Here is a 72,089-nt window from a genome sequence, read left to right as displayed (position 1 = left end):
CGAGTGTAACAAGAGGGTTTTAAAGTGTCGTTCTTACTGCACTATTGAAGTGATTTGTTATTCTGAGTTTTGATTTGTTAGTTACCAAGGATGGGCCCGAAATGGATGTGCGCAAGGTAATATTATACTGGATAATTTTAAAAATTGATCATAAATAGTTTTAGAAGATAGATGTTTATTTAAGAAAAAGTATAAAATAGAAAAGAGAAACATAAATTGCCTGTTTTGCAGATAATTTTAGCCTCGGATTTGCACGATATGGATTAGTACATAGAAAAATTATTTAAATTATCAAAGAAAAAATTCTTTCAATAGATAATTTTGACACGGATTTGCCCGAAATGGATTTGCACATGGAAAAATTAACAAAGAAAAAACCCAGGTAGATAATTTTAGCCACGGATTTGCCCGAAATGGATTTGCACATGGGAAATTGTATAAATTAATAAAGAAATTTTTAGCAAACAATTTTATCCACGGATTTGCCCGTAATGGATTTGCACATGGAAAAACTGTATAGATTAACAAAGAAAATTATTTAGTAAAGGAATTTTTAGTAAATAATTCTAACCACGGATTTGCCTGAAATGGATTTGCACATGGAAAAATTATACAAATTAACAAAGAAATAATTTTGGCAATGGATTTTCCTAAAATGGATTTGCACATGGGAAAATCATAAAAATTAACAAAAAAATTTCTGTTTGCTAAAAATTTCTTTATTAATTTATACAATTTTCCATGTGCAAATCCATTTCGGGCAAATCCGTGGCTAAAATTATCTACCTGGGTTTTTTCTTTGTTAATTTTTCCATGTGCAAATCCATTTCGGGCAAATCCGTGTCAAAATTATCTATTGAAAAAATTTTTTCTTTGATAATTTAAATAATTTTTCTATGTACTAATCCATATCGTGCAAATCCGAGGCTAAAATTATCTGCAAAACAGGCAATTTATGTTTCTCTTTTCTATTTTATACTTTTTCTTAAATAAACATCTATCTTCTAAAACTATTTATGATCAATTTTTAAAATTATCCAGTATAATATTACCTTGCGCACATCCATTTCGGGCCCATCCTTGGTAACTAACAAATCAAAACTCAGAATAACAAATCACTTCAACAGTGCAGTAAGAACGACACTTTAAAACCCTCTTGTTACACTCGATTTGCGCTTTTGTTTTCATCTTTTGTTTTCATATTTTGTAATCTGGCAATCTTTCTGCGAAAACATTTTTAAATCATTCTTGAAAAATATCCGTCCATGTAAGTTGAACTGATTTTGCTGCTCGCTTTATAGTCTCCCCTTTTTAATGTTTTTTATTTTATTTTATTATCTGTTTTTACATGTTATTTTTACTTATTTGTACTTTTTGTGATCTATTTCATTTGTTGTTATTTTTTAAAAAAATTTTTTGAGTGCTCCTCACACTATTGTATTAATTTATTTAGCTTTGGCTTTATTGATACAATATCAGAAAGCACTCTGTTTTGCGGATATAATCGTGTGGGCTGAAGAAAAGATTATATCCTTTTTTTCCGGTTTTTTAATTAACATTTCATGATTTTTTTTTTTTTTTTTTAATTTTTATTTTTTTTATTTATTATTATTTTTAATAAACTGTTGTTTGTTATTTTTTACTTATTATTTCCCCCCCCCCTTTTTCATATGTCTATTATTTTTCTTTGTTTTGTTCTTCGTTATGAACTTATCTAATGAGTTCTGTTTACTTGCAGCTTAAGCGCAATAAATGAAACTTATTGTTTTTCTTAACTTTCTTCGTGTTTTCTTGTATTTATATATATATATATATATATATATATATATATATATATATATATATATATATATATATATATATATATATATATATATATATATATATATATATATATATATATATATATATATATATATATATATATATATATATATATATATATATATATATATATATATATATATATATATGCATGTATGTATTGAATATTTTGCATATAGCTGTAATTTGCATGTAAATATTTATTAACACTTGTTCAATGTTTTTCATGCATTTCTTAAGTAGTTATTTTTTGGAAACTTTAAATATCTTTTTCATACAACTCATACAACTAAAAATAGCAATTGCACAATTAAGGGAAGCTAAGGAATGTTTTAGTTAAAGGTATACATTTTTAAAAGTCCCAAATGAAGTTTTGCTCCTTAATCAAGTTTGTCGCGTCTATCTGCTTTAAATTGGAAAAAATATAGAAACATGGAAAAGTACTTTAAGTTGCAATAATCAATGAAGGCTGGCACTTTGACACTTGTTTTCGGTTCTTTTGCTTCGATTCTTGCTTTATTATTTTTGGTTTCTAATATTTTCTCGTAAGGAAATAAATCTAAAACTACTTCTACTTTTGGGAATTTCAAATTTAACTTTAATAGAATTTTGTGATGTGTAAACAAAATATTGAACACTCATCTATTTTCTCGAAATAAATCAAAATTTGTTTCTTCCATTCTTAGCAGATGTAGGCACTGCAAGCATTTGAATTTCTTAAGATTAAACTTCATATATGATGTCGACATTTTTTTAAATTGTTTCCAAGAACTTTTATCAAGTTTGGAAAATCTATACACATTATAAAATAATATCGCGTAAATATACCGTTGGCACTAAAACTTCATTCACCATGAAGTTAAACGAGTACAATTGTAAGCAAAATGCGAAGTCCGATTTTAGATTTTCTAATTTTGTTTTTAATCCCGAAACTTTAAAAGAATGGAATTTTCTCATTGGTTTAGAGGATGTCATAGTTATAAGTTATGGTTTATTCATCTAGATCAATTACTTTTTTTAAAAAAGTTCAGTGATGTTTGCTAGCTTATAAATCGAATAAAAAAGTTGTTTATTGCGCTATTGCGCATTTGGAAATACTTATTTTTTTTATTCGTTATATTTGAAACTACTTTTGTACTTACACCATTAATATTTATCATCAAAAGTATGTGACCAAATTTAGTGCAAGGGAATTTTATTTACCTCCCAAAAATACCGATTTATTTAGTTATATATATATATATATATATATATATATATATATATATATATATATATATATATATATATATATATATATATATATATATATATGTAATACAAAAATAATAAATACTTTTGTATTAATAAAAGAATTAAAACTCTTTCGGTTTCATAAAATGTCTTTGTTAAAGAGTAAGCGTAGAGCTATTCTATTTTGGGAATTTAAGGCTGAAAACATACCTTTGAATAATAATTAGATTTATATTTGAAAGGAGGAGTTATTTTTAGAATCTTCTCCCTCTTTCACTTCCATATTAGGAAGCATTAAATGATTTTCCATTGCGCGTAGAGTTACAAAGGCATGTACGACTGGGACCTTTTTACACCAAAATCTTTTTGTATTTATTGCAAAACCTAAGGCTTTCGCATGTCTCTTGCTGCATAAAATGTGCTAATAACCATCTGCTGGAACCATCTGGAGTTTTGTCCATACCCCTCCTTTGAGGAGGGCTGATGTGAACTGTTATAACCACCAGCATACCTGTTAATAAACCTTTTGATAACTTATTATGGTTTTGACTGCATTTCGTAATATGAATACACCAATGATAACAGAGATGTAGCCCTGTTATTATATACATATATATATATATATATATATATATATATATATATATATATGAAATGGTAAATATATTTAACATAAAATAAGGATTCTATAACCAGAAAACCAAAAAATCTAAGTGAATATATTATCCTTAATTTTCTTTCGAATTAAGTAACTTCGTACAGGAGTCGAGAATTAGATAGCCATCTTCAAGAACACTCAAAAATCCATTTTCACGCAAAAACAAGAGAATTTGGAAAGCCTCCAACCTTGATACAAGAGTGCTAAAATAAGGATAAGATTAAGATAAGTTCTTCTTAAATATTTACTTCGTTTGGAAGCTATTTTCGTTTGCTTTGCAAACTTTCTCTTCTAAGGAATTTCAATTCTTTAACGATAATGGTTTGCTTAACAAAGTTGGTTTCTACGAAAATCTATGTTCTTCTTTAAAAGTTCAAATTTATATCCCAGAAATTGCTTTTTAACATAGTTATTGCTGTGGTTTGAAGAATGTGTTTTATTTATTAAATAATTTTTAATTGAGATATTAAATAGGTTATCAAAAATAAATTTTGGGGTTGCTTTAAATAGAGTATACTTGAATGGTTGTTTTTAATGGATTGGTTTGAATTGAGAGTTGTTTTAAATTGAAAATTTTTATTAATTGACTTGTTGTGATAAAAATACTTAAATTACTTAAAGTTAAATTTATTTTTTATGTTAGCGTGAAAATATATTGTTTATTTTCGTTATTATTTTTACCATGACTTTAGTTGTTTACAACATAAATAATTTCACTAAATAAGTCCTTTAAACTAAATAATGTAATTATATTTGATCGTTGATAGTAACACTTATTAGAATTCTAGTTAAGAATTAATAATTTTAAGGAAAAGAAAAAGTTAAAAAAAGAACAAAAAGCAAATAAGAAAAAAAATTATTATTTCATTGCATTTATAAATTAATTATATACACATAGTGGGAAATAAATTCGAAACCTTATATTTTATTATACTCTCTTTAAATGAACACCTACCTATTTTTCTAAAGGCATCGACTATAAAGGCTTCTGGAATGTTTTTATATTCAGAGAAGATGTATTGTCTACGGAAAATTTAAGATCATTCAAAATCGAGGGAAAAAGTGATAGCTGTCAGATAAGCTTTTCCAACATGTTCCAAAAATTATAATACGGCCTTCTTCGCCGACGATATAGGCATCATTGTAAAATCTAAATCCATTCCCAATGCTATTAATAAACTCCAAGAAAGGATCTATACTTATGAAAACTGGTGCTCCAAATGGAAAATAGAAATTAATGCCCAGAAATCTGACCTCCTATTAATTAAAAAGCCCAGAAATGTTACAATTCAACGAAATCTTAAATTATTTGATAATAATATACCCATTGTAGATAAAGTTATTTATTTGGGACTAAATATTAACAAAAACTTGAATTGAAAGGACCATATTAATTACATCATAGCAAAAGCATCTAATATTTACAATTAACTCAAATGTTTATTAGGCCCACCTTCCATTCAGCTACCACATCATGATAGTAACATCTGGAGATCACCAAGTTGATGATGAAGAGGTAAAAGGCCTTAGCCAAATCAATGACGAAAGACGAAAGAAAGGATGAGTTCTTGGTGCAGACTGGTTCCCGGCGTTTGTAATTTCTTGACGTTAATAAATTGATTATCAAAACCTCATCTTGTAATCTGCACTAACACAAAATCTAAACACTTTAACGTGACAATATATATATATATATATATATATATATATATATATATATATATATATATATATATATATATATATATATATATATATATATATATATATATATATATATATATATATATATATATATATATATATATATATATATATACTAGCTGTACCCTGCGTGCGTTGCAACGCTTTCAATTTGAATTTGAATTTTGTATTTAAGTGTGTAAATGACATTTGCGATTATGACTCTAATAACAACTTTGTAAATATCGGATGACATTTAGTCTAGGGCAATTGTGAACAGCCTAATTAACTGATTATGTTGATCGAAAAATTTTTGTAATACGGTAACAATTTTTCGTTTAGTGCCATTGTTTACCTGACAACGTTGATTGACTTGATCATTTGTGTTATCCATGAAATTAATTTGTAGAAATTTATGATCTGCGTTAGGCATTGAAAGAAGTGATCCTTGCACGATGATAAATTTGGCCTTGCACTTTGAATGTTGGGATGTAATTCTCGTTCAGGATACGTGTAGCACCGAATAAAGTCATTTAGAAACACGAATTGTACCGGCGTATATGCGCCAAAAAATGTTTCGATTGGTTTGTTTGACCTGATACACTCTAAAAACTGTACCTCTGATTTCAGAGGCACAGGCTAAATGTACCGTGTATTTTCTAGCGTAAGAGGCACATAACTAATGTGCCTTTAAAAATGAGAGGCACCACAAGAAATTAAAGGCACCAAAGCAAACGCCAGTCAATGCGCGGTACGAGAAGACTTTCGTACCTCTCAAATTCGCTTCATTTCTTTTTCTTCGGTACGATCATGTAACGGAGAACAAGCGCATGCGCACATCAGTGAAAAATTTTATGACGAAATACGTTTTCTGTCCCCTCGCATCCACGCTATCGATGGAAGAAGTTTTCTACAAATGTGTTCTATTGATGTTATAAAAATGCTTGAATTTGGTAAGTTTAATACTTATATTTTATTTTTATATTAATTCCTAAGTAACGACGGCATCTTTTTTATTAATACATTTCAATTTTTATTAGTGAATTATTAATGCTACAAATCTTATAAAAATGTTTAAGCGAGAGAGCTAACCCTAGTTATGTTTACATTTCTGTTGTAGTTGTATTATTTATGTTTTATCATTATATATTAAGAGGAATGTTTTTAAAGTGCCCTATATTTGTTCTGTAGTGTTTGATTATAATTTTGTATGAGGTTTTCAATGTGGCGATTGCTATGAATAAGAAATCATTTTTGTTTGAAATACCAATTTGCTTTTTTGTTTATCTTAGTTTACATTCGAGAGCTATCACAGAAATTCTCTCACAGAATGATTGAATAATTGAAAAAACAACGAAGAATGTTTTCGAATTTTTATTGTAATTATGAAAAGTATACTTTCAATCATTAGCTATTTTAGAAAACAATTGACATTGATATCTAATTATAATTATTTCAAACTGTTACTAAACTTACAGTTGATATAAACCTGAAGAAAAAAATAAGATTATGCTTTATTTATATTTTAAATATGGTGTAAGCATGGGAGAAAAAGGCAATCTTCTAATGATTTATAAATTTTTAATTTGTTATTTTTTTTGAAAAAGTAATGTTTAAAAATGTTTTATTCTAACATCCCAGCTTTCAGTGTATAATTTCAAATTTTAGTTTTGAATTTATGACTCAAAATAGATAACATGGGATATATAATTATTTACGACTGTGAAACTCCTTTTAAAAATTTTAACATTTCAAATTGAAATTTAATTTATTTGATTTTTAAAAAGGATTAATAGCTTGCTCCAGGGTGCTCTTGTGGCACAGCTGTTTAAATTATCTTTCACACTGCTTATTAGAGAACTAGGGTAATGAGTTAGATCCTGGCAATGTATAAAACAACTGGCGTGTATAATTTGCATATAAATTCTGCCACAACTGAAAGTTCTCTCATTGGTTATCATGCAGAAGATTCAAACGAGCTAGCTCAAGCAGAGTCCACTTTATCTGACCAGTATCAAAATTACATGGCATTTTAACCATGGCCGTTAAAAAGTAAAGCCCTAGAAATAGGATTTTTGGTCATGGTTGAGTGATGGGTGGTGATGAGTACCTTGCTCTTTGTTTAAAATAATATAATGCCAAGTACTTAACAGCTTGAACTTTTTAAAAAATATTAAAGTATTGTTAACTAGAGCAGTTTAATTTACATAATTTTGATATCAATAACTATATATAAAAAATAAAAAAATTATTTGCATAACATTCATTGGATCACAAATGGATTAGATATGCAGAATCGCTGTTGTGTCACTGGCATTTTCCAAGATAAATTCTAAATGCTTTATCGATATATACTGAATAATTTATTAAAAAAATATTTGGTACTTCATATTCAATTCTCAACACTTTATACTCCAAGTTTTCTTGCTACGAAAAGCTACCTAGTAAAACTTTCTAATTCAGCATCAGTGATAATAATTTTTAAGAAACTTTTATTTTTTTTTATTGTTATTGCTACCTTACCTGTGTTACTTATCAAAAAACTTTTATTAATCTATAACTAATGCTTTTCCTGAACTGTAGTAAAAAAAATATGAAGCGAAGCAATTTTGATAACAATATTTAGAAAGAAAATATATTGATTGTAAGGATTGATATGTGTATAAAATTGATACAGTGATTTTTTTTTTTTTTTTTTTTTTTGCTCTCTGAAAGGCAATTTAATGTTTGTGTAATCTAAATTTATATTATTAGTATAACTAAATGATTAATAGTTTTTTTTTGCTGTTACTTTCTGTCTTGACTGTGTTCCAGTAAATGCAAAAAAATGTTTTTAATTATTAAATATTTTTATAAATAATTACTTTTCGATTTACATTTGAATTTTCTTTGTTGACTCCAATTTTGTTTTGTGTTAAAAACAATCCTTGCACTTTCTTATGTATTTAAGCTTAGATAGATTTACACTTTTTTTTTCTTTAACATGTTGAATGCCACACTAATTTTACATGGCTTGCCCGTCTGGCCAAAATGATTTTTTCAGTATGTAAGCCATTTTAGTAATAATAATAATATAAAAAAAATTAGAGCATTAAAAATTTGTTCGAATTATGTGTTTCGAATAATCTAGGTTTCGCCGTTCATCGGTGACCCCAGTGGCGCTACGAAAAAACTCAGCACCAGTCACCGGTGACCCCTATGGCATTCAACGCGTTAAATTAGTTCAATAATATTGTATATAAAAATTATTTTAGCTAAACCTATTCTTAATGAAATAAAATCTTCATGAATGTATTTGTGTACATTGTGATAGAAACTTTTAACTACTTATTCAAATAAAATACTCTTACATTGATAAGTCCTGTTTTAAATGTTCTAGCCGAGCTGAATGCATGATAAAACACTTACATGGAGAGGAAAACCACTAAGCCTGCTACAGTTAGTCTGGCGTCCAGGGGACTCAAACCCATTATCCAACTACCTCTGAGGGTATTTTACATCAGCACTGTGGTCAATGCTAAACTATAAATAATGTGGATGCTGTGGGAAGGATTTGATCAGGCCTCCTCTGCAAATGCTTTGCCCATGTACCTTCCCCGGCAAAGTGTTTAACTTGAGCATTTTTTCTTCCGGATACAACCTTTAAATGTCCGTTGCTATTTCTCCGAATTATTGTGATTCTGTATTAATAACTAGTGAAAACAAAAAGAAAGAAAAATGTGTGTCATTTGATTTTTTTCAAAATTTGGAAAATGTTTTAATAAAAGTTCTCTGCGAAACATGTGGACTTCTTTTTATAAGAGTCTGCATTAAACGAATCTTACCAAGTAAAATTGACTTACAGTTGTTCCACTCTGTAAAGCAAATTTATCTATATGTTATCACCTTTTACTATGATATTTTATTTTCTCATTATAGTGCTAATTTTTTTTAATTTTGTTTTATTTTAAACTATAATTTTTGTAAATTTGGTTTAGGCTATTCTCACTGGTTAAATTACTCATTGTATTAAGTATGTTTACCATTATAATTTTGCTTCCGGTGTTGTGTTTTCTTTTTTTACCTGCACTTTTTCTTTATTGACCTTTAATTATGATGTTACTATATATATATACATAGCCTATACTAAGTATTTCAAATTATTTGCCAGATTTTAAAATTCTTATCCAAAGGAAAACGTTAGAAATTTTTTATGATAGATTTTTTCTGTAGGAAACTTTTAAACATAATACAAATTTATTATAAATTAATTATTTTATAAAAATGCAAATAGAAATTTAGAGTCATTTTGCTGTTGGGGAGGAGTAAACGTGCAATGAATGGGGGAGAGATTGAAAAATGCAGATGTTTTATCGTGTTTGAGGGGAGGAAATAAATATAGATTGAGGTTTATTTTTGGCAACGTATTAGATTAGTGTAGTAATATAAAGATAAACCTCAATCTACGCTATGTTCTGTGTTATTAAATTAGTGCATATATTATTGTCATGAAAAAATATTTTTTCTGCTAAAATAATCTGCATCTTGTTTTTCGTTTGAAAACAGCTTTCGCCAATACTTTCCCCCAAAAGGGAACAAGGTCTTTTTTCTTCAATTGTAAACTAGCCATTGTACATTTTCTCTATGGATTAGTTTTATTTTGTACATTAGATTGTTGTAATCAAGTTTAAGTTAAAATAATTTTTATTTTAATAATATTTATAAAACAAATGCATGTTTAATGATTGGGGATAAAAATGCGGAATTTCACGATTTTTAAAATACTATAAAAAATAAAAATTCTGAAACAAGCTTTCAAAAAAAATTGCAAAATGCTTTTCATATATTCAGAGCTCAAATAAAATTGTCAATTAAATAATATTAAGTACAGTTAGTTCTAAAAAAATTGAAAGCTAATGTTCCCAAAATGGGAATGATGGCGCCTAATGGGTTAATATGCTTCGCCAAAATCAGGCTTTTAAAAAAAAATTCATTTCAATAGAAAGAAATCTTTGATTTTACACTTGTAAAGTCATTTGATTAAACATATTTGATGTTATAAAACATACAAATTGTTCAAAATCTACATCTATAATTTTAAAATATTGTGAAAGTTCTATGTTTTTCCATATTTGTGTGCAACTGTTACTAAATTATGTAATATTGTTCTTTATGTGTGAAAATAAAAGATATTAGATTTCATGATATTTAGTGTTTAATTTTGATTCTTATAAAGCTATTTTATTAAATCTCTAAATATTTAAAAAATATCTAAATTTATAAGAAATTTCCATTTTGAGGATACTTTTTGGAAAAAAAATCCATGAATTATATTGACTTGGAATAAACAGAAATAAATATTATTTTTTTATACCTATATCTGATTAGAAAAACATCATTGTAATTGTTGAAGTATCATTAAACGCTACATAATTAAAGAAATTGTGTAAATTTACATATTTTATAATTGCCTATGAAAAAGCCTTAGATGGAATCCCTTGAGATGATCACCTCAAGTGGCCAATATTCAAAGAATTCAGAAATATTTTTCATTAAGAATTATTATAATTAATATCTTGGTAATAGTGTAAACCCCTTTTTATATAAAGTGTAAGCAAATTACAAATGGGTAAAAAAAAGTGTGTTCAAATCAGCAGGTTTTGGTACCACTAAATGCTTATTTCAATGAGTGGTTCATAAAAGCAAAATCTAAGGTACAATGTACCTTTCAAGCTAAGAGGTACATCTAATTTTGCCTCTGAAATCAGAGGTTCATTGTGCCTTTCATTTTTAAAGGTACGTTGTGCCCTTAAAATTCAGAGGCACAAACGATCCAAATGTACCTCTGAAATCAGAGGTACATTGTGCCTTTCATTTTCAAAAGGCACGTTGTGCCCTTAAAATTCAGAGGCACAAACGATCCAAATGTGCCTCTGAAATCAGAGGTACATTGTGCCTTTCATTTTTAAAGGCACGTTGTGCCCTTAAAATTCAGAGGCACAAACGATCCAAATGTGCCTCTGAAATCAGCGGTACAGTTTTTAGAGTGTACGAAGGTTGATAATGTCTCGGCAGGCGACGTAAAATCTTGTAGTTTCTGTATGCTTCTAGAACAGCAAATTTCAGCTGTTTCATTTTTAAATTTGAGAGCATTACAAAACATACATAATTGATATATTTCTCCGATGATGACACTTGGGGGAAGACTATAGTTTGTTGTCGGATCATAGTGAAATGCACTGAAATTCAAATCAGAGTATTGGCAGCGTCTGAATAGCGAAATGCGTTCTCGGTCGGTTTTCATTCTTGCTTCCCGTTGCTCTGATGTTTCCGACGAACGGGCTTGTGTAGTTCGTAGTTGATTTGTTGACAGTCTTCTTTCCTGTTGCTCAGACGTTTCTAAGGAACGGGCAAAAGCATTCTGTTCTCGATTAGTTTCAAGTCTTTTTCCCGTTGCTCCGATGTTTCTGAAACACGGGTAGTTCTCTTTTTGCGAGGTTGAGATGTCGACCGACTAAGAGCGATTTGCTTAGGCGGCATATTTTTGCAAATATTCTTTCTGACAACGAAAAAGAAATGTAAAAGTTGGCAGTGGTCGCAAATTTGCTAAATCGAAATATCACATACATATTTTAAATAATAAAAAGAGCAATAAAAATGAGATGAATAAGAAATATGAAAATTATAAGATTTAAAACAAAAATCAATTTTATAAATGAAAGAAATAAAATGGATGAATTCGAAAACTTTGCATAAATAAACAAACAAACTAATAGTTTTCAAATGACAACTGTCACAGCACTGAAATCTTCGAAAAGTATATTTAATTTTGCTAACCTAAAATTACGTACTAAATATAAATATTTCTGAAAACGTGCAATTTGAATGAAATTTGCTTTTGTCTTTATATTTATTAAACAGTTTTCACAGTACTGAATCCGTGATACGACCAACAATTAAGAAATCTATTCTCGTTGATTTTACTTGCTTGTGCTCACCTGACATAAAGAAAAGCGCGAATTAAAAATTAAAGTATATGCAATTTACTTTAATTTACTTTTCTAAATGAATAGAGTTATAAGATAGAAAATATCACTGTTGTTATCTTCAAGATATTTGAAAATTGAATCGTTTATAGCAAAATTTAAAACAATGGCTAGCTTTTAACCAATCAGAAAATTCCATTTCGACTTTCAATGATATCGCTGGAACGGTTTATCGCACGGGATAAAAAGTATCCTATGTCCTTCTCCAGGCTCTAAACTACCTCCCTGCCAATTTTCAGCTAAATCGGTTCAGCCGTTCTTGAGTTATAAGTGAAGTAACTAACACGACTTTCTTTTATATATATATATATATATAATATATATATATATAATATATATATATATATATATATATATGTATATATATATATATATATATATATATATATATATATATATATATATATATATATATATATATATATATATATATATATATATATATATATATATATATATATATATATATATATATTTAAATCTCTTGTCACAGTTTTAGTGGTTAAATTCCTCCGAAACGGCCCGGCCGATTTTGATGAAATTTTATATGTATATTCAGTAGGTCTGAGAATAGGTTTATAACTAATTTTTTTTCATTTTTTGGACAAATTTAACGTACACTTTAAATATATCTTTATTTAATCGTATTCGGATCCAAACTAGACATAGAAACATGATAAATCAGAAACGGTATTCACGTACGTTGCAACAAGTCATATTAAACGCTAATACTTATGCTCACCCTTAAAAGAAGAGCATCAAATATATTTGCAAGTATGTGAATAAAGGCAGTGATATGACAGTACTACGAGTTGAAAATACCAATGTAATTGCTTTTCCAGTGAATAACAACGAAGAAATAACGCTGTACCAAATTGGCCGGTACATCAGCTCCAATGAAGCTGTTTGGCGTATCTTTGGTTTCCCAATTCATGAACGGGATCCAACCGTTATTCTTTTTGCCTTCTATCTTGAAAACGGTCAGCGCGTATGTTTCACGAACGAGACAGCGATTGACCGAGCTATAATTCCACCAAAAACTACACTCACCGAATTTTTTGAATTATGTAATCGTGCGGATGCTTTTGGTGCATTTGCACGGACATTACTCTACTCAGAAGTACCACACTATTTCACATGGGCTCAAACAAAAAAAATGAACATCCCGCAAGCAAGGCACACCAGTTGATGCATGTCTCGATATTATTCAAATCAAACGCCTTGGGGAGAATATTTACAGTCACTCCAAGGCAGACTGAGTGTTTTTATTTTCGACTGTTGTTGGTTAATGTCACCGGCTCATTGTCATTTCAAGATATACGTAAAGTCGATGGACATCAGCAACCAACATATAAAGATGCATGCCTTGCACTCGGCTGGCTGGAAGACGGCAACCAGTGGAAATATATGCTTGCTGAAGCAGCATTGAACTGTACTGCAAAGCAAATTCGTCTATTATTTGCTATAGTATTAACTACATGATTCCCGACCCGTACAGAAACGTTATGGGATAATCACAAATATTCGATGACTGATGATATACGGTATCAACATCGCACGCATTGCAACGATCTAACGACAGCATTCAGCGATGCTATGTACAATAAAGCACTGATTGCTATTGATGATCTTTGCATTATTATTGCCAACTTGCCACTCAGTCATTTCAGTATGCCTTCGCCAAATCGAAGTGCATCTGATTTAGTAAACACTGACATGAATCGTATACTTCAATACAATACGATAGAAATGGCAGCGATTGTTACTCGCAATGTTCCACTAATGAATGAGGAACGAAGGAATATTTATGACCGTATTATGCTCGCAGTTTCGGCAGGATAAGGTGGATTTTTTTTGGATGCACTGGGTGGAACTGGCAAAACATTTATTATTTCGCTGATTCTCGCTGAAATACGATCAAATAATGGCATCACGTTGACCGTTGCATCATCTGGCATTGCGGCAACTTTATTGGATGGAGGCAGAACAACTCATTCAGTATTTAAGCTGCCACTAAATATTCAAAACAACCCAGATGCAGTGTGCAACCTAAAAAAACAATCGTCTATGGCCACAGTGTTGTAACACTGTAAAATTATCATCTGGGATCTATCACTATGGCACACAGACATTCACTTGAAGCGTTGGACAGGACATTGAAAGATATAAAAAACAATGACAAATTATTTAGCGGCACTATTTTACTCCTTTCAGGTGATTTCAGACAAGCATTTCCCATCATTCTGCGTTCAACGTACGCTGATGAGATCCATGCTTGCTTGAAATCGCCTCTACCGTGGCGTAATGTTGAAAAATTTGAACTAAGAGTAAATATTCGCGTCTAAATGCTTCAAGATCCATCTCAAAACAATTGTTAGATATCGGTGATGGAAAGTTGCTAAGGATGAGACTGGATGCATTAAATTACCGGACTATTTCTGCACAATCATTGATTCACAAGATGCTCTCATTAACCTAATATTTCCCGAAGTACACAGGAAATACATTCATCATAAGTGGCTGGCAGAAAGGGTGATTTTAACAGCAAAAAATGTGGGAGTCAACGAATTGAATCTGAAGATACAACAGCTATTGCCAGGTAACTTGGTGACATACAAATCCGTTGATGCAGTTTGCGATCGCATTGAAGCTGCAAATTTCCCAACAGAGTTTTTAAACTCTTTGGATTTACCAATCATACCACAGCATAATTTAGTACTCAAAGTTGGATCTCCGGTTATTTTGTTTCGTAATTTAAACCCATTACGGCTATGCAAAGGCACGCGATTAGTCGTAAAAAAATTAATGAACAATGTTATCGCAGCCATTATTTTAAATGACAGATTACGGGGTTAAAGTATATTACTTCCACGAATCCCTATTATACCCACAGATGTTCCAATTCAATTGAAACACATTCAGTTCTCCATTAGATTGGCATTTGCAATGATAAGGCCAAACAATGTCTGTGTCTTAGATTTGAGCACACCATGTTTTTCACACGGACAATTATACGTGGCATGCTCTCGAGCGGACAAACCATCCAGTTTATTTGTGTTAGCTAAAGAAGGAATGGCAAAAAATATTGTACACTCCATTGCACTTACAGATTAATATTGTTGACTAATTCGTTGTACATATAATTTATAAAAAAAAGCTACAATAAATTAAAAAACTATTACTCGGTGTGTTGTTATTTTCACATTCCGCCATCGGTCACAGCGCTTCATGCTTTTTTCACTCATATACCACATACGCACAATATATTTTCATAACTCATATATATATATATATATATATATATATATATATTCATTTCAATTGTACTAACTAAATGAATATTAATAGAATAAATAATCATTGAAATAAAAAAAAATCCAATAAAACGATTATAAAAAATATATATTCTATATATTTGTTACTGCAGATAGCCGAAATACATTTCTATGCGTACAGTTATTATAGTCCTTGTGACCATACATGGCGCTATTTTTACCTGTAGCTCGTTACTTCTCAAATGCTGCCCTTTTAGCTTAAATTTCGTAATTTTTTTCGGGAAAAAATACAAAAGCATTTGTAAAGAAAATATCTAAAGAAATCGTTACTTTTTTCAGGAATTCTTAAAAAAGTTCCCCCCACCCCAAAAAAAAAATTTTTTTTCCATCAATCTTATAAATTTATTGTATAATATATTATTTTAATTACTAACTTCCTTTTTATATAACACACTTGAGGATTAGGAATTTATACTTCAATTTATGTGACTTTATTTCATTGTGACAATTAGCCGCTTTACACGAATTGAGAAAGACTGCAAAACAAAAACCGTACATTAACCGTAATTTATTTAAGAGCAGTAATTTATTTTTCTTCAATCGATGAAACGTGGGAATAACTTTTTTTCCCTATTAGAGATAACTAAGAATTTCACACAATTTAGATTAGAAACAATATCAGTTTGGTGAATGCAAGACAGTGGTCCGAAACCTTATAAAATCAGTATAAGGAATACCGGGCAATGGCCTGTAACTTAAAAGATAACATCAGTGTATTGAATACGGGACAATTGTTTATCAGGTAACTGACGCTTTTAAAAAAAAAGTATTATGAATACCGGTCAACGTCTTTTTACCTAGAGGAAAAAGAAACAACGGTGTAGGAAATACGATAAATTCCCTATCATTCTGCAATTGTACAATCTATGTCGTGGTGGCTCAGAGGATACAGCGTTCGCCTTCCAATGAGGTGAACTGGGTTCAAATCCCATCTATGTATGGTAGATACGATTTTCGTTCCCGGCTAGCACTAACCGGCTGTTCAACAACGGTTATGAAATTTAAGAAAAAATTTGAAAAATTCAATTGAATAGGGAGTTAAACAGTCTAAAATTAAGCAACTAGTGCTGCACGCTTCATGTTTGGCAATCTTGCCACCGGGAAAAGTTGCAACTAATCATTAATATAACGAATCAAAGATTTTGTTACTATGTAAATGAAATTTCACCAGAATTCCTCGTTATTTCCCTAAAGTTTCCTAATTTGTTCCCTTTTTTTTAACAAATTCCCAGGATTTTTTTCACACATCAAGCTATTTTTAGTGTTGACTAAAATTAATCCTCCGTTTTTCCCATTAAATGTAAAGTATACAGTTGATGCCTGATTATAAAATTCAATGCAATTTAAACTAGTTCTCAAATCAACATTATCGTAAAACATAAATAATTTTTATTCGCTTTCTTTTTTCACTCTCTTTGATAAGAAACGTGAACAGCCTTGTTCGATATCAGCTGCTTTGTTCTCACGTAAAACATTCAGATGGTGATGGAGTAATGATAAACAAGAGAACTTTGACACGATACGGAAATACTTCTGAGTCAAAGGAGAAATGAAGTATTTTGAATACTTTGATTTTCAACTTTTTTCACGTTTTCAATGAAGACTTTCCTTGTATACGCTAGTATGAACCGAAATTCTTCTCAGACTTCGAGATGCATCATTAGCCAACAATCAAAGTTATATAAATACAGAATTCAAATTAAAAATAATAGTTTTAAATAAAATTGTAAGTTAAAAAAAGAAATCTTTGTAAGGTATTTCATTGTATTACTCAAATCGTTCATTCTTATAACCAAATGCATTGCCAAATTGAGTATTCTTGGCTTTGCATTCTTTAGACAACCAACTAAAAGCAGGCACCGATATGGAACGCCACTGTGGTATGGCCATCGTAATTCTTGTTCTTTCTGCACCAGACTTATTTCATAGCGCCGTTTTATCAGCTTAGCTATACTATATAATACAGTTCACGTTTAACATAGCATAAGAAGATAACTGAGACAGTAGTTAAGGATAAAGGATTAATATTTAAAGAAGAAAATAAGGTGAAATGATGTTCACTTTCTAAATTGATATCTGACATAAAAACAACATCTTCCCTTTTGTCCTTTTTCGTATAATTTTGTTAATTTAAATTAAAACTAATTAAATTAAAATTAATTAAATTAAAATTAATTTAATTTAATTTCAACAGAAGAATCCATTTGCCTCAAAATAGTTTCAGGTGCTAAAGTGGAAAGTTAATAATTTTTAACTCGTTTTAAACAAATAATTTCTGTACTCTAAATGTTTCATTACGACTGATTAACGGTATCGTAATATCTGACTTCTCACAGAATGGCTCTCCTTATATGATAACAAGATCTAAAAATTTAATAACAAGATTAATAATAAATAATTAATAATAAATAACGATAATAATAAATAGCAATAATAATAAATAACAAGATTTAAAAATTCTAAAGAGAAGAAGTGAAATTTTGATTTACTTGCGACAAAGAAAAATGCATTAAAATTGTACTAAACTAACTGTATTGACGATCGAAGTATGCTACAGGTGGCTTAGGATAGAACTCTTTAAGCATGGCAACACTTTGCATGCCTTCACCATTAGCGTGTGGAGAGTCATAGAAGAAGGAAGTACGTTAGTTTTGGTCTTGATTTTCATATAGATTAAAATCTTTCAAGTTGGGGAAACTATATGAAACTGTAACTACATTAAACATAACTCTAAAAGATAGCATCATGGAAACTATAAAAAGTATTTTTATTAATTAAAAACGAAGAATATTAAGGAAAGAAAAAATATCGTAGAGCATTCCTATACAACTGCAAAGAGGAGGAGAGGGAACGGAGAAGAGCCCAAGACTTGGAATCGATCTTTAACAATTGGCATTTTCTCTATTTTTTTAAAACTAATTTCTCGATTTTAAAAACTAATTTTTTAAGAATATAATTATATTTCTTTGGAATACAGTGGCTTTTTCACGATTATTGGGACAATCAATGGGCAAGGGGCCGATTTCCTCTGACCCCCCCCCGCACTGCTCTTACCTGCATTTGAGTTTCTGGGAGAATAAAACCTTAAAACCTCGAATTGTTAGACTGTTGGTAAGGGTATTCTGACGTATTGTCTGTATACCACTAGAGATATTTTCACATTAGCCGTGGGAGGTAAGACGATCTGGTTGCAGTATACGAAACGATTAGCCATTACTGGCTTCCAGATCTTGTCCCCTTATTGGATGCGATTGCTCTATCCTCCCCAGGGCAGTGGCGTAGCGAGGGGGGAGCAAGGGGGGCATCATGCCCCGGGCGCTACTCACAAAGGGGCGCCAATGGGTCAGCAAAACAAAAAAAATTGTTGGATAATTTTTATTTTTATTATAATTTATTTCTGCAAAAAATATTTTAAATTTAGTGCCAGTGAAATATAATAAATGTTAATTCGTAAATAAAAAGGAACACTAATCAAACTGTAATAATATATTCATAATAGAAATGACACGGCTTTTCTAATGGCTGGCTGACTCGACCTGTATCTGTCAGCACTTCCTTATGGCATCTACGCTGTGTGGTTACATATATTATCTCCAAATATTTGCACTGTACAAAAATCGTTTGTATGTTTGTACAGTGTATAATACAGATTTCAATGGAATAGAACTCTTTATCGAAGAATGTGACTGTAAAATGTTACTCCTTTGTAGAAAAGAAATTGAACTTAAAACTCCATTAGAATTTCTTACTTTTATAATCCCGTATGGAGAAGATGTTTTTCCAAACTTGAGAGTGGCACTTCAAATACTCCTGACTATCTCAGTATCAATTGCTAGCTGCGAATGGACATTCAGCAAATTAAAATTAATTTTGACATATCTACGATCAAAGGTGGGACAAGATCACCTAAGTGACCTGGCATTTTTAAGTGTGGAAAGAGAAAAATTTGAAATGATCAACTTTGATGATATTATTGATAAATTTGCTTCATCAAAAGCGGAAAATTTACACATAGTAATTAGTTTTATAATTGTATTATAATCATATTATTAAATATATGTATCTCCTTAGAGATAATAAATATTTACTTTTTTATTGTTTTAAAACTGCGTGTTTTTAAAATATTTCTTTATAAATATGTGAAATAAATAATAGGTATCTTATGAACTAATTCTAGATGATCATATACATTTCAAAGTCTAGTCTTGTTTTCTCAACTACATTTTTTGTCTCAAATTTAATGCCTAACTTGAGCCTATGACTTTATTAATTCTACTTTATTTATTTATTACTTTGCGAGTATATTTTACTTATAATATTAGATGGATTTCGAATGGGGGGGGGCGCTAAAAAGGTATTGTGCCCCGGGCGCGAGTTAAGCTCGCTACGGCACTGCCCCAGGGCCATACTGTGAAGCCCCACAATTAAGTTTGTCTTCGCTGGGATGCTAATAAGGTCAACGCCCCACAAGAGCTTAATTAATGAGCCATTAAACTGTTGATCTAGAGATCTGTTACCCTGATCTTACAATAGGTTAAATTGCGCTAAGGGTCCGTGTTATAATGTCTCCAATAAAAACATTATTAGCGGTTAAAAAAAATTAGCTCACTTGTTTAATTGAAATAGGATAAGTAATAGTACTTCATTTACGTCGCACTAGTGCTGCACAATGGACTATTGGCGTTCTGGGAAGCGCCCCTGAGGATGATCCGATGACATGCCATCACAATTTTGATCCTTTGAAGAGGTGATTGCATCCCCGCTTCGGCAGCCCGATGACCTGCAAGCAAAGTCGAGCACTTTATGGTAGAACAGTTTGACGAGGACCAATACCGCACACCCTTGATCCCTATGCAAATTAATCCAAGTGGTCATCCACTCGCACACTGACCGCAACTAGTGATGCTTGTCTTCGGTGATCTGCAGGGAACCGTGTCTTAACGATCAGTCCACTGCGGGACGAAATAGGATGAATTTCAAGAAAATCGTTTTTGGGGGCATGCGAAAAAATTGCAAATAGGGAGAAGGGCCCTTGAAGTAGATTTTATGACCAATCTTATCATTACACCCTTGATGTTACCTTCAGGAAACACTCACTAGAAGTTCCGATATATTGAAATGAACCTGAGGAGATATAAATTCTCTCAATCTGGATCAACATAATTTGAGAAGTGAAACTAAGCAGTCAGCAGTTTCCGCTTCAAGCCAGTTTTCTACTTTCTGTTTTCATTTAGCGCCTCTCGTTGATGTGAAACTAATTGTCGTCAATCAACGATTTTTTTCTGTTCCTATTTATACAGCAGCAGTTTCCTGTCTTTTGTTTGTAATTATTTTTGTTTATGTATGGGAAGTTATTTCTACTACATTCTAATATTTAACAGATGTTCTCAAGTATTATTCAGTTGAACTTTGATCAGTGCGAGATAATATTTTTTTTGAAAAAAGTAAAATTTTTCAGTCACTCTCATAAAGTATCATACATAGAAAACATGAAAGTTTTCGCTCTCTTTGTTGTGGTATTATTTTGTGGGGCTTCTTCAGGTAATTTAATGTTTATTAAAGTGCCAAGTTTTTAATTTCATTAAGAATTATTGACGTTAATTTAAAATTAATTTTGCATGTTGCTTGCACATGTTTGAAATTGGAGATACGTATTCAAATCGTTATAATGTATCTTGATTTTTAACTGCGTAAAAGCGTATTATTTCTTTGTAATAATTTATATTAGGATGGCCAATTCGGTATTTATAATTTAAAGTTCGAAGTGTTAATCTACATTGTTTAATTTTAAAATTGCCTTTGTGTTTTGCATGTATTTAGGAATTAAATATTCGAAACACAACCTATAAGTTATTATTTTTAGTGATATAAATGATCCTTTTATTGCTATTTCAAGGCCACGTGTTGGCCCCTTCTTAAATTTGAATTAAAACACCTGTGTTTGAAAATTGAAATATTCTGTTAACATGATCTTTAATCTTAAGTTGGGCTAGCATTAAATTATTTCTATTAATTCAAGTTTATTTTTTGGAACATTTTCAGATAATTTTTAGTTTGAAGTATCCTAATCTAGACTAAAGCCTAGCACTGCTAAAAGTCTGAGATATGTATTATACAAACTAACTACTAAATATAATTATTATATAAAATAATATTATACATGATTCAGAAATAAGGATTGCGCCAGACTCTGCCCGACAAGGGGGCTCAGACAAATTAATTCAAAATATTTAAATTAAAACGAATTTTATACTTTAAATTTTGTCTCACATCATTTTTTTCAAGTGTGTTTCTAAGAATCTAAATCACTAATATTGTTACCATTATGTGCAGATTCTTTCTAAAGTAAATTTAAATATAATTTTTTTCTGTTATCGATGTATTTTGTACTGTATGGTGCAATTTACCATACATTGTAAGCTTAAAAATTACTTCTGTAATAAAGAAAATAGTTGTAGCAGTAACCGCTATTACAAAAAATTTCTGCGCTTCTTACTCTCATAGCACAAAAATTATTCGTTAATAAAAATTTGAAATTTCATGCATATTTAACAAAACATTTAAAGAACATTTTGATATAAAATGTTATTTTTATGTGAATCGATTGGTTTTTGAATCATTTAAATGTTTTGCAAATAAAGTTTTAAGTACATTTTTTGCATCCACGTATTCTTTCTAAAGATATCATGCCCCGTTTTGAACGAACTTCGAAATGGTTATGACCATAAAATTGTAAAATTCGAATTTTTTAAATTGTTACATAGTATAATCTTACTGACAAATAAAGGGCTATTTTAATCAGGGGACTCGATGTTAATATATGCCGTAAATAAATACAAAGAGACTTTTAAAATTTCTCCTTGCGATTCCTTTTTCATTTCAAGGGCTCTTAAAGTGAACATCTATGGCCGGCAAAATGCTAATTTCTCCATTTGAGAAAAAGAGTAAGTCCATCGGCTTAAAATATAAGATTCAAATAATATAGCTTAAATTTGTAATTATTTTACAATTTACAAATTTTAAATTTGCGTCAGAGAAAGGAATATTAATTAACTTACATTTTTTTAAAAAAATTGCCACGCATGGCTGCTGTTTGTCTGTGTAGGTTTTCCTATCTCTTCAAAGCTGAAAGCACGCTTTCTACCAAGATTTCTGTTTTGCCCTGCAGAAGCTTTTTACATATTGACATACGCCTGCAACGAATAACCTTTCACACAGTTAATTAATTATTGTTTACCACATATCAAGGCGGAACATTCTTTCCTCTACGATTTAAATTTGCTTTTGCTTTCATAGTTACGAATTTAAGTCACAAAAAATGGACACTAAAAATTAAGAAGTTAGGGGACTAAATTTCGAAAAATAAGAGTTTTTTTTAATTTCTTAGGACTTATTTGACCGATTTTGCCTCTTTTAAGTAAAGTAATAATAAATGTTTACTAAAAGTTTTATTTTGCATGAAATTATCTTTCGAAAAACGAATAGGAGTTGATTGATCTGATTCGAATTGTATGCAAAACTTTTTCAATTCGCTTAAAAAAATTTGGGATATGGCGAAATACGCAAAAACTAAAGTTAACATTAAAAAGGGTCCTAACTTTCAAGCGCTCTCCTGAAAAAACTATTGGAACAATATTTCTTGATTGAAACAACTATGTTTTGGGGGTCAGAAATCCGAATCCGTCGAAAAACGGAATGTTTAATCGGATTATGTTTTTATGTCCAATTTCCTAACTTAAAATATCGTTTGGACTAATTAATTAGTATATTTGATGTCAACCTCTCGAACCATTAAAAATGAGTCCAGTGGGTCCATTTATTTCTTTTACGCACTTTACAGTCCGCAAAAAAAAGATATCACCCTGAATAACTTTCGTTCTAATTATCGGATTTTCACGATCTAAGTGTCAATCTTAAAGGTTCCTGGGGGTGACCTCAAATATGCTAATTAATTAGTGCTAACTATTAATTAAGCTACGAAATCAGACACAAAAACGTACTTTCTCTGAATAAGCATACATATTTTTTTATATAATTGGAGTCTAGACACTTAAATTTTTAAAAAAATGGGTCGTAAATTGGGTCGCAATAAAGGTTTATATATTTGGCGATAGTCCATAAAACCGCCGAAAAATGTTGGCAGCGCAAATTATTATTTTTAGATAGCCCATTGACTAATTCAAAAGAAGAGTGCTTAATTTTACTAGGTTGCTAAGCAAGCAAGCTCTGACTGTAAAAAGAATTGGAATTATGTTCTATAACTGCTCGGACAGGTTTAATTAATAGTTAATGTTAAATATCTCGAAGTTTCTAGGCAATGGACAATTTTTAAGCTGATTTCTGTCAAAAAAGCAAATTTTTTTATATTTTAATCATCTTTTGAAAAGAAAATTTAAAGTGATTTATAAATTATTTATGATTTTCTAAGTTTTTAGATTTTAAATACAGGAACATTTTTATCTGATATTATTTAGATTATGTTGTTTTTGCTATATTTATTCGAGGATTTCATACTAAAATCAAATTAATATAACTTATTGTGGCTATATACAAAATTTTAGGGATAATCATTTTTACACCTTTAATCAAGTCTTCTAAGCAAGGAAGTTAGAAGGAAAAAGAAGTGCCTGAAAAATAAAATGTATATTTTACAGTAATTCTTATGCACATTCACGAGATTTTCTATAATTTGCGATATTTCCTTTTTCTCTAACTCAAGGAATTGCTGAATGTTTAGTGGTATTTTTGAAACATTGAAATAGGGTATGTTAAAGAATAAGATATTGAAATAATATGTTGCATATTGTATGATTCATTGTTTAAAAAATCGCTTCATTCTGCTAAATATTTAGGTTGCAAGGTTTTCTTTGGATAAAGATGATTAGCAAATAGAACAGAACTGAAACTTACGTTCGCAAATTCACCATAAAATGTCGCACAGCATATTCTTCAATTACGTTAAGTTACATTTACCATCAAATACTGCTACTATGATTATTTTTGCTTTCTTATATATATCTGATACGATACTCTCTTTTTTAAAAGAGGTCGTAAGATCCTTAAGATACTGAAATGTGGGCACGAAAACTTAAAAGATAAAATATTTAATTTCATTAACTCAAAATATCTGGTCTCAAAATTTTAATTTTTAAGTTAAATATAACTTTTACAATATTGATGCTCTTACGTTTTTAAAGACCACATAAATCCTGTTAAAATATGAAAATGCACATGTTTACTTTAACGAGTGTAAAATCCTTATCAAAATAATGATCAAGACCCAAATGTAAAACCGTATAATTAATGATAAAAACTCAACTGGCTTCAAAAAATATGAAGAGGGAAGTTAAAGTCGAAATGTTTCAAGCGTTCAAATATAATCGCCCATTCTCAAAACTTGTCAAGCTTGAATGACTTTCATTATTGGACGCTCAAAATATGTCTATTTTATTTATCATCTATTTTTTTTTAAATCATTGAAGTATTTATATTTTCAGTTCAATTTCTAGGGAATATCTATTTAGTTACACTAGATATTAAATTATTTCACTTGATATTAAAATAAGTTTTACATAAGTTATAGGCACAGGTTCTTAGATTGAAAAAATAATAATTCACTACTTCGTAAAAAATTCAATGCAGTGCAATTTTTTTTTTGCTTCAAGCCTTAAAATTTTAGTTCACGGACGTAAAAAAATTCTGTTTACAATTGAAATTTCAAAAGTCGAATGTGAAAATAGAATGTCACCTCGCACCAGGAATCGAAATTAATTATGCAAATTCTATGACCAATTAGTTTTAACCAAGAATGTCAAATATATGTGAAGATTTTCAAGGAACATTTTTAAAAATATTCATATAATCATAAAATTGTTGGAATTTGATCGAAGCAATTCACAAATATGTACAAATTTCGGAGAATTATATTTATACTGTAACATATTTTACTATAAAACACAGATATTTCCTAACTAAAATAATATCATTTCTAAAATTAAAATGGAGTTTTATCCAAAACTCTGTTAACTTAAAATCGTCTGGTTAACATAGGTGTAGCATAAAATAATTTTTTTCAGGGAGAGGGGCATAAGGTATATTTTTTTTACTTAATAATTTATTTTAATTTTAGGTGATATACTTTGCTTTTGCTTTTGTGCATAATTTCAAATATTACTATAATTTTCTTTCCACTCATTATTTTAAATGTTTGAGCTGAATGGGGCATATTTTTTCTTACAATAGGTTATAAAAGTAAATGACTTATTCAGAAATAAATATTGATTACTTAGACCTTTAAATGTTGAAAATCGTAACCAAATATGTTTATCATAAAATTTTAAGTGATAAGATTATACAGTGTTCCCTCGCCACTTCGCGCTTCATGTCTTGCGGCTTCAGTGCTTCGTGGGGTTCTCCAAAATATTCATCAAAAAATTTAAAAAAATACAACTATGTCGGCAGCCACATTGCGGAAAGGAAAGTTGTTTCATGTCGATTTGCGAGGGATAATGCTCCCTGCGTGTCAAACAAAGAGATGAGTTGACTCAGAGTACATATACCGAGTGAGGAGGCGGACCAACTAGCCAAAGAAGCCATCAGACTTGACACCATAGAAAATACTACCTGGCTGACCCCCATTCAGATCAAATCTATAATCAATAACCATATTATGGCTCAGTGGAAATTGGACTGGACCAACAGTACAAAAGGACGGCAGACTTACAAATTTTTTAAGGATCCAAAAACTACAAGAATAAAGGCAAACTTTTATATTAATCAGTTCTTAACCGGCCACGGCGTGTTTGGCACACACCAAGCAAGATTTTTCGGGAAATCTTCAACATGTACTTATTGCAACTCACAACAAGACATCCATCACCTAATTTTTCAATGTCCGAAATTTCAAACACGACGAGGCAACAATTTTCACAACAAAACAGAACACCAGATTTACTCTAACCTGACCTGCAGATCAATCATCAAAGACATTATCAAAACAACTTTGGAAGATACATTAAACCCACTGTAAATTTTTACTAACTCTGGCCGTCCAACTACCGTATGGATCAGCGTTTCCATATCCCCTGAGTCAACTCCAATTCTCTCGCTTTAATTACCTCATCACTGGAGACTCTGGTTCGGCGATTTTGATTTTTAGCTGGGATGACTATCCTTAAAACTGGACTTTTAGTGACTTTAAAAAAAAAAAATTTTTTAAATCTCATGGTGTTCTTAGGTAGGATTTGAACTGTCCTCATCATTCACACCATTTTAATCCACTTTTACTATTTAAACACTAATTTGATGATTTTACTATTTGTAACTCGATTGTTTCCTTAATAGGCAATTTGCCCTATGATTAGTTTTTAAATTTTGTGCCTTTAATATTCTGACTAATTGAGATAACTAATTTTGTTCAAGAGTATTGTTCGCCCGCAAAGTTTACAGGCTGTTGCCATTTGACTTTTGTATCTTATGTATTTTATGCATTTTTTGTATTTTATGTTCTTTAATGTTTTTTTTACTTGGTTTTTAATAAACATTTACCCGTATGCCCTCAATTGGGGCAGGTCGGGGTAAATATTTTCATACCGAGTGAGCCTAAAGATTCTACGAGTCAAATGAGATCCTCTCTTCCGCCACCAAAATAAGACTCTTCGCCTCTCTCTGACAGCAATGTTGATTAATGTTTAATACTGTATAAGATTTTGTAATTAACCTTATTAATTAGCACTGACGCGTTTAAATATACCGTTGTAATTTTTTGTCTTAAATGTGTATAAATACTGTTTACATATTTAAAACATTCATGTACCCACGTACATAAAAATTCCTAGCGACAAATCCTACTTCGCGGTTTTCAACTTTCGCGGAAGGTTCTGGTCCCCCTTAACCGCGAAAAACGAGAGATCACTGTATGTGATTATTTCATAATGAAGAACACCACTTTCAGTTTTAAGCCTTTATTTTGAATGATAATCAAAATTTTAAAAATAGCAAATAATATTAAAAAAATTGTAGTAAATAAGTATCATTGGTAAATATACTTAAATAAGAATTAAATTAAGGTGTTACAAGTAAATACTATAATAAATTTTGATAAAATTTTTTGCTAATCAGAAGGAAAGATATCTGTATTTGTTTTGTTTACATAATTTTTCTGTCCAACAAGAACGTACTGGCAACAATCAGAAATGAAGAAAAAAAAAAACAGTTTTGATTAATTATCTTTTGAATAAATTCTAGTGAAAATTATTTATTGTAAGGTAAATGGTTTTCAGTGTTATCTTTTGTATTGATAATTAACAGAAATATACCGTCGTTTTCTTCTTATACCTCTTCACTACACAGAGAGCATAGGGCCTTTGTTGACACTGACCATCTCTCCCTGTTGGTAACTAAGCTTTTTATTTCTCTTCATGTTTTGTTCATTTTCTTTAATTCATTTATAGGAGTTCTACACTATGTCATTTTAGATCTGCCCCTTTTCGTTTACCTTGGGGAGACCAGTCTAGCACCTTGGAGTTGCTTGAACCTATTTGCTTTCTCTGATTTCGAAGTCTATTGATTTTTATTTATTAGTTTTGAATAATTCCTTTTTAGATATTTTCTGATACCATTTCATATTAAGAATTCTTCAGATACATTTCTTGATAAAAGCCTGTAACTTATTTACATTTGTTTTCAAGTTGTACCAGGGTTCTGATCCGTATAAAAATACGGATTTAATATTTGAGTTGAATATTCTTATTTTTGTTTCATTTGATAAAGTCTCGCATGGCCAAAATTTATTGAAAATGGCAAAAGCAGCTGTGCTTTATTCATCCTGTTGGCAATATCTTGATTTATACTTTAGTTTTATTTATAATTTTATTTATTTATAAATCTGAATTGATTTCATTGCTATAGCAGCTCCTGCTGATAGGAAAGAAGCCTGGGGCTATGTTGATGTCAGGAAGGATGCTCACATGTTTTGGTGGCTCTATTATACTGACCAGACTACAAATTATGCAAGTTATCCTCTTGTGATATGGCTACAGGTACATTTTATTTATTTATCATAAATGTGCATTTTAATTGCGAATAAGTATATTTTATGTTTGGAATAGTGTACAATGCTATTGACCATTTTAATTTTCAATTAAATATAGAAGTGGAAAAAAGCAGACATTTAAAAAACGAAATGACTTTGTGGAAATTATAGTAAAATTATTTTATTCACGAATTAAAAACTATTTATTAGTGTCAGCAAAAAATGCAATACAATTTATTTTTTGATAAGATTAATAATAATCTATGAAACTTCATTACGATTTTTCTTCTTTTGAATTATTAAATATTGTCGAAACAAATAATACTTTGCTTCGTAGCTGGAACTGGAAACAACTAAGATGAGTTTTGCTAGTTTTTCGATGTTGTTGAAAAGGCATCTAACTTCAGGTGTCACTTAAAATAGGGTTTTAACTAATTCCTTACAGAATTCGGTTGAAGTTTTTTTTCTTTTCTTTAAAGTTTTATTTCTTCTTTTGAACCACATATATTTGCTCTGGATAATCCTATAGAAATTTCAGATTTTCTTCTTTCAGCAGTAAGTCGTTTTCTGTTTCTATAACTTTCTTGATTCCATTTTGATTGAATCTGAAATTTAGCTTTTAAACTGCAGAATCAATTAATCGCAAAATATTTTTTTTTATAGAAAATTGAAAGCTATTGTCTTTCGTAGAAGGTTGAAATTTTTTAAAAAAAAGTTTTATCTCTTCTTTTAAACCACATACATTTGCTCTGGAAAAGTCCTATAGAAATTTCAGATTGCATTTTAATTGCGAATAAGTATATTTTATGTTTGGAATAGTGTACAATGCTATTGACCATTTTAATTTTCAATTAAATATAGAAGTGGAAAAAAAACAGACATTTAAAAAAAGAAGTGACTTTGTGGAAATTATAGTAAAATTATTTTATTCACGAATAAAAAACTATTTATTAGTGTCAGTAAGAAATGTAATACAATTTATTTTTTGATAAGATTAATAATAATCAACGAAACATCATTACGATTTTTCTTCTTTTGAATTATTAAATATTGTCGAAACAAATAATACTTATTAATGCCTCGTAGCTGGAACTAGAAACAGCTAAGATGAGTTTTGCAAGTTTTTCGATGTTGTTGAAAAGGCATCTAACTTCAGGTGTCACTTAAAATAGGGTTTTAACTAATTCCTTACAGAATTCGGTTGAAGGTTTTTTTTTTAAAAAAAAAGTTTTATTTCTTCTTTTAAACCATATATATTTGCTCTGGATAATCCTACAGAAATTTCAGATTTTCTTCTTTCAGCAGTAAGTCGTTTATTGTTTCTACTACTTTCTTGATTCCATTTTGATTAAATCTGAAATTTAGTTTTTAAACTGCAGAATCAATGAATCGCAAAATATTCTTTTTTGTAGAAAACTGAAAGCTATTCTCTCTTGTAGAAGGTTGAAATTTTTTAAAAAAAATTTTATCTCTTCTTTTAAACCACGTACATTTGCTCTGGATAATTCTATAGAAATTTCAGATTTTCTTCTTTCAGCAGTAAGTGGTTTTCTGTTTCTACTACTTTCTTGATTCCATTTTGATTAAATCTGAAATTTAGTCTTTAAACTGCGGAATCAATGAATCGCAATATATTCTTTTTTGTAGAAAGCTGCTGCATTTCTCTTAACATGATTTTGAGCATCCAGAAAGAGCTTTAAAATTTTTTCCTGAGATTTTCCAAAGGAGTCACTGTTATCAGTGTTATTTTTCATGAGATTTTCCAGATGTTTTGGTGTATTCTGCTGTTTCAAGCAAATTTGCTTTAAAATTTTTTCAGTTCAGAAGGCATCAACACTGTCTTTAATAGATATTACAGGATTCATTGTTCCCACTTCTGTCATTTTCCTAATAGGTAAAATCTGTACAATGCTTCTTTATATTACCAGAACAATTTCTCAGATTCAATTTTACAACTAGGTATCAACAGAATAATTTTTTTTACCGAAAATTGTCTTACTTTTTCTGATCTGTCTAGCTAGCCACTGCCATTAATAGCTTTACCAACCCTTTAACTTCTTTAGTACTGTAAGAATTTCTACATAGTACTTTAAAATTGAAAAAACTTAGAAAAATCAGCAAATTCAGTGATTTGAACATAAATCCTAATGCTTTCAATGTCTTGAACTAGCTGCTTCTACGAACGCACATCAAAGTTCACGCTGTGTTTATAATGATTGACTTAATGAAATGCCATAATCAGAAAATTTTGCGCAAAACAGCGAATTTTGTACCGTTCATACTTTGCATTAATTTGGCATGACAAGGTTAAAAAATCAAAATTATAAAAAATTATCAGTTATTTACAAAAATTACTATCTTGAATTCAGGATTTTATTTATGTACTTTGTGTTAAAATAATACTAGTTACAACATTAATCCAAATTTTAAGTTTTTCAATTATTCTATGAAAGTTTTACACTTTGCTTCTGTGCTTGAAAATATTAATGTTTCAAAAGCATTATTTATACTAAACAAATTTTACACTTATTTTACTTTAATTAGAAAATACTAGTTTAACTAGAGAAATTTGGTTAATTTTTTAAGTAATATTTATAAAAATATAATTTAAAAAAGGTTAATGATCTTTGCAAGATGATATGAGCTGATTGTCCTGAGAAGGAAATAAAATTTCTGAATTCGTATGATTTTGAACAACTTCCTAAGTTGCTAATTGATAATATTTATATATATATATACATTTTTTTTTAAAGTAAGGAAGTGCAAATCTCCTTTACCTTCTCTTTAAAGAACCTTTTCCAAATAAAGAAGAAATACAAATAACCATATATGGCAACGTTACTTTTAAATAGTAACGAGTAAAAGTACAAATATTTTTAAGAAAAGTAACGAGTAAAAAGTACAAGTAAAAATGCAAGTACTAAACAAAAAAAGTAACGATTTAAAAGTACATTTCTAGGAAATCAAAAATTCAAAGTAACCTAAAATTCTATTGAATAATATTCTTATGTTCTTTAATGTTTTGGTTAAATCGTTGTTACTTATTTAATTATTTTTAATTTTGAAAATTATAGACAGTAATTTATTTTCAAATTCAGAACAATATTATAATATAATTTTATAATATAATCGTATAATATAATTTTAAAATCGAATATAATTTTAACATCAAACTTCTTATGGATTTGCACGAAAAAGAAATTTTATCTATTGACTTTAATTTTTAGTTTATTATTTTTATTTATTTAAATTACCATTGATTTAAAATTGTTTTACTCTATAGAAATGCGTTTTAAAAGAACAAACATAAACAAAGCAGACACGGGGTTTCAGATAGCTTCGTGATCGTTGAGCTAGTAAAAAATAATTGAATGTGCAGTATAAGTTGAAACAGAACAGTCTACAGTTTTATTTGTAACAATGGCAAATGCTGAAGTCATGCGAGAAAATCATTTTCCAAAAATTTCTGCCAAACGGAATAATTAAAATTTGTTAACGAATTTTAGTATCAGCGGCTAAATTAGTAACTTCGAGTTTTCAAGAGTTAAAATAGTAATTATAATAGTTTTCAGTAGCACAAATAGTTCTGAAGTTCTTAGAGATTTGATTAGGCGTTGCTTGACAAGGTCAGGCATAAACATAATTTTAGTAAAAATGTACTAAGTAAAAATGTATTAAGTAAAAAATTTTATTAAGATAAAAATGTATTATTCGTGAATTCAAAAAGAAAATTGAAAAACGTAATAACAAAATCCAAAATTTTTTATTTAAAATGTATTAAATAAATGCATAAAACTCAAAAATGAATGAAAATAACTTGCTAATTAAAATTTTTATTCATTTTACAAAACAATTGCATTTTGAAAGTGGGGTTACTGAGTCTGCTGCGAGAATTTCTCAGAACGTGCTTAGCCACGCTGAATAAGCGCTCCACGGGAGGACAAGTTATTTAAACACGAAGTTAGCTATGGATGCATATATATTGCACATTAATTTTAAAAATTAGAAAAACATAAACATTTTTTTCAAATTTAATTTTTTTTTAGAAGGCTTACCGAGTTTTAGAAAAAAGTAACGATTTCATGCTACATTTCCGTAACAAATACTTGTACTTTTTCCTTAAAAATGTAACGAACAAGTAAAAGTACTAAATTTAAAAAAATAACGAAGTACAAGTAAAAGTACGTACTTTTTACCTGTACTGGTGGTACAAGTAACGAAAGTAAAAGTACTGCCATACATGCAAATAACCTTACAGAAGAAGGACTGAGTAAAAGAACTTAAAGCAATAGATTTTCTGTTGTTGCCCCTGATCACTACTACTGTCGTGACTCCCTTTATCGTAGACAGCTTCAATTACAGGAAGCATTGCTTTTGTAACTCCTTTAGTATGTTATGAAAAAACATTCTTACTTTACATGCTTTTATTAGCAATATTTTTAAAAAAATCGTTAGAGCATAGTAAATTGTTGAAGGAGATTTTCCCCTTCTCTAGACACTCATACTTATGACTAGACACTCATACTTATATTAAAGGTTGTGAAGCTGCCTGACAAATAATATAAATGACAGTTTTAAAAATTAACTAAATTTTTTTAAAAAAATTTTTATGTACTTCCTTTATTAATTTTTTAGTTTTTATCTTTAGAAAATATTCTAATCTTTTGCATTCTTAATAGGGTGGTCCAGGAGCATCTTCTACTGGTCATGGTAATTTTTTAGAGATTGGACCTTTAGATGAATACTTGAGGCCAAGGAATTCTACTTGGGTATTTTTTTCCTTTCTTCTATAATTGTAAATCAGTGCATTTCAGTAGGCTCGTATCTTTCAAACACCAACACTATTGCAATCATAGTTCATGCTGATCATTCAATCCATTTTTATTTTTTCTCTCCACCATTTTTTAAAGATGTTATTTAAATAGTTTTTATTTTCATGTTGTTAAAAAAAATTTCATTTTCATCTTTTGTTTAGTTAAGTTGCATACTGTATATCAGTGGTGCGCAAACTTTTTTCGACTGCGACCCCTTTAGTAGAGAGAAAATTTTTGGCGACCCCTAGAGATAAATGTTCACAAATAAGATGTATATTTCGCGCATTTCTTTCGTTTCATCGAATAAAAACATCATCATATTTGGCTCATATTAATTTTATTTATAATTTTAAGAAAATACTTTTTGTATAACACAAAAATCAGTAAATTGCCCTTTAATGAGATGTATGTGGCTGCAAGTTTCTAATTATCTCATCGATGTTAGGATGTATGTTGTTAATTGCAATTCGCATATCATCTTCAGGGTTTAAACACGAGCGGTATTTAGTTTTTATTGAAACTAGTTTGCTAAATCCAGTTTCACATAAATACGTTGATGCAAATTGTATTAACACTCTGGTGGCATTCTTGCATAAAATGGGATATTTTTTTTCCACGGAAAGCCAAAATTTTTGTCAAGACTGAGTCTTAAATTGATTTCGACTCAGTAGTTCTCACTAATTTAAAGAGTTGAACTGCATATGTCAAAGGAAAATGGATCACGAATCCAACCAAGATTTTCAGGAAAATCCTCGAATCTTCTCGAAAATTTTTTCTTTAACTTTTCAATGTGATTGGAAATGATGTTTTTAAATGTAAATATATCTATATTATTTTCCTCGATAAAATCGTTAAAGCAAGGGAACATGGTGTTGTTTTTATTCAGTTCAGTTTGCCAGAGACTAAGCTTATTCTTAAAAGCTTGAACTTTACTGGCTGCAGTTATGATAGTTGAATTCTCACCCTGCAAGCTCAAATTTAAGTCGTTAAGTTTTTCGAAAGTATCAACTAAATAGCTCAGCTTCCCTAGCCAAACTTCATTGATATAATAACTTGCCAATCTATGTTTCTTTTCGATTAAAAACGTGTACACTTCATTTCTTAAATCAAATATCCGTCGTAGTATTTTCCCACGTGAAAGTCATCTGACTTCGGTGTGTAACAGTAAATCTCTCATACGTTGAGACCATCTCATTGCAAAGTATTGAAAAGAGACGACTGTTGTGGCTGTTGCATTTAATGTAGTTAATTGAACTAACAGCGTCTTGTAATACGTTGTGCATCTCTTCATTCATATCTTTTGCAACAAGAGCTTGCCGATAAATCATACAGTGATTAAATACCATATGAGGCGCCACCTTCTGATTTAAGCCTCTGAGCCCTTTATTCGAACCTGTTAATGCTGCAGCACCATCAGAAAGAGTGGACAGCATGAAATTGCAATTAAACAGGGAGTGACGGCGCTTCACTCTTTATATGTACACTGTATGGTACGCAGCATGCAGGGATAATGCATTTCATAAAAATTTGGCGACCCCCAAAAAACTTCTGGCGACCCCCACAGGGGTCGCGACCCCTAGTTTGCGCACCACTGCTGTATATCAATAAAAAATTATTCTTCAGCTCTACGTTGCTGAGAATAGTGGTTGCTTAAAAAGCATGAAAGGTTTTGAAACTAAGTATTTTTACATTTTAGTGGTTTCTAAAATTTTTTAAATAAGTTGTAAACAGTGCATAGAGCATTTGAAACGGTGAAAGCTTGAAACAATGAAAACTTGTATATTACGTTTTTTTTTTTTATAAAAATAAAAAATAAAAAGAGCTTTTGTGTAACTTTTCTATTTCTAGAACTGTTTATGCTAGAATCCTAAAATTTGTTTTTAAGAGACATTTTTAGCCTCCAATTCTAAGACTCTATCAAAAATTTAATTCGTCTTTTCAGAAAGGTGATTTGAAAAAAAAAATTTTCTTCTGGATTTGGCAATATACAAAAAATACAAAACTGCAAGCAGTTCTGTTTTTTTTTATTATTATTATAATTACTCAAAGTATAACAGCAGTGATGCATTTTAAGGATACATGTGAAACTGCACACTTACTTAGTTTCTTGTTAAGTTTTTAAAACCTATTTCCATAAGTCTAAATTACGTAAAATGAAGGATATTTGAAATGAAAAAATTATGATGTGTATTAAAATGTAAAATTAATGGAGAATATTGATTTTTTATTGCTTGTTAATGAAATTAAAAACTAAAAATAATTTGTTGCAATACTTATTTTTTAGCTCAGCAAAGCAAACTTGTTGTTTATTGACAATCCTGTTGGTACTGGCTTCAGTTATGTAACCAATAAGTCAGCACTGGCTACAACTAACAAGCAAATAGCTGATGATCTTGTCACTTGCTTAACTTCAATATTAGATACTGTGCCAGAATTCCAAGTAACTAATTAATTAATTTTTATTATTTTCAAATGTTATCTGTTTAAAATTATCCTAATTATTAAATATAGGATCACAATCACAATTTATTGTTTTTGTAAAATTGCTGTAAAGTTTAATTATATGTTTTTGAAAAATTTGGTTTTTAAGATTAAGAAAATATATGAGTGACATTTGAATTAGTTTAATGTGAAATGTATTAAAAATTATTAAAATGATACTATTGATTTTTAAGGTTAGAAAAAGTACAAAGCATTTGCAATTTTCAAAGTAAAAGTGAATTTTATTGATTTTTTTCAAGAATTTTTCAGGTTTTATTGTGTTTAATTTAAGCAGAAATTGTACTCTGACACATTATTGATGCAGGATGTAATAGTTTCAATATTATATTTAGAAAATAACTGGTACTGGTGTGTAAACTGTTAGTGTGCTTTTATTAATCATCAGTTTGATTTAAATGTTGCTAGATTAAAAAAATTAGATATTATCTTATATTAACTTCAATATAACTATAACCAATGTAATACTTAACAAGTATATTTTTTTATTTTAATTTCTAAGCCTTATTTTTTTCGTTGGTAGAAATCTGCATTGTATATATTTGGTGAATCCTATGGAGGAAAAATGACTGTGGATTTCGCTCTTGCTCTGTCTAAGGTAAATATTTAGAAAATTATTTTTCATTTATTAATTTTTTTCATTTCGGTGTACTTCTCATGGCTTTGTTTTCAAAATAGTATTCTAAGCTTAAGTCTTACAGTAGAAATCATACGAAACAACGTGTTTTTAAAGCAAATTTGTACTGGTAAATAGTATTTAATAGTTAGCAATCTTATTAAAAAATTTCAAACATGCTTAACTAAAGTAGATTTTCTACTTATAACAATTTTTAAAAAATGTTTTTTTTTAACTTCTTTTTCCTATAGCTCAGCTAGTAAGATAATCTTTTAAATATCTTTCAGCATTAATTTTGTTTTATAATTTGAAATGAAAATAAAATATTTTGACAGAAGAACTTAGAAGTAAAATCAATCTGTTCAACGAATCTTTTAATTCTTAAAAAATCAATAACCAATTAAAATAAGAGTTGTATTCTTTTTCTGCATTGTTTAAAATCTATGAAGAAAATGCTGTTTCTTTTTGTTTATATTATACTTACCAATATTTTTTAAAAAAAATTTTCAATGTGTGTTCAAGTAATGGAAATGCATGACCAACTACTTAAATGCTTTTTTCCAATTTTGTTTTTCTATTAAACAATATAATTTTTGCTATATATCATAGCAATAATAAAAAGTGGAATTTGAAAAAAAATGGAACTGATGGTTTGAAACAATTTCTGCTATTGATAACTTTGACAAAAATCATTTGATTGAGTTAAGTCTTGTTATGTGAATTCAGCTTGCTTGTTATTGAAGGAAAAAAATTTTGGTTTCACGCTCTAATATCACAAGAAAACATTTTTATTATATTCGTTATTCGTTTATATGTTTATTCTTGTCTGTTTAACAAATTTACAGCAATGAACACAATAACCATAACATACTTCATAGTGTTGAGAGCTGTTTGCTTAGCTCACTTTGTTCTCTAAAAACAAATTTTCCGCTAAAGACTCTGTGTGACAATTTTGACGAATGTAAAAATGAGATAGTTTTTTGTATTATTGTGTTTTTTTTTATAAAGTATTATTTTACTGGAATTTTCTTGTGGGGATAGTTAATTGAGCACAAATTTAATGAAAGCCAAATGAAACTAAAATATAATTGTTTATTTATCGAACTACTTTATAATAATATTTTTTTAGCAATCTAATTATTGTAAGAACTTTTTCTACCAGAGAAGTTTCAATTAGTGTTTTTAAAGGATTACTCTGTAATTCAATGTTATCAAATTTCATAAAATCTAAAATAATAGTTTGTAATAAACAAAATTCATTATGTTTATATCACACATTTTTAATTATCACCATTCATGGCTTGTGTCCTCTAAAGAAAAAGTGCTGTTACTAATTACCTACGTTAAAAAATCATAAAGTTATATTAAAAAATTTAAAACTATTGTTATTAAATAAACATTGATCTCATTGCAATATATTACCTAATTAGTAGAATACATATAATCTATCTATTAAAATTGAAAAAAAAAGTTGTTTTGATTTTTTCTGAAGCATCATTTAATACTGTATATTGTATAAAGTGTCAGACAAATTGTTGATATTCAGTTGATAAAAAATTTTATGTTTAAGGATATATTTGTGCTTTTTTTATTTAAATTTACATTAAATTCATTGATGAGGTCTTTAATTTTTACGCAGTATCATAAAGAAATTTATTATTTTATGCTTCTTAAAATACTCTATAGAAAAAAAACTTCCAGTTTTTAAGGGATCTTGGATACTGATTTCAAATGTTTCAGCCTTTCATCCCTTCAGTGGGTCGATAAATGGGTACCAAGCATGCTTGGGAACTAAACACTGAGAGGGGGGGGGGTTCCGCGTTCGATTGACCACCTGACCTGAACGCGAATTGCCAAACCATACCATAGATTATAAACTTGGCGATTGCAGGTGGAATTGGCGATGGATTACGCGTAAATGTGGTTCGAGAACGAAATTACATTAACCTAAACAGTGTGATTCGATACTCTTCTTCTCCTCCTCCTCGACTAGCCATGATGAATAAAAATAATTCATTAATTCTTTTTAGTAGAGAACTAAAAAAGAAAATAACCTTTTTATTGTTAGGATCACTTTACAAATACACTGTATTTACATTTTATTAAACACAATAATTTATATTTTATAAAACGATCTAGTTTTTTGATGTAACAGATTCAATTTTTTAATTTTTTTTTGCAAGAATTGTGTCTGCGAAGAAATGAAAATGATTTATTAATCAACCAATCACAAAAAATAACGTAACATTTTAATACCATGTTTTATTAGAACGCAATTGGAATTCTCTATAAAAGAATAATGTAAGCTTTTTTATAAAGATTTTTTTTTAGAAATTAACAAACACATATTATTTACTGAAAAAACAAATTACAGTATTCAAAAATTTTATCACGCTTTAAAGTAATAGTTTCTTGCAAACGAAATAATCGATATTTTTAAAATAATTTTAGAAAGCGTTTGTTTCATTACTAGAAGCATTTATTGTAGAAAAAAATATATTAAATTACTTTTTTTGCATACATTTATTAAATTACTTTTTTGCATTGAGATGAGATCTTAAACTTCGTGAAAAATTGATTCAGTTCCTTAATATATATAAAAGTCCGTAAATACTTCATTCATTATGGAGGTCATAGATACCTTGATACTCTTTCAATATAAGAATAATAAATGCAATAAATAGAAAATGCAAAATGTTAAAAATATATTTAATTTACATATATTGCGTACAGGTTATTCTGCAACGATCATACGTGACATAAATTTATAGATTCCTAAATACTGTTACATGAGTTTGGTAATTAAAAATATAATTAAAAAATAACATAAATAAGAAAATAACATAATTAAAAAAATTGTCAACCTACAATTAAAAACTTCCTGTTGTCAAATAATCATAATAATTAAAATTTTTAACAACTTTTTTAGGCACAAATTTTTAATTCTCGAACTTAATACTATCCTTCATTCGAAAATATCTGAAAATTTATAAAAGATAAACTATATTTTAAAATTGAGCCATTGGCGACAGCAGAGGTTAAATGCATGTGCTGAGTTTAAATAAATTATATGTTGTAAAACTCACATTTAAGACTTAGATCAATGTATTATCAGGTCATAAGAGTGTTTTTTATACATAAATTTAGTGATTGTTTGATTTATAATTGTAAGTCCTGGGTGTTTAATGTTAAGTTATACATTTCTTTTGAAATAATTTTTAAAAAATGCAAAGCAGCATATCATTTCAACTTAACTTTCAACAACTAAAGATAAATAAAAAATAAAAGTTAGATAAAATTTTTAAATGAAATACAGTCAGAAAAATTCTTTCTAAATAATATTTAAATAAAACACAATCACTTCGCCTGAGTGATTTTGTAAGGAATTCCAAACTTTTTAATTTTATAAGTTAGGTGAAAAGTAAATATCCTACAATAGTGGTTGAGAATTAAGAAAATTCTAAATCTAAAGTTTGAGTCCTAGAACATAAACATCTGATATATGGATCAAAAGTAAGTTTTAGATTTTTTGTTTACTGCTCACTGTGCACTAAAACGTGATTTTTTTCTTTTGAAATTTTGATTTTAATGCCATTACTTCAACCTCCTTCGAGTTATGCTTACTTTATAAATTTCATCTCAACTTTATTTTTCTCTTCACTTTTAAACTGTAAAGGACTTTTTCTGAATTTGTAAATTATGAAAAAAGTTATTAATCTGATTGCGCAAACAGTTAATTTATTAAAATTGGACATTCCCAATTAACTCCTTCTAATAGTCATTTATATTATTAATAATAAATATTTACGCAAAATTATAATAAAGGAAAGTTTGATTAGAAATTTAAAAGCTTTTGCAGCAATAATTAGGGAATTTCTATTGACAAAATTCAAGTAATTATTTTTTTCCTGAGCAAAATGCATTTTTATTTAAAAGGGAACAATACTGACTTAATATTTATACGATAAAAGACTCTCTAATCACTAACACCGATGACTGGAAAAAATTTCGTTTTTTTTCTTCTTTTCAACAAAAAGTTTAAAACTTAAATTGTTATTCCTTCATTACAAAGCAATCGTATAATAATCTCGTATCATGTAAGAATTTATGACGAAGTTACTTATCTACCGTTTTGCAATTATAAAACGAAATAATTATTCAATTCTACTTGCATTTAAAAATGTAATACTCAATTGTTCAATGAATTTTACGATTATTATCATAAAACTGTGTATAATGAACATTTCAACTAAAATAATTAGTACAAAATAGCTGCTAAAAATTCTCTTAAACATTTATAAATTTTATACATTTATAAATTTCAGCTTTAAAAATATTGCTAAATTTCCATAATGACTGAAAATTAAATAAAATTTTAAAAAAATTGTAAATGGTTATCGAGCTGAACCATTAATGAATATAGAATTGGAAACAAAGTCTCTTCTAAACAATAAAAAAAATTTAAAATCTTTTAGGCAAACAAATTTTATTGTAATAATCATTACACTATTAAGGATTAAAGGTTATTGTGAAATTAGTAATTTTAATTAATTGATGAGTAGTTCACTGCGTGAAATACATTCAATGAAAGTTATGAAAATATAGAAGGAGTTATGGAGTTAATAATATATAATTTTCTTTTATCTTAGTTTTACTACTACCTTCTGAAAAACGCTAATAAACACAATTATGTTAACAGATACAAACGATTATGTCGGCGCTATAACAAAAAAATACGCTTTATATTTCATTTAATGCAGAAGAATCTATTGAAGATCCACTTAATTGAAACTCTGAAATGTCGCACCCATATATAACTTGGTGAATGATAGATACGTGATACCGAAAACAAAACAAAAACATAAGCACACAGCTGTTTGGCGATTTGCGAGAACGCTCCCTTAACGCCAGTAGAAATTTTCGCCAACCCGTTTATAATCTATGGTATGGTTTGGCAATTCTCGACCGGAACATCTGCTCCTGCACCCCAGAGCCCAAGATCAAGAAAACTGAGATGGGCACAGTAGGCCTTGGCCCTCAAGGGCTGTCGCGCCGCTGAGTTTAGTTTAGATTTCAAATGTGCTATCCATTTCTCTCTCCAAGTTGCAATTTTTTTTTAAAAAAAAATGATATTTTTGTTCTTTTTTTATCGAATTATACAAGTTTACAAGCTAGGGCCTCTTCCCTATAACAACTGTTTCTTCATGTGCTTCTGAACAGTTCATGATAGGGAAGCGCACCTAGACGTGTACAGCAATATTTCCAGGCATAGATGCAATATTACCTAATCCTGACGATGTACCGTAACTCTCCTAAAAGTTTGATAAAACTTTTAAGCTACTTCTGTTATACATAACTTTTCTAAACTTGTACATTTGGACAAAAGTTCAACTGAAAATGACATTTAATAGAATTAAAAAAATAGCAGCTTTAGGTGCAAAGTTAATATCAAATTTAAAATCGACACAAAAAAATTTTCCCTTGTGTCGTGTATAATGTGCCTGACAAATTTTTAATATTCAGTTTATTAATAAAAATATAATGTTTAAGGATAAGTTTAAACTTTTTTTAGATGTCTATTAAATTCATATATGAAATCTTTAATTTTCGTACAGTATCAATAGAAATTTGTTGTTTTGTTCTTGTTAAGTTATTACATTATATGCACATTTCATTCAAATTATTTCAGGCAATTAAGAGTAAAACCATCAATGTCAACTTTAAGGGTATTGCTCTTGGTGATCCTTGGATATCACCCATTGATTCAGTTTTTACTTGGGGTCCATATCTGTATGCAACAGTAAGTAACCTTAATCATTTATTAATTTTGTGTACAACAAAGTTTAGATGCAAGTTTTTTTCCATATCAGTATTTATGTAGTATTTATTGTCCTTCTATAAATGATCATGAATATTTCACGATAAAAATTGTTAGCAATACAAATTTTTAACTTTGTTCTTTGTTTGAAATTTTTGAGTACCTTTAAACAAAGTAATAATTCCTAATTCTTAAGGTTTCACATTGAAGTAAATTTTATTTTATCGAGTACTGTTAATTACATGAAATGTCAAGTTGCTTGCAACTTTTTTTACTTTCAATTAAAAAAAAATTTTCAAAATTGTATTTAATTATCTAAGTTTTGGTTACTACTCTTATTTATCTATACATAATAATAAACGCAGCTGTGTGCGTGTCTGTTTGTCTGTCTGTCTGTAATCACAATATATCGCCCCAGAAGCCTCGCCCAGGCACGAAACTCGGCACATAATTGTGTTTTGACATAATGAAAAAGTATTTTTTTTATTTTTTCAAAAATTTGGATTAGTTTTTAAGTTATCCGTCATTTTGTAAAAAAATCCATGCTTTTTCGTCTTTAAAGAGCCATATTCAAAAAACTATTCGCGATCGCAACGAACTATAGGGGGCGTTGTTGTATGAGACGCTTACCTGCGATTTCCATATGAACCGTCATTCAGTTACTCTGGAGACGTCGTTAATGTAGCGTGTAGCATTGCAACGTTCCTTCTTTAATGTGGCTTATTAAATTTAAAACAGAAAAATGCTTGATCTTCTTTCTTGTACAACCGAAAACAAAATGGTATCTCTTTTTATTAGAGAAGGAATATCCAAAACACATCGGAAAAATATTTGTACATTAACAGAAAAAAATATGTATATTCTTATAAGAGTTAAAACCTAATGCCCGAGAAATAGTATTACTAAATTTAATGATATAACATGAAAGGCCCATTTAAACTTTACATTCTATAGTTTTAAGAATCATATTAGTTCAAAAATTAAAATGAACAAAAAGTATACATAAGCCTCATAATTTTATGAAATTTAATTTTGTAAACAACGTTTTTTGACAAAAATTTTTATCAAAAAATTTCAAGTTTCAATAAAAATCATTATTTAGAAACTAAGAAACGTAAAATAAAGAATGCTGACGAAACAAAAACAAAAAAAAAAAAAAATTCTTTTTTGTCGCCATTTTTAGTGCTACGAATATTCGTCTTTGGGATTTGCCAAAAACAAAACAAGATGCAATTTTATTTTTTCAGGAGGGAAATATTTTACCGAAAAAACGAAAATGTACCGATTCCCACAACATAAAACTTTATCTTGGCAAACGTACGTTTTGGAAATGTTATTTCATTAGGAATCTTATTCATCAGAGTTCATATGGCGATATGATTGTTTTGAATCTATGCTAAACTCTATATCGGCTCATTCTCCACCGAAATCCAACTAACTATTTTGATTTTAAATAAAGTGTTTTATTTTATGAACTGTCGCAAAAATTTTAAGTGTAGATTGGCGGCACTTAAAAACCGCCAAATCTGTAGCGGCGGTGGCGTTAATACGTCGTAAGTACCGAATTTTTATTCCATACTTTTCTGAATCATATTATTTCAAACATTGGAATATACAAGAAGTATACATAAACACATAATGTTATACCATTTAATTTTTCAAAAGTATTTTGAGAACAATTTTTATCAAAAAATTATAAACTAAAAAACGGAAAATAAAGAATTCTTAGGATAAAAAAAACGATTTTAAGAATTATTAACATTGAAATAAAAACTTTCATATTGTTTCTTTTTTTTATTATTCTTATAGTTCTTAATCAGACGTAAAAAACCATTCTGTAGAGAACCATCATCAAATGAAAAAAAAAATATTTACAAGCAAATTTTTTATTGTAAAAATCATTGCACTTACCTGATTTATGATTCCCGGAGAATTCCAAAATGATAAGTTCCTTGTTTGAAAACTTTATTCTCAAATAATAGATACATAGTTTATACCTTCATTACTTTTAGATAACATACTACACAGCAAAATTTTATAATTGATATGAATTTGAATATGTAGCTAAAAACAGAATAGCTGAATTCTAGTTGAACTTATTCTTTCAAAATTAAAAAAAACTTACCAAGAAAACGATTTAAATTAATTAAGAATCAGCACAAATGGCACTATTTCAAGTAACTTGGATAATTTTTTATTGTTGTTTTCCGAATTATATGGATACAGAAATATATACTATTCTATAACGAAGAAGAATATGCTATAACTATTACAATTCTGTATGTTCTGAATTCATATTTATTCACTGGAATGACGAAAGCAATGTTGACTTCACTTTAATTCGTAATGAATTGAAGACAGAAGAAATGCATTTTACCTTAATACACACATCTGTAACAGTATCCGAAATCGGAAGTCATCAGTTGCAAGTTTGTTGATAATAGAAATTAAAAATTATTGAGAAATTTTTCTTCAAATGTTTGGCGTGTTCTGTTCCTGAAAGATTTACTAATATTCTGGAGATTTTTTTCAAGTTCTTCGGCCTTTTCCTTAGGGAAATTTTGTTTCTTATTTGCTGCTAAAAAATGGCGTCTGATTCAGTCAATGACTTTGATGGAACTAAATGAAAACGTGATAAATTAATGTCCGATATTTACAGGCTCCCGCTAGACGGCGTACTCGAGCGTTGCGATCGCGAATTAAAAAATGCACATACTTTTATCCACTCTTATAAATGTATGCTAATGCGAACCTTACAATTGAAATATTAATTTTCGACTACTTAAACCAATAATATACGAAGGAATTAATAATTTAATTGTAAGGTTCGCATTAATTTACATTTATCAAAGTGGAGAAAAGTATAACTTTTGTATTAAAAATGTGGCAACATATTCGATACGCAAATAGAACGTGCTTTGGTTAACTTTCAATCAGATTAATAAAAGATATTTATATATTTATTGATTAGTTTTGTAATTTTATAAATCAAATTTTCTATAATTTTAATTTTTTGAAAAGTGACATGATTACTTTGTTTCAAAGAGTAATTATAAGATACCTGTAAACTTTTTTAATGCATTGAATGTTGCCTTTTTTTTAAATGAAATTACATAACAAAATCACATTTTCACCATGTTAAAATAAAAATTATTGAAAATTGCAGAAAACTATTACTAGAAAAGAAATGTCATAATTTAAAAATAGACAAATATTATTAAACTTTTTCATTTATTTATTTAAATTTTTGAAAAATTTAAATTTCTACTTTTCGAGAAAAAACTGACATAACTTAAGTTATTGATTTGATATGCATCTAAACTTTAATTTGGGTATTTTAAAAATAAAATTATTTCATTATCATTTAATGTTGACAGTTTTTTTGTGCACAATTTTTGTAATCCTCAGACTTCAGAATCCCTAAGAGTTACACTTTCAATAAACACAAACATTTTTAATCTCCTTGTTTAATATAAAATTTCTATTGCAAAATAATGAAATGATATAAGAATTCTTCTTAAATAGCTATAAAACTTTTATAAACTAATTACTATGGGGTTTGAAAATTTATGCTCTCTATGGTACTAGAGTCTACATCTGAGTTTGCGTTAAATTTAGGACACATCGCTGGTTCAAAATTAAAACGACACTTCTGCAAACATAATGCGTTGCAGAAGTGTCGTTTTAGTTTTGAACCAGCAACATTATATATAAAAGAATGATCCTACATACTTTTTCTTGGCAATGTAGTCTACCTATTCTACTTGTTGTTCATCAAAAAATGCACCGAAATGTCTGATATAGTCTACTAAATTTCCACTTCTGTTACTAAAAAAATGTGCTTTGCATTCATATTTGATTTATGTTTAGAAAATCAAGCATGCAGGTTTTGAATACTCATTGTTTTGAATACTCATTGTTGATACTTTGTAGATTTTTGTAACTAAAGTTTATATAGTTTTATTTGATAAATTGAGGTTTAGTAACAAGAGATAAGCAGAGTAACAGAAGTTTCAATTAATCACCAGTTTTTTTATTTATAATTTTTTTTATCAATTATCATAATAACGTACTGTCATTTGCTGCACGCTATTATCGGGTTGACAGGTATTCAGATTTTGCAGATATTTCAAACATGGTATATTAACATTTATTAAATTATTTTTTTAACTAAGAAATAAGTAGGCTTATATGATAAAAGGAAATTTAACTTATTCGATAAGAATAAACGGCTAATATTTGTCTTTATCCACCTAATATAAAATCTTTTTCAGTCTCTTTTGGATAAAGTTGAACTTCAGTCAGTTAAAGCACATGCATATGAAGTCAAACAGACTTTAGCTGCAGGGCAGTTCAAAAACGCCACTGATAGATTAATTCAGATCCAAGGATTGATTGCCAATGTTAGTATGATTATTTTAGATTTTATAGTATTTGCCATTTTAGTGTTTGAGTTATGGGAGTTATGAGTTTCAGTTTAGGGTTGAGTTATGGTTTATTCTTATATAATTTAATGTAAAATTCATTTTACATTGAATTTCATAAAAAGATATCATTTATAATTATAGGGATTGACAATCAAGTTTTCCACTTACTTAGGCACACAACTCAGTGTGGGCTTTTGTATGGTTATAAACAGATAATTTTTTACTTATCGCTTTAAATATACAAAGCATCTTATACACAGTAGATTCAGAGAATAAGGAGTTGATTAATAAAGTTGCAGCCTATCCTGAATATTTCAGATTATTTACACACAAAATTTAATTAAACTGAAATTACAGACGAAATGAGGAATGTATGTTGTTGTTACTTATGCCAGTTGCCAATATCAGCAAGCCTGCTTGAAATCAATCGAACTTTTAAGGTAGATGATGCGTTTCTTGTTTTTTTCAGTGGCGACATCTATGGCCAACATCAGTCGCCGCCCAATATACAGAGAGGACTAATCATACTCCATTCATTCATCCACAGATCGTAATTTTGATCTGAAACAGAAAACAATCAATCTCCAATTCAGTACCCCCAGTGGTATTTATTTTTTATGGAAGATTGGAGAATTTCCTAACCCCAACAGATTTAGCTTGCAACAGTCATCATTTAATACATGAGGATTCTTTTGCCTACTCCCGTTCTCACGAACAATAGCCCAATGTCCTACCAACCAGGCTACCCCGGCCTGTGTGAGATTATAAACATAGCTAATATAAATCATATTTAAAATCCATTCAAGTATTTTAATTGTAATTAATAAGGATTCAATAATAGTATAAAATAATTAAAGTATTAAATATTATAAATTAATATAAAATAAAAATGGAATAGATTTTTTTGTGTCCATTTTGAAACTTGAAATTAAAATATCCTCTGCAGGAATTAATTAGAATATTTAAGGCTAACCTATCAAACCATTAAAATTGCATCTCAGTACTTGAAAAACCCCTTTATTAAATCAATATTTATTAAGCTGAATTTTAGTATCTGAAAATCCGATTATTTGATCAATAGTTATTATGCTGTTCTGTTTTTTATTTTGCATACTGTACATAAACACTTATAGAAAAATTTTCTGTGCTTATTTTAGTTTACAAATGGAGTTGACTTCTTTAATATTTTAAAGAAAGAAGATCCATTACCTAGTAAATCTGTCAACACTCTGCCTAAAAGTCACAGATTGCGTAAGCTATTTGATTATTTTCTTCTGCATTTAAACTGTTGATTTATTTTTAAAAAAAATCTATTTTCACTTCAAATGAGATTGATTTTAAAGTGCTCCCTCTGAGTCATTTACAAACATTAATGTTTTTCAATTTGTAGCTACGTTTATTTAAATCCTGATTTTTTTTAAGCAATTAGCATTTTCTCTTGCTAACTAATAATCAAACTTTAATAAAAATATAAAATTATTTGTGTAAATGTAAAGTAGTGTGAACACCGTCTGGTTAACCATGTGCAATTTTTAATAATTCTAGAGCAGAGGTGAGCAACATTTTCTCCAAGAGAGCCACAGAGAAGAAATTTTAGTTTTCAGTAACCCCAATGAATTGGCTTTTTTATATTAATGGATTATTTATTTATTCCCTATTAAAATAAAAACAATAAAAAACAATTTATCAATAATTTAAAACACAATATATATATATATATATATATATATATATATATATATATATATATATATATATATATATATATATATATATATATATATATATATATATATATATATATATATATATATATATATATATATATATATATATATATATATATATATATATATATATATTCTATTTTCAAGGGGACTGTTGATAATTTTAAATTAAACACATGAAGTTTAGCATACTTTGTCTTTTTTTAAGAAGAAAAAAACTTAATTGCCGCAAGTTTTTACTTTTTCTGCAAACGAAATTTTATAATTTTTTTTACTGCATATAATGCAGTGAATTAGATCTTTAAATTTTAGAATGCCAAAGGACTTGAATCTTTTAACGCATGGATATATTTAAATTTTAAAGTTACAATTTCACTTCTCTGAAAAAAATTAAAATCAGTTTGAAAAATAGTTATAAAAATGGTAGCGCTTGTGAAGGTGGTTTCTCAACGAATTTATTACTGCAAACTGCGAGCAATCTACAATTTGAGGGATACAGGTAGTGCACACCCCTATTGTAGAATAACCTTTAAGTTAATTGACAATTATCTTAGCCAATCTGTTCTATTGTATTTATAAAAATTGTTTTGTTTTTCTCTTTTTTTAATATAAACTTAACATTGATGATTGAAATAAATTCCCATTTTTTGTTATAAAATTTTGTATGTTTTACACTAGCATGACAAAAAAAAAATTTAAGTTTTATTTATAATTATTTGATTTTCAGAGTTATAGCTAAGTTTTCATGACTGTAATATTTTGCAGATAATATAAACAAGAAATAAGATAAACACTTGTTTTTTCTGTTAATAGCAATTTCTATCATGAAAATTAGTTCAGATCATCTGTGAGCTTTTTATTATGGACATTGTCCGAAATGCTTGTTTAGAAAAATGGACACAATTCTATATGGGTATTTAAGAAAATGAACTCAGCATTTGATTCTGATTTTAAAATTTACGTATGAAAATTATTTCTTTTTTAAATTACTAACTTTTGGATCCAATTTGTAATGAGATGTCATTCATGAATCCAAATTATTTATCACATTTTTTTCTAATCAGTCTCTTTATAAGGTAGTTGTGGGTCCTATAAATTTATAATGGTAATAGTCATGTTTGAATTAATATTTTTCAAAACCACTTTATCATTTAGCGTACTGATTACATAGTGGTGTTCGAAAATTACCTCCATTAATATACCTTGCTATCCCGACCCCGAATTTCAGGACATTTCCACTTAATAAGTATGCTTAGTGCTTAAATAAGTAAGGAATAGAAAGAATGAAATTTTTATTCAGATTTTTTTTTCTGATTGATTATTGCAACGGTGCATTTTTTGCTGTGTGTCTGTTTTTCTATACACACAATTCAAGCTATGCCTAGAATAAAAAGCTCACCGACAACATGCTAAAATAATTTCTGGAAGTTTTGCTTTAGAAGCAGCAGCCTAAATATGCAGATATAGTTATTAAAACTATGTATTTTTAAAAAAGTAAATTTACACATTGATAAATCATTGAGACCATCGTTCCTTATAAATCTGATAAAAAAAAATACTTATACTTTCATTTTTAATTATATCTCACTTATTAACTGATAAGATGAAAGAAATATAATAAATTAACTCACGTTCATTCTTGTATCTCAAATATAAACATTTTTAACCTCCCCCCTTAGAGGAATATTAATTATATTCTTTTCTTTCTGAATTAAATGTTGAGTGTAAAATAGAGTTTATAAATAACTGAATAATTTATTTCTCTCTCAAAGATAAGTTTAGGAGACAGGTAGACCGACAGCACGGGGATGGGGAAGTCTTGTCTGACTTGATGAATGGGAAGATAAGGCAAAAGCTGAATGACATACCAGAAAATGTCACTTGGGGTGGTAAGTATTACTTAAATTATCAAATGAAATTATATTATAAAAAAACTCTCATATAAAAAAAATCAATTGTACCTTTTATTTATAATTTTTGTATTTTTCATGTCTTAAATATTTGATTTTACTGGGTTTTAACTCTGTTAATTTGGGGTGGCTTTAGCTATTCATATTTAATATTTTTGGAGCAGTTCATCTCTACAGCAACTGAATGAGTCTCTATATATTGAGTAAATAAAAAAAGTAAAGCATTGAATGAGAGGATCAAATTCTAAATAAATAAAGTTTTTAAACCTTTCATTGTCAAAGGGAAATAGAGTATACTTTGTGCTATTTATGAATAAAGCTTAACAATTGGAATAAAGCACAAATTAAAGCATAAAATGCTAATCACATTTTATCTTTTTACTTCTACTTTATTCTTATTTTTCAGCTCAATTTCTTGTAATTCAGCAGTTGTCAACTAAATTTTTTTTTATATTTCTAATATATTTCAGTTATGTTTTATTTTAATTTTAGAATTACTATTATATTTATATGCATGTGATCAGTTATGTGAAATTTATAATATTAAAGAACATCAAACTTACAATTCAGTATTCATTAATGCAGGTTAAAATTTATTAAATGGGTACTGATTTATGGTGTCAAAAATGAATTTAACTATATTAAGAATTATTGTTTTTAACAATTCCTTTTTTCAAAAATTTCATTTTAACAATCAAGATCATCTTATACCTTTTATTAGATAACATGATAATTTCCTTACCTAATGCTTATAGAATTAATATTATTTTTTAAACAGAAAACATGAACTAAAAACAATTGAAAAGTAACAACATCAGCTTAATGATTTTTTTTATAAATAGAATTATGTTATGTTAGCGATTAGAATTTCTATATTCATTTCACATTTCAACTTGGACTTTGCCTGAGTAACATTACTCTCTCCAAATACAAAGGTGCCAACCTAGGGTCACACTTTACCATTAGAAAGAAGAATATAATCATATAATACACTGAACAGATCTTCTTTCTTTGTACTGAGTTTTATTAACCACTTTTGGCAAATTTGCAACCCATTATAAGTATTGAATAGGACTTAAAAAACTGTATATTTTCCTTTTAATTTTAAAACTTTGATTTCTAATTTTCTTTCACTACCAATTTTATCCTTTTAATTAAATAGTTAAGTGTTTTTAGGCATGAAATAAATATATAATTAATATTTTCGTTGCCTTTCTCTTTAAAAATAAATTTATGTCATATACTCATTGTTACTTTTTACAGTTTTAACAAAGTTGTGTACTTAATTAATCATTTTCTATGTTAGGTCAGTCATCTGATGTTTTTAAAGCACTTTCAGAGGATTTTATGAAACCAGTGGTGTCCTCAGGTAATTAAATCTTAAATTTTCAAATTATACGTTTAGAGACAGCATTATCTTATGATTAAAAATTCTCAGAAAAAAAAACATTTGATGGTTGATTTAATTTTGGTTGATCAAAGAAAAGCGGATGTTATCGTGAGAGCACAAAAGTACCATTAAGTATATACTCATAACAGTGAAAAACTAGAATAATGTGAGTAAACAATGTTGTAATTTAACAGGGTTGCCACTCCACAGGGAGAACAATGAAAACCTGAAAAATATAGGAAATTTAAAAATCACCTAAAATAACAGGGGATTTTGATTTTTTCCTTATAAACTGCGAATATACAGGGAATTTTATTTCCTATTTTTGTCTTTTAAAAAATTATGACCACACAGAGCGTAATCTATAGGATATTTAACCATGATATTTCAGCTGTACTGAACTATTTCATTTATTATAGCATTATATAAGTATGTTCAGCTATTTTTCCAGCAATTAAAACTAATAAAAATAGTTAGCCCAATGTAAGAAATAGTTAACCCTTTGAAAATAAATTCAGATTGTGAATTCATTCTATTAACCTAATGAAACGTGATGTTGGTTGTATATGCTTTTGATTATCAAGTAATCTATGTGTCACTAATTTTTTGGCTATTGATCAGGACCACCATCTTGACATGATAGGAATCTAGGGGCATCTTGTTACTCTTTTTTCATTCAAAAACAATTCAAGATGCTTCGTATTGATGTGAGGCCATATAAAAAAAGATTTAGCTGTTTTAATAATTTCTAGCGGTTTTAATGACTTTTTAAAATTAAATGCAAAATTTCTGTTTTACCTGGCCAGTTCCAATTACCCGTTAAAATTTAGAATGATTACCCGGCCAGGTATCATAACATTTATGCAAAACAATATAAAAATTGTGTAATTTTCTATGAAACAAATAAGTTACAACATAAAGTTTTAAGGAGATTTATTGCGCACCTGTAAAAACATATGTCCTTATTTTTAACTTTTTTTTAAAAAACAGAGTTTTTAAAAAATTTTCAATAAGACATTTGGGATGACTTTTCGTATTTCATAACGATTACTGTAAAACTTTGCTATGAAGCACAGGTATCGGCTATTGACTTCATTAATTAATTTTTCATCAGATTTATAGGAGTTTTGAATAGAATTTATTTATAGAACTTTTTTTAGCCGTAAGATATTATAAAATATCTCAATAACACTTTAAAATGACAATATATTAAGTTCAAAATGTTTTATAACTGTATACGTTATTTATGTGCAGTGAGGTATACCTCAAACTCTTTGATGCACGGTGAAAAATTTTATTTTATCACCAAAGTTTAACAGAGGAATAAAATAGCGACTATAGTGTCCTTAACGATAGGATTTTTTCTCGATATCTCAGTAATTTTGAACCCCCAAAAGTTGAAATAATTTCTACATCAAGCAACAAACAAGGGGCAAATTTGTTTTTATGGAAAACGTTTTCTTTGAAACTAACTAGTAATTGTGTCACAAAAAAAAGAGATGAAAACATTTCATGGATAACACAATAAGCAAACTTTAACCAGACTGATTGAGAATTGTATTTATAAAGCTAACAAGTAAGAAAACCATTCTATTAAAAATTTAAAGTTATCAATGGTCAATTTTATTCATGCTGGCTTCTTTTAAGTATAAATGTTGAGCAACTTCTACTGAAAATGTGATAAAATGTCTCCAAATGAGTTTTTTGTTGAGTAATATAAAAAGAGGTTTTTTCTGTTTTTAAAATTAAAATCATCTGAAAATAATTTAAATAACTATTCTTTTAAGAAAATTATCTCGGTTTTAACATGACTTGTAATTTCTGGGAAATTAAATTACTAATAGTAAAAATAATTAGTCATTTGCAAGAAAATATCTATCTTCTGTTAGCAACTGCTTTCTATTATACGTACTTCTATAAAATGCTGTGTCTAAAAACGTAAATAATAAAACATATTATTACATTTATTTATTTGCTGAAAGCAAACTCAGGATGAGAATAATACACATATATCTTATTTTTCAACAGTTAAATTTAAATTTTAGTCATTGTGATTTTATTAACTTTTTAAAGATATTAATTCTCGTATTTATTTAACTACTAGATTAATTCAGCTAAAATAATTTTTAGCATTGTTTTCTGAACTTGCATGCCTTCTCAAGTAGACACTTCTCTTTAGTGAACATATATCTCCGCCCTAAAGTCCTCTTTACAAAGATTCATTAGATTTAAAATTATACCTAAACCAGTTATTTCTGCTTTATTGTTAAGAAACTGATGAAATACACGGATTTCTAAAACTACAATAATTTTTTATTATAAAGTTACTATTTCAGTAAAAAAAAAAATTTTTGAACATATCTATGACACCCCTCACTAGATACCTGTTACTGGTTCTGAAGACTAAAATCCCAGTACCAGGTCATGAAATTTATGTTACTGGATCTGAGTTAGGAAAATCTGACATCTCTTGTCATTATAATAATGTGTTTGTTATATTAGAGAGCTTAGTCTGTATTAACAAGTTAATGAAAGATAGGCTGAATACATTAGTTTGCCACCTAAACATAAAAGGTACTAAAAATTATATCCTAAAAATTTCAGTTCGTGTGAGTTACGTGAAACAACTTTCTAAGCATTTGTTCATTTTCAATAAATTGATTTCAAGGTTTAAGGTCTAATTTAAGCTATTTTTTTTTCCAGTTAGTGAACTTCTTTCAAATGAAACCTATATTGATGTTAATGTTTACAATGGCCAGTTGGATCTTATGGTAGATACTCTAGGTATGATACTTTTAAAATATCTCTTAATAACATGCAATTAATAATTTTTCTTAAAATGATCGCTTGACACTGTCTTTTAATTTGTATTTTTAAATTTTTTGTTGACATCACAGGTACACTAGCATGGATTGAAAAGTTGAATTGGCCTGGCAATAAAAGTTTTATGGCTGCTCCGAAGAAACCTCTGACATTTCCCAATGATCATAGTGGAGGATTTGTAAAGACATTCAAGAAATTTAGCTTCTTTTGGATTTTAAAAGCTGGTCACGTGGTAAGTACATACTTATTTAGTTACGCAATTACTTTCAAGTAGAACTGGATGCGTAGCTAAATTATTCCACAAAAAATAAGCACCTTTTAAAGCCCTCAAAAATATTTTCAAGCACTTTAAAAAAATATCAGAATTAGGCATGGTTAGAAAGTTTTTGACAATTGACGGTCTTATTTTGTTTTAACTGTCATGTCAAAAAAAATTTGGCATTGTTTTTGACAATTGTCAAAAATCATAAAATTTAAAATCATGTAAAAACGAATGGCGTTTTCATACGCTGCGGATTGACAATACGCTTAAATAAATTGGTGTTGAATTAATTGTGAAAACGTTGAAAAGAACAATGTGAACTGTGTCTTTTTACATAATTCGTAGCGAAAATCAACGTGGTAAAGGAAAAATCCGATTTTGAAAAAGGAAAAATTAAGCACTTTTTAAAAACACCCAAAGAAAAAAGCACATTTAAGGGCTTTTGAAAATTGAAAATAAGCACCCTGTAGAATGAACATTATTAGTTTTTTACGTTAAATAAGTGTAAATTAAAGTTATAAAACGTTTCGAAGAACAGTTCTCGATATTGATGAAACTTTCTGTTGAATTCGCAACGTTATTTGAGTAATAGTTTGAGTGAAATTATGATAATTAGTAATGAGTGAATTTTTCGGAAATCTTTATTTACAAATCTTTTATGTTTGCCAATTAACAAAGGAAATACTCTAATGCTGCCCTCAAATCATGATAAATTTTACCTTTCAACATACATAGTTAACTTATATTACTTCATTGTTATTAAGATAAATGTTTAATAATTGAATATTTACTGGAGATCATTTACTAGCCATATTTTTTTAACACTAACTTAATTGCAATTGTTTTAATTTTTTAATTAGTGTTCCACCATCACTATATTGCGAAAAAAAACTGTATTTGTATGATGCGTTCATGTAACAGAACTTGGCCATCTTATTTAGTGTTATGTTATTGTCATCAAAGTTGATAATATAATTATTATTCCCTTTGTAGTTCGATACTCTATAATTATTTTTTAATAATTATTTTGTGAAATTTTTGAAAACATTTTACAACACATGACCTGAATTGAAATTATATTTTAAACTTCCAAAGACTTTTGTATTAGAATTATTTCCTTTAAGACCAGCGGAATAAAAAAGCGTTTCCTCAGGCCCGCATACTCTAAAAGTATATGAGCTAAAAAGGTACTAATATACAAAAGGTACAAACATACTAATATGAGTTCTATGATGAGTGTACCATATTGAGAACCTGTCTGTGTGACCTAGGGCCGCTCGAGTCAAAAAGGCTCGTTTTATTTAAATACTGTAGGTTGTGAAGGGAGAATCACGTATTTATGATCGCAGTCCTTAAAAGGGTTAAAAAACTCATTAGGGCTCAGCAAAATGGATATTACACACATCATATTACATTTGCATTTGAATATGAACTTATTTTTCAGGTTCCTTCAGATGCGCCAGAGTCTGCTCTCAAAATACTTGACATGATACTTAAAAAGAATAAGTAAATACCTACTGTACAAAAATAAAGCCTACTAGATCTTAGCGTAATGTCTCTCTAAAACATTATTGAATTCATATTTAATATTGGATATATATTCCCGCACTGGGGATCAGTATTCCTCACTCTTCATCCACTACTTACACACATGACCACATTCAGAGTAATTGTCTGTGTTACGAGACTCTATCAGAAAGTAAAATATTCTGTCGTTCTCTACTTCCACACTAAATACTAAATCTGACTCCAACTTTTATTAAAAAATAACAAAATTTAATTTACATAATAATTTTAAGACGATAATTTTTTGTTCTACAAAAAGAAGTAACGTTGCCATAGCAACTCGGCAGTTTTAAAAGAAATTAAAAAGTTAGCTTTTGGCTTACATAGAAAGTATTTAACAAATTTTAACATTCTCCCCCCTTCTGATTTCAAGAAAATCAAAATTGTAAATATCTTTAAAATCATTTATCTCTAAATTATGAAAATTCAAAGAAGTAAACAAATAATAATATCCAAAAAAAAAAAAAAAAAAAAAAAAAAAACTATTGTCAATAACGTAAAAGTTTCACTAATGTCCTTCCACATCTAGTTTTTAATGGCAAGTTATTGTCTTTTAATGTACACATATCAACATCTTCTGGTTTCGTTAATTCTGGAACGTTGGACTGATTTTCAAAAGTTTCATTAAATGACTTCTTAAACAGTGGATCATGATGGGATATCTCTAAGGGATAAATTTTTCGTACGCGTCTATTAACTTCTCCATTAGCTGTTTTTACTCTTACCACTCGAACATGGTTGTCTTTTCCAGGGAAGGGGGAGATGTTTTTCCCGAGGGCCAATCTATTCGTTTCTTATTGTTGTAGCATATCAAAACAACATCACCAGGCCTTAAATCTCGTATTAGATGGTTATTCTTGAGCGGGTTCTGGACCAAAAGACTAAAGTACTCGTCCCTGAACCATTTTCGAAAGAAGATTGTTGATATCTCCATCTTTTTGTGCTGCTAACAATATCTAGGGGGTCTAAATCAGGTACACCGATGGCTCGTATATTTTGAATGAAAATTGATGGGGGAAGTGGGAGTAAGTCCTTTGAATCTTCTGAAATGTAGGTAAGAGGCCTGCCGTTGATAACAGCTTCCACAACACACAAAATAGTTAACATTTCTTCATACATGAGACAGGCTTTTCCTAAAACTCTTCTTAGTAATCTTTTAATCATTTGAACGATTCTCTCCTACCACCCTCCCCACCATGCTGCAGTGGGTGGGTTGAATTTCCACTGTATCCTGAATATTGAAGCATCATTAATAATTTTCTCCCAATCATTTCATTTCAACAGATTATCCGTCGCAACGAAATTACTTCCATTGTTACTACACATTATTTTAGGCCGTCCTCGTCGAGCAATGAATCTCCTAAAACCTAACATGAAGCAGCTTGTTGACAGGCTTTGAATGAGTTCCAGATGCATGGTTCGATATACGGCTCAAGTAAATAGGAGAATCCAAACTTTTTTGCCATCTTTCAAATGAACGGACCTGCTAAATTTACCCCAGAAACTTCACATACCAAGGTATCGCGAATTCTATCTTCTGGTAAGGGTGTTGGCACAGATTTCACTCCCCTTGAATCATGTCTCCTGCATCTAACACATTTCAAGATCACTCTTTGGATGGTTTTTCTCCCCCTCAAGATCCAAAATTGTTGTCGGATATCAGCCAACACAAATTGTACTCCAGCATGCAAAGACTTCAAGTGTCTCTCGAGTATCAATTTATACAGTCTCATGTTTTGAAGGTAGAACAATCGGGCACAAAAAATTATCATCATCATTTCTTCTGATAATTTTTGTCTTTAGTCTGCGAATATTGTCGTTGTCAATAAAACTGTAAAGAGTTTTAACATCTTCTTCCTTCAAAATGTTTCAAGTTGAACAAGCTTCATAAATTTTTTCTCCCCGATTCTAATTCATTCACTGAAAGAACTGCTTCTTTTTGTATTTTGCTTTTTCGGGTTTCATTGATAAATCAGTACATCCAAGCAAGCATTCTCAATATTTGTGAGCATTTAGACAAACGTCTGCAGTTCCATTGAACATCTGCATCATTACTAACAAGAGAAGAAATAATACTATTTCGTCCTTCTTTTAAAATATCCTCTTCTTCTTCATTGAATTCATTTTTTGACCGTTTTTCTACACGCAATTTTAACCATGATTGTCCCTCCCACCACTTTGATTTTTAGATGACTTTAGCGGAACAACCTTTGGAAGGTAAATCTACTGGGTTCTGCTCCCCGGGTTTGTGTCTCCATGAATTCTTTTCCGTTAATGATCGGATTTCTTTCACTCGATTTTTGACAAATACACCCTAGTGCTCTTCTCTCTTAATCCAGCAAAGACCTGTTGAAGAATCGATCCAATAAATGATAGGTACTTCTTTTAGATCCATCGCTTTTATTGTTAGCGAAGCAATACTTGCTCCAATGCAACAGGAAAGTATCTCCAACCGTGGTGGAGCTACTCTAATTTTGGCTTGTATAAAATGTAAGGACACTTTTTCTTCTTGGATTTTTCGAAAAAATATAACAGTGTTGTATGCGAGTTTACTGGCATCACAAAATACATGAATACTAAATTCAGTTTTAAAATCACTCATATCTGAGCATCTTGGAATTTTGACCTCATTCAATAAAGACAAATCGTCATGCCAGATCTCTAACTCTTTTCTGTAATTTTCTGGTAATTCTGTACCCCATCCTATTTTAAAAGTCCACGTGTGCTGTACTAAGATTTTAGGAGGTAGAGTGACTGGGCACAAAATACCAAGAGGATCAAAAATCTTTTGATCTGTAGACAAAACACATCTTTTTGTTAGGATAGGTTTCACTTTTTTAATATTGCTCAAATCGCAAAAGATGCTATCTTGCTGTTTGTCCCAGAGTAAGTAGGCTCTTAAGTAGGCTCTTCACCATAGGAATTGCCGTGTGAGTATTCCCATGCTCTGAGATCAAAACATGCACTGTGTAACAATTGGGTAGATTCCGAAATAAGTTTCCCAAGCTTGTGTTGACTAGGTACTGAAGGTATGGAATTGTCAACATAAAAAGACTTTTTTAAACAATCAGCAGTGTCTTTAATATCTGATGGACCTGCATCTAGAATTGCATTTATTACTGCAGACGAAAGGAAAGGACTACGCGTGAGTCCAAAAATAACTCTCTTGTGTCTAAAAATCTTAAATTTTTTCTTCTCAAAATCTTCCCACCAGAGGAAACGAAGGAAGTCTCGATCTTCGTTAACAACGGAAAATTGCAGGAAGCTCTTTTTAATGTCTGATACCACACCAATGCTGTCCATCCAAAATCTCATTAATAATGTTGGTATTTCTTCTAAAAGATTAGGTGTCCTTTTTCAAGACAGTCATTCAGCGAAGGAAAACCTTTTTCATGTGAAGAGGTATCAAAAACTGACCTGATACGAGTTGTAGAATGTTCCTTAAAAACTCCTCTGTGTGGTAGGTAGTGAGAAGCTTCCCCGATTTCAGATTCTGGCATCACTTCGATTATTTTAAAGTCTTCCCATTCCTTAAAAACTGCATCATAATCTTCGTATCTGCCTTCAGCTTTGAGCTTCATTGAAGTTGAAATGAATCTTCTTTCAGCAGCGGACTTATTCATCTGGAGATAATCTTTCCAGCCATGGCAAATGAACTTCGTAACGTCCATTTTTATTCTTCGTGACTGTTTTCTGAAAATAATAAAATGTTGCTATTTCTAACTCTTTTCTCGACTTGGTCTCTATAGGATCTCTTATACCTAAAATGTCAGTATCCCATAGTTTTGTTATGCTGCAGTTCTGAGAAAGGAGTGAATTTATGATGAGGCTTGCAAATCCATTTTCTGTTTCTTTCGGAACTCTCCCCATAATGATCCAGTTTAACTTTGTTTCTATAGTCGTTAAACCACATTCCAGTTCATACATGTTTCCAGTAAAAAGTTGTCCACAAATGTCAGCTCCAAAGAGTAATTTAATTTCCGGTTGACATTCACCGTAATCTGTTATCCAAATTTTCAGGCTTTTCAGCTCTTTCAACCAAGGTCCCTTTCGTAGTCTTGGCAAATTTCCGCAAATAACATTTTGATCCAGAACTTGAAAAGTACAGTTGTAATTATCTTTCAAGTCTGCAACTGTTATGTTGTAGCATTTGTGAGATTGATTTTGTATAGTGGAACCTCCGAATAGAATATGAATAAAATCTTTTGAGCCTTCTTCCACATAACCCATTTTATGGACAGTTTCTTTTAGAATATACGACTGCTGTGAGCCACTGCCAACAATCGCACGAACAGTCCGTTCGTTGGTGTTTGATTTTAACTTCACTAATAAAGTTTGTGAAAGAACCTCTCCAGAACTGCTAGTACTAGATAAAGAAGTTTTTCCGTTGTCATTTCTCTGTACTTCTTTTTACTTCTGGTTGATTTTGAGTTCAGCGCACATCACAGTCCAATGTTTTTTCCACAATTGATGCACTTTACAAATGTTTTACACGCTTTTAGGTGGTGTCCTACCTTAAGGCAGCAAAAACAACCTTTTTCTTGTTTTATCTTTTCTAGTTTTTCTTCATAAGACATCCTAGATGCCAAAAACAATCTTTACTTTCATGTACTTTTTGGCAACGAATACAATTGGCAAACTTTTCTTTTTTCTGGTGACCAGAAAATAAATCGTTTGCAGTTGGTACTACTTTATCACGCGCATTTGGCGATATTTTGTTGTTCGTTAATTTAGGCTTCTTGAAGTTAAATCCGCCAACAGCCATCGTAATTCTCTGTCCTTTTCTACCTCACTTCTCATAAATGACATCAGACCATCAAATCTATCTTTCGAAGTGTCGCAAATTTCCGACTGTCTTTGTCACACTCAAAGAAGCTCCTCAGGAATACATGACTCCACTAACGGGAATGAAATTGCATCATACATTTTAGTCACTATACCCAATGATTCCAAAACCCTTAATTGAGATTCTATTTGGTCATATAGAGAAGGAAGTGAAAAACCCATTTGTGATTTCTTGTTTTGTATGACTAAAGATCAAAGTTCCTCTAATGTAAAAATCAACTAAAACATCATCTTTGCCAAATCGAGATTTGAAGCTTTCTATGATTTTTGAATAATTTTCGGTTGATGACGGATAACTTAAAACAAGTTCTCTAGCACGAGAATTGTCAACTGTACACTGCATGAGATATTGAAATTCATCACCAGGTTCTAAAGCTAAATCTTCATCTATTTTTTAAGCATTGACCAAAATGATAACCAGCCTTTTATACTACCGTCATATTTGACAAGTTCAATTTCAGGATGTTTAAATTTACGATTAGAATGTTCCCTACTTATTGATAAATTTTCTTCATCGAGCTCTTTAAAACACTTATCAATATTAGTTTCAACTTTATAATAATTATTACTATAATCATCAATTAACTTACTTTCATTTTCAATATATTCCTCAGATATATCGTTTGATTGCAACATTAGATCCAATATTTCGCAGTCTAAAATTTGAAGTTCTTCTTTTTTTGCTTTCAGTGTTTTAAATTTGTCTTTAACTTCCAATAATTCATCCGTTTTTTCTGATTTTACTTCCACCAAAATCTGGTTGCATAATCTTGTAAAAGAGCTACGAACAATCTTCCATTGCTTTTTAATTTTATCCATTGTATTATTAAAAATACTTCATGTGCAAGTTCGAATTACTTCTTAATAATATCACGTCCTCAGGTCACCAAAATGTTACGAAACTCTATTAGAAAGTAAAATATTCTGTCGTTCTCTACTTCCACGCTAAATAATAAATCCGACTCCGACTTTTATTAAAAACTAGCCGCCTAAGGCGGCCAGCTGTCCGCCACGCTGTGTTTCTTGGGCCCTAGCACTGCTAGTAGAGACACGATCCTCTTCCAATCTTCTTTGACGTCCCTCAGGTGTTTCTCGGGTCCCAGCACTGCTAGTTGAGACACGATCCTCTTCTAATCTTCTTTGACGTTTCTCTGATACTTCTTGGACTCTAGAATTGCTTGTCAAAATTCGGTCATGTTCCATCCTTCTTTGACGTTCCACAGACGTTTCTTGGTCCCTTCTTCTTCTTTGAGAATCTCTTAATATCTTGTTCTTTGACAAAATACAAGGTTTTTTGGAAGGCGGTTCTGCCATGTCAGTAATCGGGTTTTTAAGAAGTCAACGAATACTTTAGAACAACAATTACTATGAAAGCAAATCATGAAACTTCAATATTAAAATCTAAGTACTTACCTGCAAACTGAAACTTTCTGAAAATAACTAATTACTTTTAATAAAAACTGTTAAAATAAAGAATAGAAGAACCAAAGAGATCCAAGGTAAGTGCGATCGCTCCTTCAAAAACAATTAAATTCCTATTTTATATATTATATAGCTACAACGCTTAAGAAGGAAAAACTAAAATGCTAAATACATGAAAAGAACACGAAAACGAATTAATTTTTCATGGTATCAATTTCTATTTCTATATAATTTTTTATGGTATCAATTTCTATTTCTATATCGCTACAAAAATTATCGTCTTCGCTTAAGAAAAAAAAAATAGAGCGTGGAAAGAAGAAGAAAAACTTATTATAACAATTATGATAGCGACAAATATATCAAAGCGAAGCGTTCTATTTACGTATCGAATATGTTGCCACATTTTTAATACAAAAGTTAAACTTTTCTCCACTTTAATAAATGTAAACTAATGCGAACCTTACAATTAAATTATTAATTCCTTCGTATATTATTGATTTAAGTAGTCGAAAATTAATATTTCAATTGTAAGGTTCGCATTAGCATACATTTATAAGAGTGGGGAAAAGTATATGCATTTTCTAATAGTTTTTTGAATATGGCTCTTTGAAGACGAAAAAGCATAGATTTTCTTACAAAATGACTGATAACTTAAAAACTAATCCAAATGTTTGAAAAAAGAAAAAAAATACTTCTTCATTATGTCAAAACACTATTATGTGCCGAGTTTCGAGCCTGGGCGAGGCTTCTGGGGCGATATATTGTGATTACAGACACACACACAGCCGCGTTTATTATTATGTATAGATAACATTTTATTTACATAATAATTTTAAGACGATCGTTTTTTGTTCCACAAAAAGAAAAAGTAATGTTGCCATAGCAACTCGGCAGTTTTAAAAGAAATCAAAAAGTTAGCCCTTAGCTTACATAGAAAGTATTCAACAACTTTTGACAGTCTGATTTTTATAGATGATTGTTATGTTTATTTGTTGTTTCAGTGTATGTGTTGAAATAAAAATATTTTCTTGAAACATGTGGTGCATTCTTTTAGAATATCTATAAGTCTTTAAATTTAGTTTTTAATTGAAGTTAACTAAAATAATTTATGACGTAGTTTAGGTTACAAAATAAAAAGGATCCAGTCAAACTGATGATAAAAGCATGCATGTAGGTTTATTTTTTAATGACAGAAACTAACTTTGCATTTATCATTTTAAGAACAGTTAATTTCTTATTGCACTTATGATCACTTTTATAACATTGTGTTTTCTTAATTATCTGTGACAATACTCAGAATTGAAATGAAAACTCAATCGTGATAATCAAATAGTGTTAATTTACAATGTAAAAAAATGTTTGTTAATGAATAATTAACTATGGTAATGTTTGGTATCAATTCTATAATGTTATCGCGAGAACATCTTTATTCAACAAGTGAAGGAAATAACACATAAAATAACATTTCCTCAGTCTGACCTAACAGGGGTCTGTCCAGACATTTTGTGAAAGGTCCGTTTTCGTAAAATTTCGAAAATTGCGTAAAATTGTACTCGTAATTTGTGAATATAAAATCTCATTCACATTCACAATCTCATTCGCAAACCAGGGTCCTGCTTTTGTGAATTTGTGCAAATAGTTCGTTTACATCTGTCTTTCTCTTCCTTCTCCTTCCTTGGAAGGCTTTATTCAATTAACAAAACAATAATGAAGATAAACAAATTTGTGAAGAGCCCGATTAAAAGATAAATTATTATTATTGAAGGGTGCGTTTTTACGTTAAAATATTTTGTAAAGGGTCCGTTTTTATGAAAAGATATTTTGTGAAGAGTCCATTAAGGGACCCAAATTTCATCTAAACAGACCCGTGCCTAAGAGCACATATTTCCAATTTTAATTCTTCTCTCATTGCATCAAACAAGTTGAGCACAGCAAAAACTTTTCGAATCCGTTTGTTTCTTCTCACAAAAATATATTTTCTCTAAATATTCCATTGACAACAGGTCATAAAAGGTACGGCAAATAAATTAATCAGCTGAGATTCCTATCAATCGAACACGTGCACTCACAGAATAATAATTTACAAGACAGGGGATAACATACGAGACGCACAGAACCACTCAAGAAAAACTAAGATTGTGCCACTACCGTAACTCACTCTGTTCTAATACGGGAAAAAGGAAAGAGGCAAAGCACACGAGTTTAAAGGTAAACAAATTTCTCAACCGATAGGAACGTCTCGTTTAGAAGAAAGACAATATATAAATGTTAATTAATAAAAATATTTTACAATTTCTTCAAGTTTGAAAAAAAATGAAACTGCCGTTTTACTATTCCTTTTTTTCATTTCTAATATTCATACATAGATGGCGCCATTAGATGATATAAAAATTTAATGCGTGTCTCAGATTCATTTAAAATAATTAATAATTTACGCGATTAAAATTAATTTACCATACACAAATTGTCATTACCAGATGATATCCTTTTCAAAAATATAACTAAAGTATTGCCACCAGAGAAAAGAAATGATATAATTTAAAAAACCGAAACTATATCCCTTTCTGCTAAAGTAAAGAACTAAGCAGTTGAGGACGGCCAATTTCTTTTCCTAAATCCCTCAACACGTATATTCCATCTCTCTCCTGTTGCCACCGCAGAAAAGAAGTACTTTATTCACAAACCGAAACTATATTCCCTTTCTGCTAAAGTGAAGAAATAAGCAGTTGATGACGGTCAATTTCTTTTTTAAACCTCTCTACTATAACACATATAATCCAACTCTCCCCCCTTTCCCCCTAATGGGATGATTGACAGGTGACACGCTCCCTCCATTGTATTCCCCCAGTACCACTGGTAATATATATATATATATATATATATATATAAATTAAGTTATCCCTCTTAATAGCATTTATTAAAACTTTAGAACTTGATATACACGTCTGCAAGACAACCAAATCTTGAAAAATTAAATGTTTTCTTTCAGTTAATTTAGAAATGAGGTTTGAAACGTTTAATATATGAACTTGTCAACCGAATTCAGTTTAGTTTGAAATGAAAAAAGCTTAAAAAGCAGATTTTTCAACTGCATAATAACCTTCACAAGATGCAGCTGCTCCCAAATATAAGACTTTAATTAAGAAAACCGTTGCATGCTTTTACCACATATTTTTTTCCAAATCTTTCTCATGGCATTTAAATGGATAATCTTTAGAACAACTTAATTAAAGGAAGAAAACTCGTATCTTAACACGTGCATCACATACACTGAAACGCTCTTTTAATGAATATGTCTGTATTAAAAATTATTTTAGGAAAATAATATGACTCATTTTACGTTAATGCCCTTATTTTGAAATGTATCTTTTCTGTCTAATGCGATTTATATTATGATCTTTTACAGTTATATGTGTATACAATTTTAGAATTTTCCTAAATTGTTTCTTTAATTTACTCTTTACATAGATTAGTAAAATTAATTATCTCAGAAATACCTAAAACATCTCCAAAAAGAAGAATTCTGGATCTTTTAAGAAAATTGCTCTCTTTGGAAGTTTCAGTTTTGGACTGCAAACTTTATGAAGATGATTTGTGAAACAGAAATTGCTCATCAATGTGTTGAATAAATGGCACGCAATGGCTTCTATTAAGTCATATGGTACCTGACATTAGATCTCTGTAAATACTGAGCTCATATTAAATTAGACTTTCGTTATTGCCTCTTAAGCCATGTACAATGTACATGCTGGTTATAAACAGTTGTTTCAGTTATAACTCTGTACAAGTAAGAATTCTAGGTGAACAATTACAAAGTAAATCATAACTTGATTGTAGAAGATGACTCTAGTTTTTGTTTTCAGCAGATGAAAACTCCATTATTTTAATCGTAATCTTTATTTGTGTAATTTAAAAAAACTGGTCAAATGATTTACGACTTATGGAAATATTCTCTAAATATTTTAGCACACATAAACTCTAGGCACAGCAAGAATACTGATATTTTTTGATCGATGTAAAACGTGATTTTTACTGATGATTACTTTTTTTTCGTTGGGGGAAAAATACTATATAATTGTGATAGTATGCCTGCAAAAGAAAAAAAAATTGCTTTCATTTTAGTGTCACTTTTTTGTCATGACAGTCATCTCTTGTACGGTAAGATTGAAACAAAAATCTGACTATGTAAATGCAAAAGAAAAGGAATGCTATAATTCTGAATGGTATTCATCGGAATGCTCTTGCAAATGAAAGCACAGAGTAGAAGCTGAGCATTGACACCTACTAAAATAATACGAAATGAGTCGTAAAACAGACTAAGGTGGTGAGAAATTATTTTACAAGAGTTTAAACCTGAAAAAACCTTGTTTTTTTTCTGTTTTTAGAAAATATTTATGATGGCTTGCATAGTTTTTGAGGGATCATTTATCACTCTAACTGCGCAATATGAATTCTTTTTTTTGTGATTTTTCAATAACTACGCTTTAGAGGTTTGCACATCAGATAGCCCCTAATTAATATGTCAGTCTCTAAATAAAAGAAACTTGCTTTTAACATTGCAAAGAACGGAAAAAAAATAAGTTTCTGAATAAGTTTCTGCTGTCTATGAGAGGTACTAGAAACTAATTTGTAGATGTTTTGTTGTCACTTTGACGTCATATGTATATAATGTATGTGTACACTTATATCTAAATTATGATGGAATTTCACCTTTTTAAGACATGTTGGCTGTTTAAATGTATTATTTGTACTCATATCTTATGTTAATTTCGTATGGCATTGTTTACTTAATTGGACTCCTGTGAAAAACTAATCAGCAAAATAGTATTGCACTATTTCGCTATATAGTAATAGTAAAAATAAAAAAATAAAGAACAAAGTAATCTCTAATAAAACTTGTATATTGAAATTTTCAACAATATTCGTCAATTTAAGAATTATTTACTTTGGAATGATATCAATTTCCTATGAGGAACAAATTTACCCTCAATAGGTGTTTCAGGCATGTCTAAAATCCTGCTGTTCAAGCATAAAAACAATGTTTCAAATTTCAATGGAAATTTGAACAGAATAAAATTAAATCCTTTAAATGAAAATGTAACACACGAAACATTGTTTTTTTAATTTGAAGTGCGAAGTATATTCCGACGCAATTCTTATTTTGGAAAAGCTGAGCAGTCCTTCCTTCTTTTGAATTTTGAACTAAATTGTATTTCTAGTTCAAAGATTTCTTTAAAAAGTTTTATCATTAAAGGAATTTTTGGAACTAGATCTGCATTTTAAAATCTATGCTGAATGGGAGCTATTTGAAAAATAGGGATGCGATGGGAGCTTAGTTGATATATTAAAGCAGCTAAAGACATCCTTCGTGCGGATAGATTCCATTGTTTGTTCACCCTTGTTATTTTAACATTCAAGTTTCAATTTAGATCCAAGAACAGGAATTTCTATCTTAAATATATTGCAAAGATGAGTAACTGTGAGTTTGGAATTTCAGTTGAATGTCTTGAAACTTCACGAATGTGCATTGTCATGCTATAGTCAAATTTCTACATAAATAGAAATTTAATTTAGGCAGTTACTTGATTATTGTAAAAGCTCAAGTAAAATTCCGAAATATTGTTATCAGATTTAGAACTTTATTTAGGCAATAAAAGATAATTTGTAAGATTTTGTTCCGAAGAAATCCGGTCAATTATTAATATTTTATTTTACCTTGTTTGTCTCGAATCATATTTTTGCTTTTTTATTTACGAAAATAATAATGTTTCTTCCAATTATGCATAATATATTAATATTCTGATTTCAAAATATTACAGAAACTAGTCTGACGATCAAATTTGAGAAATGCTGAGTAATTTTTTTTTCTAAGCTAAGAGTATACTTCTTATAATTTAGGCAATTACCCTTTTTCCAAATATTTTATTACATTTAAAAAAAGTAACATCAACTAAATTGTTTCAGCTCACTTACCCTCGTAATCAATCTAATTTCTCCTTGTTTATTTTTTCTTAAACGTAAATATTTTCCACAAAAACACTAAACATTTTGCTTTCAAATTATACAACTCTTTCCCCTTTATGCAACAACATTTTGTCAATATTTTAATCGAATCGAAGTAGACGATTTCCTAATTTGAAAACAATAATCTGAAACGGAAAAAATAACTTGAAAAATACAGAGGGTGAAATGCAATAAAGAATGAATAAGACAGGAATAAAAATGTAGAATAAAGGGAAGAAAATATTGTCAATATTACATAATAAAAATTAAACTAACAATTAATCCACTAAAATAATAGTAATTCGAAATAAAAAATAAAGAAACATATGTTCTAGGAGGCAATTATATATAATAGATAAACATTTATATAAAATATTCTAACTCTATATTTGTGGAAGTAACACACTGAAAAATAACTTAGTTAACATACCTGAAGGTAATAATTCATAATTAAAGAGTTAGTAATTAAATCTCACCAATTTGTTTACCTTAAAATTATTAATTTAACAAAAATACACCATATTAAAAACAGAATTAAATTAATGACATTCATTTCAAATTAGTTAAAGCATGCATTTTAATTTGTTAAGGTTAAATATAAAAAGTATATTTATGTTATAAAACAAATATTTCATATATTGTATGCGAAACCACATATATGTAACACTAAAAGATCAGCACAATTTTAATAATATGTAAATTATGGCTGATTCTTTTCTGATTTTTCAGACGATATTTTTATTTTATTAAGTGGGTAAATTATTAAGCACTACTAAAATTAATTTGTAGCTCTTAAAAAATATGCACCCTGCATAACCTTATTAGCATAATAAAACAAATTTATCCTAGCATCAGAAAGGCCCTGGGTTCGAATCTCCGGCAAGGCATGGATGTTTCTTTCTCCCTCTGTGTACTCTATATCCTTTCTCCTTTTATGTGTGAATGTGACCAGCCCTATAAACGGGTTGTGGTTGTGTGAATGGCGTGGCAGAAGTTGAATTCCTGGCCACAGATGGCGCCACTGAAAAACAGGAACAATCGCACTACCACTGCCTAAACAGACATACGACAAAAGAAAAAAATATTGTAATTTAGCTGTTTATTTATGAGAAAGATATGAATTGAAATTCATATTTCTGCCGAATTTTTTAGTTCATTTTTTTCCACTTATTTTTGCCATAGTAAGAAGAAGAATTTCATCGGTCTTTCCAGAATATGTGAACATGGATTCCAGAACATCCATGCTATATTATTATTTTAGAAAAACACCAAAACTGTTAACATAGAATATTCCTTTTTAAGCTAAACTCTCCCAACTTAACAAAACTGCCATAAAATGACAAGCTGGGCTTCGGGATGTTAAGTCACACGGAGAAAAATGGCACCCGATTTTAACACACTGTTCCTTTCTTAAAAATTTGGATACTGAAACGGAACAGGAACCACACCGATAACCTCAAATTTATTTTAGGAACTTTTATTTGTTTGTTACTTAATTTGCTTTTGCGAGTCTAAAAGTAGTTATTTGGTTCAAAAAATGGGGTAGATGAAAATACATCTGAATCGGTCTAACTTCAAAAGTTTAAAAAATATAGTAGCTGAACATAAAACGACTTAAACTATTCTTTAGAATAAAAGAAAAAAAAATTAACGTTTTTCTGGTTATTTTTACATCCAAAGTGTATTTATAAACATAAAAACAATTAAATTTAACACACGTAAAAATGATAAAATTTTATAAGCACAACAATTAACAGTAATAAAATTGCATCTATCATCATAGCAATTTGGAATTGTATGACAACCCAGACATACAATTTAATAAAATACTGTAGAGTATATGAGCTATTTGATTAAATCCTGGACAAAATCTTGTTCCAATTATTTTCCTAGACCGAAACAGACATTTAAATAAGTTCACATTTTATTTCCTGTTCAAGAAAACAGAAAATTAAATATGTTTATAATGATATTCCTATCATTTTTGAATCCCCAAGTAAAGATCATTATTCTTAAACAGGGCTTTTTACAAAGCTCTATTGACCAACAGTTTTATACTTCGCAATAATTTCATATAAAAGTTATATTTGGCATAATTATTATATCTTAAAACAGTTTTTTTTTTTGGCATCCACTAAATATTCCTACGTGCTTATTGTTTTTAAAAATTGTTAACATATTGAAAAAGCAAGGAAAAAAACGGAAATTTTACAATTGTCTCTGAAATAATATAACTATTTTAAGTAGACATAAGAGCTCAATCAAACTATTGATACATTATAATATAAAACAGTGAAAAATTTTAAATTTACTCCAAATCTAAACACTTCTCTATGAAATGAAAATGATATTATTTCAGTTCTCATTCCGATGAGCATATCTTACTTCTTGTTTAAAACTAACTCCCGCTTGGTGATTAAGTAAATATATTTCTAGTCTAGAAATTTCATTACAGAGAAGAAAACTACCTAAAAGGATATTTACTTTAGATTATCTATATTCTGTACATATATCATCAAAAGAAATATTTATCTTGTGCATCAAGATCCTTTAAATTATATGTTTATCTTTTCAACTAAACATTGCTTGTGAAATATCAATGTTTTGAAAGAAAATGATTTTGAACTTAAATAATATAGTTGTTTTGAAAAATAATTTAATTCTATATGTTTTTTGGGCTCTACCTGTGTATGCTTGTATCTATAAATAAATTTTTGAGTACTTATTTTTTTGAGTACTTATTTTTTTAAATTCCTAGTTATAGGTTTTTATAACAATGCAAATAAATTAAATTACTTTCCTCAGAATTGGTTATGGTTTGCTGTTTTTTTTGCTATTTCTGTGTGTTTTACATAACTCAAATTTTATCAGGTTTAGAAACCATGTAACCAAACTTGAACAACTTTTATATCTGAAAATGTCTTAAAAACCTTTAGATTCAAACAAAAAACCTTATTTTTTAATAATTTACAAGTAGAAGAAAGCGGCTATTACTTTTTGGAATAATACCTATGGCTCCAAATTATGCAAATAAATTTTATGGAAGAAGACGAGAGCAATTAAATCACATTTATTCCTTCGCTCAATTTTCTAATCTAAAAGTGAAATGACTCAATCCGTGAAAATTTAGAATCACGGATAGAATCATTTTTCTAGAAAATTTATAGGTCTGAAAA

At 29.2% G+C, this 72,089-nt stretch overlaps 2 protein-coding genes across 3 annotated transcripts; one reads left to right on the top strand and one right to left on the bottom strand.

Moving 5' to 3' along the window:
- Nucleotides 1-21,141: 21,141 nt before the first annotated feature.
- LOC107453574 (retinoid-inducible serine carboxypeptidase) lies at nt 21,142-56,624 on the top strand. 2 transcript variants are annotated; one of them, XM_043045357.3, is made up of 13 exons: nt 21,142-21,299; nt 28,671-28,798; nt 33,471-33,560; nt 35,890-36,045; nt 36,628-36,702; nt 42,410-42,520; nt 46,813-46,941; nt 48,123-48,216; nt 50,465-50,581; nt 51,909-51,971; nt 54,696-54,776; nt 54,890-55,047; nt 56,522-56,624. In XM_043045357.3, the coding sequence occupies exons 1-13, from the start codon at nt 21,248-21,250 to the stop codon at nt 56,585-56,587; spliced, it is 1,320 nt and encodes a 439-aa protein (XP_042901291.2). In that variant the 5' UTR covers nt 21,142-21,247; the 3' UTR covers nt 56,588-56,624. The 2 variants fall into 2 exon arrangements, with proteins under 2 accessions (XP_042901291.2, XP_042901286.2); XM_043045352.3 differs by having other exon boundaries at nt 21,149-21,299; nt 28,668-28,798.
- Nucleotides 56,625-58,957: 2,333 nt separating this feature from the next.
- On the bottom strand, nt 58,958-60,224 carry LOC107437449 (uncharacterized). The gene is made up of 3 exons (XM_016049450.3): nt 60,061-60,224; nt 59,559-59,995; nt 58,958-59,436 (listed from the first exon to the last, which is right to left on the bottom strand). The coding sequence occupies exons 1-3, from the start codon at nt 60,222-60,224 to the stop codon at nt 58,958-58,960; spliced, it is 1,080 nt and encodes a 359-aa protein (XP_015904936.3).
- Nucleotides 60,225-72,089: the final 11,865 nt, after the last annotated feature.

This window comes from Parasteatoda tepidariorum, chromosome 2 (assembly GCF_982258835.1).
Source record: "Parasteatoda tepidariorum strain Cologne lab strain chromosome 2, Ptep-v5.0, whole genome shotgun sequence".
Lineage (NCBI taxonomy): Eukaryota > Metazoa > Arthropoda > Arachnida > Araneae > Theridiidae > Parasteatoda > Parasteatoda tepidariorum.
This window is presented reverse-complemented; position numbering and strand designations above follow the sequence as displayed.

Coding starts and splice junctions, on each gene's coding strand:
- LOC107437449 (XM_016049450.3), bottom strand. CDS start 60,224: ATGAAGCTCAAAGCTGAAGGCAGATACGAAGATTATGATGCAGTTTTT. Junction 59,996..60,060: donor CATTCTACAACTCGTATCAG/GTCAGTTTTTGA, acceptor GTCTTGAAAAAG/GACACCTAATCTTTTAGAAG. Junction 59,437..59,558: donor CTCACACGGCAATTCCTATG/GTGAAGAGCCTA, acceptor TTTTGTCTACAG/ATCAAAAGATTTTTGATCCT.
- LOC107453574 (XM_043045352.3), top strand. CDS start 21,248: ATGAAAGTTTTCGCTCTCTTTGTTGTGGTATTATTTTGTGGGGCTTCT. Junction 21,300..28,667: donor ATTTTGTGGGGCTTCTTCAG/GTAATTTAATGT, acceptor TCATTGCTATAG/CAGCTCCTGCTGATAGGAAA. Junction 28,799..33,470: donor CTCTTGTGATATGGCTACAG/GTACATTTTATT, acceptor CATTCTTAATAG/GGTGGTCCAGGAGCATCTTC.